This window comes from Ceratotherium simum, chromosome X, assembly GCF_057802395.1.
Source record: "Ceratotherium simum simum isolate JZ-2026a chromosome X, ASM5780239v1, whole genome shotgun sequence".
Taxonomy (NCBI): Eukaryota; Metazoa; Chordata; class Mammalia; order Perissodactyla; family Rhinocerotidae; genus Ceratotherium; species Ceratotherium simum.
Window position 1 is genome coordinate 16,536,144 of NC_141940.1, and position 72,089 is coordinate 16,608,232.

A 72,089-nucleotide genomic window follows, 5' to 3' on the forward strand; every position below is an offset into this window, starting at 1 on the left:
CCCGCTAAGCCAGTTCTCAGAGTTTAGTCTTCACCATGGCAACCACTTGGGACACCTCCAACTTGCTGAACTGGAGATTCTGCAGGAAAGCAGCCCAGAGTAGAAGCATGATCTGCAAAGAGTGTTCCATATTTTATTTACATAGCACCTCATCAGCAAAACCTTATGGAATATTCAACTTCAGTTTCAGGAGCCTTCTGAATCCTGGTCAAAATGTTTCAGTGTACATCACTTCATCTGATTCCCCCGAACAGGCCTGGCAGCTTACTTGGGGCTGGAATCATAATCCAGTACCTACCACAGTGCTGGCACATAACAGTAGCTCAATAAATGTTTACTGAGTCAGTGAACTGTCATCATTTTACAAAGGAAGAAACAGGCTCAGAGAGGTTTCAGTGGCTTTTTAAGTGGCAGGCAGGGCTAGGACTCTGGCTTTTCCCTTCTCCTCTTCCACCACACTGGCCTTCCAAATCCAACTCAACAAAGGTCAGGAAGACTTTTCGCTCCTTTTCAACAAACATTCATTGAGTATCTACCCTAAACCACATCTTTCCACCACTCTTCCCCTGTTCTCTGCCTGGCTGGCTCCTTCAAGCCTTGGTTTTAATGTTACCCGCTGAGCAAGGCCTCCCGACTAGTCCTCCCACATTCCTCCCACCGCCTCCTCACGTCCATTACTCTCTACCACATTCCCGACTTGTCACTTATCCCAATCTCCAATTATTTAATTTCTGTATTTGCTTGTTTATGGTTGGCCTTCCCCGACTGGAATGTAAGCTCTGCCAGCGCAAGGGGCTGGCCCAGACTTTCTGGTGACAGTCAGCCCACTGTAAGATGACTGGGATGCGGCCACTGAAACAAAAAGCCAATGTGGTCTCAGGCACATTCATAAAAATGTCTAGAACAATAGACTTCTGGTGCATGTCTGGAAGACAGGAAGGGAATGGGGTTGTTTAGCTTGGGAGTGGAAAGACAGGGAAGACACACCAGCTCCTCTTTTCAAACGTCTGGAGGCTGTGACCCAGAAGAGGAGCGTGGACTTGCCCTAGAGGTGCAGTGGGAGAGGGCTGAAGGGGAGGAAGTTGCAGGGGCAGGTGTGGGTTCAAGGTGCTCCTTGTTATGATTGTTGGGTACTTACTGTCTTCCCCACTGATATGTAAGTGCTCAGAGAGGAGCCCGCATCTATTTCATTCCGCACTATATGTATACAGCACAGTACATGGTATGTTTGTTACTCAATAACTATTTGATTGAACGAATGTTATGTGAAAGATCAGTTATAAGTGGAGAGCTGTCACCACTCACTCTGCCCGGAATGCTCCTCATCCTCACCCCCCTTCATCTGGTTGACCCTCTACTTTCTCTTGAGGTCTAAGCTTAGATATCACTTCATCAGGAAAACTTTCCCTATTCCCTCCCACCAGATTACAGTCCCCTCCATAGCCTCCCGTACTTTTCCCGTACTTAGCCTTAGGATTATTGTATTTCATGTTATTTGCTCATTACTTAAGATAGATATTCCCCTACCAGAAGGCAGGCTTTCTTGCATGAATGATTCCTAACAACCCTATGAGATAGCTGTCAGCAGCTCCTGTAGAATATGCTCTGTCAGAACAGGGACTGTTGTTGTCTGCGGCTATATCCACTAGGTGTGCCGCAAAGTAAGCACTCAAATATTTCTTGAATGAATTAACTTTATAGCTAAGAAAGTGGAAAGGCTCAGCAAAGTCAAGTAACTGGCCGACATTACACAATAAGAAAGTGGCAGAGCCTGGATTTGAACCCAGGTCTGTGTAACTTCAAAGCCTGGGTTGTTTCTACCACACCAAACTATGTGGGCACAGAGCCATTGCTTGGGACAAGCTCTGCCACAAAGATGGGCCCCTTACTGAAAATATTGAAGGATGGAGTGTGAAGGCATGGTGCTATCCAGGTTGCCTTGCCCATGGGCTCAAAGAGACACAAGGGGGCACTTCACTAAGAATTTGAGAAACTTCCCCACCAGGGGAACCCATGTCTGCCAGGCAACAGTGCAACAAATGGAGGGACAGAGCTGAGACTTCAGCCTAGTCTGATGACTGCAGGTTGTGGGCAGCAGGCTAGAAGTCTGCAACTCCCTCCATCATCCTTCTAGTCATACTCAAGATGGATTAGCCTGCCATTGGAGCCAGCAGAGTAGTGGTTAACAATCTAGACTTTGGAGTCAAGACTGGATTTGAGTCCTGGCTCTGTCACTTAGTAGCAGTTTCCTCATCTGTGAAATGAGAATAATAGAATGTACCCTCACAGCATGATTAAGATTAAATTAAAATGCAGATTAAAAATTACCTCATATACACACTGCCTGTATCCAAGAGGGGCTCAAAAAAATGGAAACTACTATTGTTATCATTTCCAGTTTATTTCAAGCCTCATACCTCATACTGCATCATCTGTGTGGGGTACTTCGTATACACGACCTTATTATTAAGTCAAAACATCTATACTTTCATCTCCTTAACACTCCTGCATTGAGTCAGGTTAACAAATGTACTTGCTCAACTCTAATGTAGGGCTTTATTTGTGAATTAGAAAACATGAGTTTTTTCAAGAAAAGAGCTTCTGTTGTGTGGGCCCACCACCTGTGTCTCTTACGGGACCATGAACCAGGAAGCTGGAGTGCACAGCAACACAACACAATAATAGTGTGGTTGGTGCCACTACTCGACTAGACAAAGTTGCTGTCAGCAAACTCTAACCTACGAAACTTCTCATGTACAAAAAGAAAGACCTATCTTTAACTTGGAAGAAGGACTGTTTGTGGGATCATGCTTTCAACCAAACTTGGAACTGCCTTTCTCCCTAACTAGATACAGAATTTACTCTCCCCGAATAATGGAATGAACATTTTCATGACATTATCCATTATTAAGCTAACAGGCTACAAATCAATGTAACAGAATTCAACTGCTTTGAGGTGTGTTTCATAAACGGTCCAATCGTGACCATAAGCAAATACATCCAGCCTTACACATAAGCACCAAAAATTTGCCACCCCATAAGTTATGTTCTCTTAGGTTTCTCTTTGTTTCTTTTTTAAACATCAGTCTTCCTCCTTTCCCAGTAGGTATATAGGTAGAAAAATGAATGAAGTCAGCACTCTTTCCTTTTCACTAGAATAAACTGTGACTCAAATACGGTGAGTGGTTATTTGCAAGGCTATAATTTTTTTAATGACAGATTTTCCTAAAAGAAACCACTATAACATCTGTCCAAGTACTCCAAGGGAAAACAAAAAATACATAAAGATTAAAAGTCTATCACTTTAACAGCACATTGCCAAACACAGACAACTAGGGTCAAATGCCAAGGAACCTTAAAAAATAACTTTAAAAGATGCAACGTTCAAGTTATTCAAACGTGTAGGGTCCACAAAGAACAGAAAAGCAAGTTCGAGAGCGGTTCTACTTGTGCATGATGGTAACTCAGACTGTACTTCATCCGAGTTCATTCAGGTGGCTAAAACCAACAGATGGATGAGCAGTTTCTTTTTTCTTCTTTGCTTGGAGATGTGCACACAGATTAGAGGAGAGGAGAATCTTCCAGATGCTGATGTAAGCACAGCAGGCTTGGTTCCCCTTTGATAAAGTACGAAGGCAGATTGAGTTGACTCAAGCTTTACCAGTTTCCCTAAGAAAAAGTCTTATGCATGCTGAAACAGACGAGTTACTGAATTGGGCATGCTAAGTATTTACAGCCATTTTCACAAAGTGAGCTCAGTAACCTGACAGAATAAAAAAAGTAGTTGTTAATTTCTCGTATAACCTTTTACAACTTGAATAACTTCGTGGGTAAATGACGCTGAAGTTCCAAGCCCCTCAAACATACATTAACAAGAAATTACTGACTGCATGAAGAGGCACACATCATATAAAATGCACACTTCACGGGGTTCCTGCATAGCAGGAAAATCACTACCACTACAGAACAAATGGCTACGCCAACAGTTAGAGCTGCCACTCACGGGTACGACAGAATTCCCTTAAAAATCTCAAGGAGTGTTTACAACAGCAGACACCTTTGGGGGAATAAGAACATATTTCGTTTGAAAAGACATTTTTCATTGGAAACTTTGAACATCATGTAAACAAATCAATTTTTGAATTGGGTAAGATTTAAGGCAATGCTACTCAGACCTGAGGGGGGGAAAACCACAAAAGTTTCTATTTTTCTTCGGAAACATTAACAGGTCAGAATCAACATCAGAAAGTATCCCCCTTCTGAGCGTTCAATGCACCTTTAGGTATTGCCAGCATTACAAAATAGCATCCACTTTCGTACTCTGAGTATGAAATGGGAAATTGTTATCTACTCTTCCTTGAAAACTGTAAAAAAAAGAACACATGGCAGCTTAGATAGTTCATATTAAAAAGTAACATGACAATGAAGACGACTACACCCGGTGCACACAAAGGAGTCCCTGCCTTTACAAGAAGCTCTCCAGAGCACTGTATTTCTCTTCCGGCTGACTCTGGTGTAGTGTGGAACACACATGGATTCATAAATTAACTTTTAACATCAACTACAGACTAACGAATGACAATTAGACACAGTAAGTTCAAAAATTTTACATTTTGCTCCTGTTTGGCTGCTAAAGAGCAGCAATTTAAATCGATATAAAAACTTCTGACCACAAAGCTTGCTATACAGATAAAGTACATAATCAAAAAGTAAGCAGCAATTGAGTTTCTTATTTAAACTTATCTAGTATAGAATATTTACATATTTGGGAAGAGAGATCTCCGAAACCACCATTCTCTTCACTCCCCTCCTGCCCTCGGCCCGTCTCCACCCGCCCTAGTCCCTCCAAATGGAAATCAAGTGTCCTGAACTATATACACCTGTACTTTGGCTAAGCTGGCTGGATGTGACTCCTTCTGCGGTCCTGGTCTGGAAGAAAGGAAACAAAGTCTTGGAAGTCATTTGCAGCCTTCCTTTCTGAACAGCAGTGGACTGTACTCAACGAATCTGTTCTTTTGCAGCAAGGGGGCAAAGGGCCCCCACACTTCACTCATCAACCTGAATGGGGCAAGATCTGAATGCCATCAGCCTCTTGCGCCACAACAGGCCACCAGAGAAAAAGGAAAGAAAAAGGTCCCAACAAACACAGCAACGAGCAACACAAGTTTCCCAACAAAGGAACCTCTCCTCCCTGGGCTCCCCCAGAAATCACACTCCCTCTTTCCTCTCCCTCCCCTCCCACAAAACAAAATGAATTCACATCACAAGAACTTGGTACTCTGGTTAAGTGTCAGGTAAATATAAGAAAGAGTAAAACTGTCACTTTTTATACTTTAACTGAGACATAAAGCTAACGGAACACACAACATCACTGTGAAAATAACTTTCTAAAACAGATCCAGTCTACATAGTGCAGCCAATAAAACATAAAAGAATAGTTTGTTCACAATCTGCCTTGTACAGGATATTTATCTTCTTTCGATGCCATATAAATAGCATTTATATAGCTTAAACATTCAGAGACATGCACTGGGACTTTTTAGGTAGTACGAATTTCTTCACAATCACATGTGCAAATTTTACAAATCACTAAGTGAGTATTAGTAAGCTTAGGCTGGACTGTGTCTCGTATTATCTAACAAATTTAATGGGGGTTCAGAATCATCCATAGGAAGGACCAGGCGTGTTCCCCGAATGACCAGTTCGTGGTCCCCAAACGCAAGCTCCCGATCCAAGGCATCTTCAGAACTGTTTCCCATAAATCTCCTAGGGGCACCGGATGTCGCTGACTCAGTGTTCACAGTAGAATCCCCATACGTCAGACTAATATCGCCGTCATTGAGAATAAGATCAGAGTCGTCATCTTTCAATTGTTCCTGGTTCTAAACGCAAATAAAATAAGTTTTAAGAATTGTTATGAAATTCAGGAAACATTTCCCATAGGAAAAGTTTGAAGGATTCCCTGTTTCAAACCCTTCAGGGGTAGCCCTCTGCCCTCAGGATAAAGTCTAAAGTCCTTCCCTTGGCTTAAAAGACACTGTGTGACTTGGGGCTTCAGCTTCACCTAACACCACAATGTGCTGCTCCCTCCCAACAGCCCCACTGTGTGCCCGCCAGACTGAATTGCTGATGGTTGCCCAAATCTCTCCTGCTTTCTCTGACTTCCTGCCCCCTCCACCCACCTTCACGGGCAGCCTACTTATCACTGAGGTCTCGGCTTAAAAGTCATTTTCTCCCAGAAGTCTTCCTTGATCTTCCAAGGCTAGCTTAGGTGTCCCTCCTGTGTTCTCTCTCAGCATCCTGTACTCAGCCATCTCCTAGAGTGGCACTTCCCCTTGTATCATACCTGCATGTGTACTGGTCTGTTCCATACCACCCCCTCCAGTAGACTCAAGTCCCTTCTTTGCTGTAGCCCAACTACCTAGCAGTTTGGGACACACAGAGAGTATTCACTCAAGTTCAATTGATTATTGAGTGGATTTATATAAATGAAACTTTTATTTTTGTATTAACAGTGCCTAGAAATACAGTATCACCCAAATATATTGAATCCTCATTGTATACTTGTCTCCCAGCTCGCTAGGCTTTGGTTCTAATGAAAACTTTGTAGCCAAGAGTATAATTAAATATAGTTCTACAAAAAAAGAAAAAGTCAAGCATATATAGTGCCATTTTGGTAAATAAAAAATGTATGTGTGCACAGAAAAGTGTGGAAGGGTATTCAACAAAATGATGATAGTTAGCTCTGCATGATAGGATTGCTAGTGATTTTTATTTTTTTCTTTATGTTTCTGTACTATCTGAAATTTTATGGTAATGAATACATACTACTTTTAAAAATCAGGAAGTCGTTTTTCTAATGTAAAGAGTAAAAATCATTCTAAACACTCATTGATCCAGAAAAAAAAGTCTGTGACTAATACTCCTTGAGGGAAGTAGAGCTGATAGAAACATCTTACATCCAGCTCTCCTATCCTGTATGTTTGAAATTTTTAAATTTGTCTAAGATAGTTAAATAGATTGAAGAGACTATTAGACAAAAATAAACAAAAATTAATTTGCTGTTGCTAGAAATTTGCCTAAATATTCAAAGACAAAGACATGTGAATTAAAAACCAAACAAACCCATTCCACCAACCAGCCGTAATCCCTTCCTACCCAATCTAGTTATAACACTAAGTCTGACTGGTGTCTATCACTTAATTCAGCAACACTCACCACAAAGCCCCAGGGCACCTTCACACATCAGCAGCAGCTCCTCAGCACCTTCTAATGTTTTTATTAAGTTTGAGGTTTGGGGCAATATCTATCAAATTTTAAAATGCATATGCCTTTTGCCCCAGCAATTTAATCTTTAAAATCTATTCTATATACCTTTATATACTTGGGTAAATTTATATGCACAAGGATATTCGCTGTAAACATTGTAGTAACAAAAAAGCAAAGGAAACAACTTAAAGGTCTATCCACAGGAGACTGATTAAATCACTCTTAGTATAGCCACACTATGCAGCCACCAATAAAGAGAAGGTAACAGATCTCTTGTACTCATAGAAAGGGATCCATGATGTATTATTGAGTGAAAAAAGCAAGTGGCAGGACCATACACTTATTATGATCCCACTGGTGTAAAACAATACCAAACAAAGCTTTATATACACATATGAGTTTGTGTAGATAAAAATATCTGGGAGTATCTGCGATAAACCCTTAACAAAGACTGCCTCTGAGGGATGCAGGTGGGAGGAGGGCGGCTTTTATTTTTCACTTTGTACATTCCACAGGTTTGAATATCTGGCCATAAGCATGTTACTTTTATGACTAAAAAAGTAGTTAATGATGACAAAAAATAACATTAAAAATTAAGTTTTATGGTTGTTACAGGTTATATTGTGTCCCCCCAAAAGAGGTTGAAATCCTAACTCCCAGCACCTGTGAATGTGACCTTATTTGGAAATAGGATCTCTGCAGATAACCAAGTTAACATGAAGTCATTAGTGTGGGCCCTGATCCAATATGACTGGTGGCTGTCCTTATAAAAACAGGAAATCTGGAGACACAGACAGACAGACATACACAGGGAGAACACTATGTGAAGATGAAGAAAGAGATGTGTGTGATGCTTCTACAAGCCAAGGAATACCCAAGATTGCCAGCAAACCACCATAAGCTGGGGAGAGGCCTGGAACAGATTCTCTCTCACAGTCCTCAGAAGGAACCAACCCAGCCAACACCTTGACCTCAGAATTCTAGCCTCCAGAACTAAGAGACACACATTCTGTTGTTATGCTGCCATTCAGTTAGTGGTATTTTGTTATGGCAGCCCAAGGAAACTAATACAACAAAGTTGTATTTTGCTATATTCCACAGGACACACAGTCGTGGAACTGTTGGCTTTTGGTGATGGTGAGTGGGTCTCCGGAATCCAAGAGCCAAGGCTCTTGGACTTAACCAGCAAAGCTGGCTGAGCCCTCTGCACAGAGCCACGCGGGCACACAGGGCCCAGAAGGAATGGAGACTGTGCTTGAGGGGAGCCTGGACAATGTAGGAGGCAGAGACAAGACAACATGGGGTGTTCCTCCCACCACCAGCACGATCTGTCACAAACTGCACTGACGCAACGTAATACAAAGCTGTAGGGTATTCCTCCCTGATCCAGGCGCCACTCCCACTAAGTCTACTCTTCTCCATCTGCTCTCTGTGGGATCTGCTCTGACACACTACAGAGGAGGTCACAGGAACTGGGAGGTGCATGCCTACAATGCTTCACCACAGCCTCGTTGCTCTTCTCAAGGTGTTGCATCAGAGTAGTCAGGATTGGTGGGTTTTGTTGACATGAGCACTATATTTGATGCCACAGATTAGTTTTGAAGGGTTGGGTTAGAAGCAAAGGTTTTAAAAAAAATAACTTGAAAAATGAAATGGTCATATTTTAAAATAAAGGCAGGTTAGCTTTTGTCATTTCTTTCTTTGTTGCAGTACTTGCTGAATCACCAATCATATGTTGATAGCTAAGGAAAAAATATGGAATCTAGATTACATCTCGGTACACTCATGCCTCCCAGCTATGTGGAACCCAGGTAGACAAACTTTCCCTAATATCCAAAAGTTGGTAGGCGTGAAATAAAAGATCATCTGTTGCACCTTAGGGGCATCAAAAGTTGTCTTATTAATCTTCTTAACATGACTGTGACAACGCTAATTTATAGATTAAAACATACACATTTGTACTGAGCTCAGGCTGCATACTGCAAATAAATGAAAACTGGCATGGGAATAGAATTATCTACTAAAATCACTGACAGTAAGATGAGGTACTATTCTATATCTGTTTTCAAATGATGTTTCAAAGGCTGTGAATTATATTTATACATTTCAGTATATTTTCTGGGTGAGCAAAATATGCTTATATTCCCTCTCATGGATTTTATACCATAAAGGCAAGCAAAACCAAACCAAATAAAACAAAACCAGTAACCTATCCATAGAGCAGATAAGTTTAACTTAATGAAGAACTTAGGTTCTGGATAAAACTAACTTACTTCGTAAGCCTGGGGGCTGGTTAGGCATCTCGCAATGGGTCCGCAGCAGGCAGGGAGTGTTGTCGTAAGAGGAGGCCCGCTGTGCGTCAGCAGAGGCTTCAGGTAGCTGTGCTGGTTAAGGAAGAGCTGCGTTCCTTTCTTCACAATTTAAAAGAACAATTCACTTGATACGACCACCGTCACAGTGTACCTACCGCTTCAGAGGACAGCAAAGGGCTTTCACACACGTTGCCTCATTTCATCACCACGTTATGTCAGTGAGACAGCAAAGGGGGATTTTATTATTATCTCTATTTCACAGATACGGAAACTGAGGCTCAGAGAAGTCAATGATCCACCTAAAGTCACACAATTAAGTAAACGGAGGACCAATACTTGAACCCAGATTGGTTTGATTCCAAATCCTAGGCCCTTTCCACTACATCATATTGCCTTTCTGATTTTACTAAAACCAAAAGGAAGACAAAATCACTCTCAATTTAGCATTGAAGGAGATATGGAAGAAAGTAAAGCATGGTAACAGTCAGAAAAGAGATTAAATATTCCAGTAGTAGAATATAGTAATAAAGATGGTTTCAATCATTTATTGTGGGATTCAGCTGGCCTCGAATGAATTGAAACTTTAGTATCAAAGGAAATTCAAGCCTAAAAACATTTTTAATAATTATGCATCATCAGTTCCTCTATCATAGACCCTCATTTCAGTATTCATTTATTCTTCAAAAAACAAAAACAGATGTGCTAATATATATGGTACTCAGAAGGAAAAAAGACGGAATCACAAGAAAAGGTAAAGAAAGGAAGAAAGACACATATACATATTCCCCACTTTCTAAAATTACAACCAAAGGTTGTTTTCAATTAAAAATGAGGGGCCGGCCTGGTGGCATAGTGGTTAAGTTCGCGTGCTCCACTTCTGTGGCCTGGGCTTCACAGGTTCGGCGGATCCTGGGTGCAGATCTACACACTGCTTATCGAGCCTTGCTGTAGCACACGTGCCACACATAAAAGCAGAGGAAGATGGGCACGGATGTTAGCCCAGGGTCAATCTTCCTCAGCAAAAAGAGGAGGATTGGCAACAGATGTTAGCTCAGGGCCAATCTTCCTCACCAAAAAAAACTGAGGAAGTCAGAGAGAACTTCATGAATTCCCATATCTATAAATTATAAGTAAAGATTAAAGTACTCTATATAAATTCACTTATGCACTTTATAAAACATCTGGCCACACAAAACTACTGAAAACCTGGAATGATGAATTCTAATAATGCATTGAGTATAGAAACTACCAGGTCTTAGTCTAGTGGTACTTAATAGGGAAGTATTGAGGCTAACAAGTCTTGGTGTTTAACTCTATAAGAACAAATTCCTTAAAAACCAAAACTTACCAAACTTTGACAAAAGGAAAAAGAAAAGAAAATCTGAACAGTCTTATATCTATTGAAGAAATTAAAAACCTCCTTCCTTATACAAAACACTCTAGGCCCAGGTAGCTTCACTGGTAAAATCTTCCCAGTACTTAAGGAAGAAATAACACCAATCCTCCAGAAAATAGAAAAAGAAAAATTTTTCCCCATGAATTTTATAAAGCCAGCATAATCTTGTTATAGAAACTTGACAAGGACATTGCAAGAAAAAAAAAATCACAAACCCATATCTCTCATGAAAACAGACTCAAAAATCAGACACAAAATTTTAACGAATTAAATCCAATGACATACACAAAGGATAACACATCATGACCAAGTGGGATTTGTTCCAGCAATGCAAGATTGGTTTAACATTCAATGAAAATCAGCACAATAACAGATTAAAGGAGAAAAAAAATAAACACATGATCATCTCAATTGACGCAAAGCGTCTGATAATATTCAACACCTGTTCATGATAAAAACTCCCAGTAGACTAGAAATAGAAGGGAATATTCTTAACTAGATAAAAGATATCTCAAAAACCTACAGCTAACATCATACTGAATGGTGAAATATTGAAAAATTTCCCCCTAAGGTCAGGAATAAGACAAGAATGTTCACTATCATCACTTAGATTCAACATTGTACTGGAGAGGTCCAGCCAGTGTAATGAGACATAAAAAAATAAATATAAGGTATTGGAAAAGAATAAATAAAATGTTACTATTCACTTGATTGTATGTACAGAAAATAAAAAAAAAATCTACAAACTATTAGAACTAGTTAAAGTGAACTTAACCAGATTACTGGATACGTGGTCAATATTTAAATATCCAATTGTATATCTATATATTAAGAGTAAACAAGTAGAAAATAAACTAAATACTATTTGCAATAGCATCAAAAATATCAAATACTTAGGGATAAATATAACGAAAGATGTGCGAGACTTGTCACTGAAAACTATAAAACATTAATGAAGAAATTAAAGAAGATCTAAATAAATGGAGGGATATACTATGTTCATGGATCAGAAGACTCAATATAATTAAGATGTCAGTTCTCTTCAAATTCATCTGTAGATTTAATACAAACCCAATAAAATTGCCAGTGGGTTGTGTGTGTGTGTGTGTGTGTGTGTGCAAAATGACAAGCTGTTTCTAAAATTTAGATGAAAGCGCAATGGACCTAAAATAGCCAAGGCAATACTAAAGAATAACAAACCTGTAGGATTTCCCCTATTGAACAGTGAAACTTATTACAAAGAACAATCATTAGGAGTGTGGTATTGATGTAAAAATAGACAATCAGAAAAGAGAGTCCAGAAACAGTCCCCCACTTATATGGCCAAGTGATTTACAACAAAGGCTCCATTGTAATTCAGTGGGCTAAGGATGGTATTTTCAACAAATGGTGCTGTCAATTGAATACTCATATGGAAAAAAGTAAGTCTTGACCCATATCTCACACCATACACAAAAATTAATTTGTGATGGAGTGAAGACTTAAATGTGATAGCTAAAACACTCACACTTTTAGAAGAAAACCTCGTAAAATATCTTCATGACCTTGGGATATAAAAGATTTCTTAAGACACAAAAAGTACTAACCATAAAAGAAAAGATTAAAAAAACAAACCTCAATAAAATGAAGAATTTCTGTTCCTCAAAAGACAAGATTAATAAAACTAAATGGTGAGCCAGCCCTGATGGCCTAATGGTTAAAGTTCGGCGCTCTCACCACTTTGGTGGCCCAGGTTTGCTTCCCAGTCATGGAACCACACCACCTGTCTGTCAGTTGCCATGCTGTGGCGGTGGCTCACATAGAAGAATCAGAATGACTTACAACTAGCATATACAACTATTTACTGGGGCGTTAGGGAGGAAAAAAAAAGAAAACTAAATGGTGAGCTACAGATTGGGAGAAGATATTCACAATACATAACACCAACAAAGAACCCAATTCAGGACTATAGAAAGAACTACAAGTCAATATGAAAAAGACAAAAGACAACTCAATTAAATAATGGGCAAAAGAACTGAACAGACACACTTCATCAAAGAGGATATCCAAATGGCCAATAAACATATGAAAGGATGCTTGACCTCACCAGGCATCAGAGAAATGCAAATTAAACCACATGAGATATCACTACACACTCATTGAAATGGCTAAAATTTAAAAGGCAGACAAAGACCAAGTTTTGATGGAGATGTGGAACAACTGGAAGTCCCTTAACTTGCCAGTGGGGGTGTAAATCAGTTACAACCACTCTGGAAAACTGGCAACAGACACTTGCTCTCAATTCCACTCCTAGGTATGTACCCAAGAGAAATGAGTGCCTATGTTCACCAAAAGATGTATACACAAATATTTAGGTTTATTTGTAATAGCCAAGAGCTGGAAACAACCCAAATGTTTATCAAAAGTAGAATGGTTGAGGAAAAAAAAAAAAAAACCCTGTACTATGTATTCATACTATGGAACACTGCACAGCAATGAAAAAGGATGAATTACTGGTACAGGCAACAATATGGACAAATTACACAATGTTGAGCGAAAGAAGCAAGACATAAAATAATATGTAATATATGATTCCATTTATATGAAGATCAAAAACTGGTAAAACTAATCCATGTTGCTAGAAATCAGAATAGTGGTTGCTCTTTTGGGAGGAGGACGGGGAAGGTATTACTGACTGCAAGAGAACACAGTGTGCCTTCTAGGGTGCTGGAAATGTTCCATGTGTCTTTATATGGGTGGCAGGCACACAGGTGTATACATAGGTCAAAACTCATCAAGCTGTACACTTAAGATTTGTGCACATTACTGTATTTAAGTTATATCTCAATTATAACGAACAATCTGGCTACACAAAGGAACTGAAATCTAGAATGATGAATGATTCATCTACTAGAGTACTAACTATTAAAATGACCAAGTCTTAGTCTAGTAGTACTTAATAGGGTAGGACTGAGTCAACAAGTCTTGGTGCTTGCTTCTATAAGAATACACAGAAAAATAAGCTATCATTCTACTCTTTCTCTACATCAGGATCATTTAATTGTTTTGTATATTATGGAGAAAATGTGTAAAACATTTTATGCAAGAAACACTAAACAATTTTTGTTAAATCAGAGGGATGAAAAAGCCCCAAGAGATATGGGAGTGGCTTTTACCCAAAATGCTGATAATGGAGCCAAAAGTAATGGCATAATCATTAAACAACTTTAAAGAGCTAGGATCTGTCTCACTAATGGGAGTCTTAATACCACAGATATGCTTGCATGCTTGTTTCCATACAGTAATTTAATTTTGAGTACTTGCAAAAAGTGAATGTAAAACTCTAGCAAACAGAATGTAATAAACAGCAGCTTCTAATGATAAGTGTCAAGTGTATTTTTCTTAAATATACAAGGCTTTGATCAGAAAGTTGAAAGTAAGGAAAAATTTTTACATGGTTGTCCCAAATGTGCTTCAGTGCAATATAAACCAGGTTTTGATTCTTTTACTGGTAAGTCTCAGCCCGAAAGAACTCCATGGTCCCTTCTTCTAGTTCTATTTTCAAATAATAAATTCATTTTAATAAATAGTGAGTGATAAAATGTTTTTTAAAAGGCATGATTTAAACAGGTTATAGAATATAACATGACCCAAAGTATAGCCATGAAGAAGACTGTTACAATATGACAAGAAAGAAACAAGGAAAATTGGCATCTGAACAGAGAGGAGAATCTCCCAGTCTTTGGAAAGGTCAGAGAAAAGAGGCCTATCCCTGACTACTGCAGTATCTAACAGGACTGTTCTCTTATCTCCTTCTCATGCTTTTTCCTAAGGCAGCCTTTCCTCTTTTACCCTAGCAAGTACACTGACAAGAACCAACAAATACCTTCTGTAGGATTCACTAAATTAGCTAAAGGACAATAAATATTAAAGTTTGCTATAAATAAACCTACATATCAAAGACAGTCTATCGTAAAGGCTTCTGAGGCCCTTCATACAGCCAGCTTCTGCAATCACTAGTCCCTACCAGTTTCATGGGTTTTCAGAGGAATTCGTTTGCCTGGGTTTCCTTTAATAACTTTCTCCACTACACTGAAGGGAAAGGGAAGACCAAAGGTAGGTTTTATAATCCACTTCAGGAAGGGAGTGGTCAAAACTGCTGTTTCATTTAACTGTAATTGTCGATGTCCATACTGCCATTTTTTTCTCAATTAAGGATACTTATGATCAAAGTTGTACCACATCCGGAAGAGCCAGGCACTCTCTGCTTTGGTAGTTCTTCTCTCATTTTCAGGAATACTCTGCAAACATATAATAAAGTCAATACATACACAAAGATCAAAACACATTTACTTAGAGTCATTTCTTTGTAGAACTGGAAATACAGCCTACTACGTATGAGATACTCTCCAATATGGGTAACGTTAGAAATTTAATAGCTTGTATATTGTAGCTTTGGAATAAGAAATTGGAATGTTTTTCTGAAAACCTCTATTACTCAGGCTGCTTGCTGATTTATGAATCTACTGTTATTTAAAAAATCAATGTGGAATAATTCACCCCCTAAATCTGAAAGACTTACACCCACAATGTGAATGGCACCTTAATCAGAAAACATCACATTGACATCCCTATCTGTGGGAGTTGTCATGGGTCCCAAAAGTAACTGGCATTTTCAAAGTTGCTACTATGTTCTTAGAACACTAGCAAAATGAAAGCAAGTAGGGAAATTCCACAGTAAGCCTGACTGGCTAGGAGGGAAAACTCACATAGCAAGCGGGCCTCTTTGAAAATAGCTTCCAAAAACAGAAACAGGGTCCTTATTTGTGATATGGTGCGGTCAGCAGTGGGGCAGTTAGGCGATCTGGTTCATCTCAGCTCAAACATGAACTAGTTGGGCAAGTCCCTTTTCCTCTATGGGCCTGAATTTCTTCATGTATACCACGTGAGGGTTAGAGATTCTCGAAGGCCCTTTCTAGCAAGAATGTTCTATGCTTCCATGATTTTCGAGGAGCATAGAGTTTAGATTCTGGGTTTTGGTTCCTTCCTGTCTTTCCTGATCCTCGTAATAAATGAATGTTCCTCTCAACATGTATCAAAACATATACAATATAAAAATGTTTGAGAATACTGTATGGGCTTACAAGAGCCAAAAAATGCCTGTATGGCCTTTCACATCAGTATGCACAGGTTTGTGTGTCTCCATTTTTTGAAGAGCAATTAATCTATAAATCTCCTGATCCCCTCACCACATAAACACCTGTACGCCCAACTTCCACACACTCTACACTTATTATAACGGTCCTCTGTGCTCCCCAGCGAACACTCAAAATACTGAGTAAACAATATAACAAACCAAGACATCCATAGGGTTTCGAGGGCAAGGGAAAAACGGTATTTTTTCCTGTATATCACAGCTGGCAGTCATCTACCTGGCTCTGTCCCTGTCACTCCACTTCCATTTCTCCTCTGTGGTGACAGAGGTAATGTGGCAGGTGGAGACTTATGCAGATGGTGATCAAGCATTTGTCTGCTGAGCTGGATGAGAACTTTATTCTTGTTTGGACATGGGGGTGGAGGCATTGGGGAACTATGACCCCTTGGAAACTACCCCAGCAGCTCGGAATCATGAGAATTTATCCAGCTTGATTTGTACAAGTATTTATAATGGAATTATACTTTAAGGTTCTGACCGCAAAAGAGGCAAGTACTTACTATATCACATATACACTCATCACTCAACAGCTAACGAAATTAACATCTCGGAAATGAATCTGATAAATGTTTTTTTTTGAACCACACCCTGAAGACAAACAGACCAGGGTTTGTTTCAGACAAGAAAAAGAATTGTGTTTTGAAAGAGATATTTTCATCTTCAAAAACCTAAATTCTGTGATTTCCCATCTAATGTCCAGGACAGAGTCACATATTCAGTGGTGCTCAGAAACCATTAAAAAGCGGATGGAAAATACCAGAGAAGGGTGCTCAGTCTAGAAAAGGCACTGAGTTACACTGCACTTAGTCTACCAGGCTCAGGTTCAGAGGAACAACCGAGAATGTGACACATGGAAATAGCAAGGAAATGGCGCAAGGTTGAGGCACGGGGTAAGAAAGGGTACTCTCCTGAGCAGGCACAGAGGACTGGCTGAAGATTCTAAAGCTTCTAGGCAGTTCTCAAGGGCAGCTGCTGGCCATCCAATTTGAAAGTTACACAGGAAGAGCAGCTGGAGTGGGACTTACATCAGAGACAAGGCTTCATGCACAAACCCAAGTGGAAAAAGGCTCCGTGTGCCAGAGCAGTCACTTGAAAACCCAGGAGCGCTTAAGGGACTGCTCTCCTCTGTGGAGAGCCCAGGTTGGCCCACAGATATGAGAGCTGTCACCCTTGATAACCACACGCTGTCTAAAATTTGGTTTTGTCTCTATCGACCAGTGAGAAAAGCCAGGAATGACGTCAGTTAAAAGCTGATGCAAATAGGACAGGATCTAAATAATAGTGGCATGAAGTCTACAGAAGATTGTTTTCTTTCCAAACAACTGCACACTCGACAGAAATGCCAGAGACGACACAAATGCATATTTACCAAATGTTCTTGGTCTGAATCAACACCAACCCTAAAGGAGAAACACAAAAGGCAAATGAGATCTTGAAGCCAAAAAAAAGGTCTATTCACATACATACACATTGTCAGGCAACTACTTTTCTCAACACAGAAGCTACAGAATGGTTAATGTTTTGTCGCTTCTCTACGGTTGTTGATGTAGATTTTTGGTTCCTGCCACATTCCTTAGCAACAGCTTGGCTCCTAAGGCAAGCAGAGTCTACGGATTCTCTTCCTGCAATCCCATTGACCAGTTTCAGAAAAAAAAATCATTTCTTCTCTGACTATAAGTCCACTGTAAGCAGAGTCGGGGAAAGGAGCATCGCCCCCGTTGCTGAATGAGAATTACTGGGTAGTTCCAAAAACAAGGCTGGCACAATGCAGTTCCAGGAGGGAGGTGCATGTTTTCAGCTCTCATGGCAACATTCTGTTATGACGACTGAAGAGAGGGTCCAATTACAGTCTTTTTCATAGGCTAATGGATAGACATTAGCCTTGGTTCTTCAGAATTCTTTTTCATCTGCTTAAAATTCCTGCTTCCCGTACCACAGGGAATGGCTTCATTATGAAGAAGTTCTCTTGGACTCCTCTCCATCTCCTCAACACGAGCACTCACCAACTCTGCTAATTCTTTTTCTAAACTGTCTCTCAGACCTTCTCTCCTTTCCATTCCAACTGCTCAAGCTCAGGCCTTACTCTGACTCATGGGGTCTGTAGCAACTGGCTGTAAGGTTTTCCGGCTGCCAGGATCTCCCCTAGATTTAACTGTCAAAAGCATAGAACTCACTAGGTTATTCCCTTGACAAAAGACTCAGAGGGCGGCTTACAACCCAGGGGGTCATGTCTAAAGTCCTTTGTGTGGCATTCAAGACTCTTTACAAACTAGCAACCCCCACACTCCAACCTACCTTTCCCCTCATTCTCTCCTACCTTCTCTACATTAGCCATACTCCACTACTCCTCTCCCCAAATCCCTGTCCTCTCCCGAGCCTCCAAGCCTTTGCTCATGTTGTTCCCTCTATCTGAAATGCACTGTCCCTCATTTTTTTCCTACTCCTTCTTTGGGTTCCATATGAACCATTCTATGACCCCTTTAGGCAGAATCATTTTTTCCTCTGTGCTTTTACAGCATTTTCTAGAGTCCTCTATTATAATACTTAGCACAGTCCAGTTATTTACCTGTCAGTCTCCCCAAATAGACTGTGAGCTCCTTGAGGGTAAAGGCCATCTCAAGTCATCTCTGTATCCCCAGAGTCTAGCACAGTACCTGATACACAATAGGTGCTCAAATGTTTATCGATTAAGGTCCCTACTACAGACAGCACAGGAAACATAGCAGTGTGAGAAGCTGTAGCAGTAGCATCCCTGAATACGAATAACACCGAAGGGAGGAAAAATGATGCAAGACCTCATCTAGAAGGCAAGTGAATCATGGTCAAGTACTTGAAAACACATGGCCACGACCAGATTCATAATTCAAAGAAAGGCTCATTTCTTCTTCATTAAAATGGCCAGAAGCTGTTTGCTATCTTAGCCATATTAAACTCTAACCACATTTGTGCATCTAAAGTGACATCTAGTGGTCTTGGAGATAGCACATTTGTAATACGCAGATGGAACATTATGGGAAGCCAATTCCATGTAATAAACATTTATAGAGCACTTATTATCCATCAGGCACTGCACTAGGCAGAGGATATAGACATGAATCAGACACGGTCCTGCCCTCAAGGGGCTCACAGACCAGTGAGGGAGACAGACATAACTAGAACGTAATCCCCAAGGGCTTTGCAATCAGGGAGAGTTGGGTTCCAATCTGGCCTCAGCTCCATTCTAGCTATGTGAACTCAGTCAAGTTATGCAGCCCTATGAACTGTAATTGTATCACCAGGAAAATATCCACCACACAGAGTTGCTAGCAAGAATTAAATGAGAAAACGTATCTAAAGATTTTAAAAGAGTGTCTGATACATCATTAACATTCGCTAAATGGTAGCTCTTATAACAATATTATTATTACAAGGCTGATTGAAATAAGTATTGTAGTAGAGATACTCAAGGTTAAGCAAACAGAAGAGTGGTTCCAATAAAAAAGAAGAGGGCAAAAAGGAGGCAGCATTTGAGCTGTGTCATTTCCTGGGACTGAAAGAGAATTTTAGGCAGAAGAAATGGTATGAGCAAAGGCTCGGAGATGGAGAAATGCAAAGTATGTGTGGTAAATGACAGGGAGCCAAATGTGACTGTCACAAACTATGTGAAAGGACGTAGGAATAGCTGGCTGGCTCTAACTCACTGAGGATCCATTGTCCACACCACAGCTGGAATGATCCTTTTACAGTGTAAAATAGACCACGTCACTCCCTTGCTTTAAAATCCTACAAGATTTCCAACTGGATTTTAAAATCCAAACTCCTTACCATGTCCTACAAGATCTGATAGCAGGGGTCCACCAACTACAGCCCACAGGTCACACCCAGGGCATCTCCTGTTTTTGTGAATAAAGTCTTGCTGGAACACATGCACACCACCTGATTTACATATTGTCTCTGGGAGCTTTCACACTAGAGTTGAATAGTTGAGACAGAGACCATACGGCCTTCAAAGCATAAAATATTTACTATCTGGCCCTTTAGAGGACACGTTTGCCAACCACTGCCCCATAGGATCTTGCACACCACCTCATTTCCTACCTATCCTTCCATCACTAATTTCCAGCTACAGAGGCTTTTTTCTGTTCATTAAACAGGCTAAGTTTGTTCCTGCCTCAGGGCCTTTGCACATGCTTTCCCCTCTGCCTGGACTGCTTTTCTTCCTGCTCACTGTTTAACTGGCAATATCTTGTCATTCAGGTAGACTGAGCTCAAATGTAACCTTAGAGAGACCTTTCCTGACCTCTGCCTATAAAATACACTCTATCCCCAGTCACCACCACAGTACCTTGTTTGTCATCAGAGCATTTACTATCATCTAAAATTGTCATCTTCATTTGTTTACTAGTTTATTGTCTGTCTTCTCCCATTAAAGTACAGATTTTATGAGACGAGGGATCTTTTCTATCTTATTACTACCACCGCATCTCTCTAGAGTAGGGTCTCTTAACCTTCACATTACTGACATATGGACCCAGATCATTCTTTGTCATTGGGGGGAGGGGGGGCGCTGCTCTGTGCACTGTAGGATGTTTAGCAGCATCCTTGGCCTCTGCCAACTAGACGCCAGTAGCAGCCTCCTCTCTTTGATTGTGACAATCAAAAATGTCTCCAGACACTGCCAAATGTCCCTTGGCAGGGGCAAAATCACCCCCTGTTGAGAACCACTAAGTTAGAGCTTAAAACAGTTCCTGTCACGTAGTGGGTGCTCAATCAGTATTTATCAAAGGAAAGAATAAAAGGCATATTTGAAACGCTGTGCTAAGAGCTTTACAGACATTAGCTCACTGAATCCTTACAACAACACTAGGAGGTAGGTACGATCAAACACACGTCACAAATGAGGAAACCGAGGCTTAAAAAAGTTAAAGAACTTGCTCAAGATCACAGAATCAGTAAATGAAGGAGCAAGAATGCAAAGTCAAGTCTAAGTCTGCATGAATCTTAAACTTTAAGGACTCATCAGCATCCTCAAGATTGTACTAGACAAATTTGGGGGGAGGGAAGAGAAATTAAATCCCAGCCTCTGGGGCCGGCCCGGTGGCTTAGCGGTTAAGTGCGCACGCTCCGCTGCTGGCAGCCTGGGTTCGGATCCCAGGTGCGCACCGACGCACCGCTTCTCTGGCCATGCTGAGGCCGCGTCCCACATACAGCAACTAGAAGGATGTGCAACTATGACATACAACTATCTACTGGGGCTTTGGAGAAAAAAAAAATCCCAGCCTCTGTTTGCAAAGAGGCCCCAAACCCCCAAATAACAACAAAAACAACAAAAATTATCCTAAGACTGTAAGGTAACATATATATATAATTAAATGCCAAACCATGCTACAGGGCAGGCAAGACGGGGCCAAAGAACTTGCAAGCTGGTGAGGCGGATTCAACTTTATGTAAATAGGTTTGTTTTTTTTTTGGGGGGGGGTGCTGATAAGCTTGTGTATTTTATTTTGTTTGGTTTGTGTGGAGGGCAGTTAGGGAAGAGAACTGATCCTTCTTAAAAATTGAGATTCCATTTAAGAGGATTATTTTTCCAAAATTATCTTACATTTAATTTTGTTCTTAGTAGAATAAGGAAGAGTCTTCATTTACAAGCTCTTAAGAAGAGGAAGAAGTTCAATCTTTCCAAAATTCCCACCCTCATTTCTTGATGCAGCACAGTCCAGGAGAAATTGAGACTCGAGGCTTCTCTGTCCACCACTGAACTGTTTGTATGACCTTGAACAACTGAGAAACTTTCTAAGGCTCTATCTCCTCACTTGTAAAATGGAACTACTGTGATTAGATAAATATGTAAAACGCACTTAGCACAATGCCCAGCACATAGTAGGTACTCAACAAATGCCAGGTCCTCCCTGAATTCATAACCAAGGTTATAAGAACATTACTTTTGTGTATTTTCAATTATATACAATAACAGCACAGAAACTGTAAGAAAGGGAATTGAGTAGTAAAGAGAGATAAAGAAATAATAACAACATTCAAAGAGTGTTTAGGGCTGGCTGGTCTTTTAGAATATTAAAAGAAAGGCATAATAGAATGAGAAAAATGGAGAACAGATTCTATAAAATGGGAAATACTGTTTTCTCTAATGAACCCTACACATTCTGGAAGCTCAGTTTCAGAAGTAAAATCTACAAATGCTTTAGCAACAGAGGCTGCTGTATCCATGGAAACAAATGCAGAACTCGAGATACAAAGAAGCTTTCCAATTGAATACATTAACTAGTGTGCATTGAAGACCAAGACCTCACAATCTTGACTTCAGATTGTCAGGTCAGAAACGGTGCTGATCATAAAGATGAGATAGAATGATAAGATCTAGTATCGCAATAAACTGGGCTGTCTCATATGCTGCAGATAGAAGAAAAAATTTTGATTGGATCTGGTGATATGGATCAAAAGCCTTAAATATGTGCATATCCTTTGACCAAGCAATTCCACTTCTAGGAATGCATCCTAAGGAAATAATCAAACAAGTGCACAGTGGTGCCTGCATTTACAAATGTTCACATTGCTAATGGTAATAATAATAGCAAAATCCTCAACTGTTAATGGTAATAACAAAATCCTAGAAACAACACAAAAGTCCAACAGTAGGGATTTGGTTAAACAAATTACGATATATGCAGCCATTAAAATAATGATATTTACTACATAAATGTCCATACTATATTACATTTAAAAGTAAATTTACAAGAGTACCTGTAGTGTTGTCCCTTTTTGTTAAAAATATATATAATGTATAACAAGAGGTCTGGAAAGACATCCCTCAAAATGTTAACAATGGTTTTTACTTTTCTTTTGCATATTTTCCATTTTTTTCCTGTACATTACATATTTTTTAAAGGGAAAAAATGAAACATTATAGATTTATCAAAGCTAAAAATTTTCTCCTGATTAAAAGAAAAGTAACTTGAATTATAATATTAAAATGAGGTCCCCAGTGACTACTTACCTTATATGCAGGCATGACAGCATGGCAGTGGTGCCACCACCAAATACCCACACAGTAAAAAACACAATCAGAAGTGTGGTGCTGAACATCATTTGCCGTGCATAAGTGGCAGTATCTCGAATGGCCAAGGCAAATGCCATTGCACCACGAAGGCCTACAAGGGAATGAAAGAGGTATTTCTTTAATAACTCATTACCAATGTGAGCTTCATAAATTCAAAGAAATAAGGCACATCCTGAGAACTTAGAATCACGTGAAGAAATACATAATACATATTAACATACATAAGTATACACAAATAAATAGAATTAGTAGGTGATACTGACATGCACACATCTTTTAACAATTTTTTGAAATTTATTTTTAAATTTACATACAGTAAAATTTACTCTTTTTGGTGTACAGTTCCATGCTTTGTGACAAATGCATAGAGGTGTGTGACTACTACCACAACCAAGACACAGACCTGTTTTATCATCTCTTCCAAATTCCTTTGTGGGACCTCTTTTTAACCCAACCTCTCCATCACCCTGCCAAACCCTTGGCAACCACTGATCTGTTCTTCACCACTATGCTTTTGACTTTTTGAGAATGTCATATAAATGGAATCACATAGTATGTAAGCTTTTGAGACTGGCTTCTTGTACTCAGCACAATGTGTCTGAGGTTCATCCATGTTGCTGTATCAATAGTTTGTTCTTGTTAGTGCTAAGTAGTATTCCATGGCACGGATGTACCACAGTTCGCTATTCATTCACCCATTGGAAGAAAGACAATTGGGCTGTTTCCAGGTTTTGGCAATTATGAATAGAATTGCCATAAACATTCACATACAGATTTTTTGTGAAAATGCATTAATCTTTATTTTCTCCACCATGTGTGACTATTTCTGAACCAGGAATTTGGAACCAGAACATGAAAAATTTCCCATAGCAGGGAATGGGACACTATAAAAAGAATTTTCTATTGGAGTTTGCAACTTCAATGTTTAAGGGAGTCTTATATTACCAGCATATCATTTCCATTTAAAATCCAGCTGGCATATGGGTTGCAAGTGGTTTCTTGGAGTGGGCAAGAGAGAAAGCTATAACTTACCAGCAAACATCATCATGTGTTGAAAATTTGATCCAATCTTACTTCTTCTACCCAAATTAAGTAAGAGGGACAAGGGGTAAATATTGGCAGCTCTTCCCAAGAAAATAGCAATCTAAAATTATTAATAGGTTAAGGATAATTCTTTTTATTATTAACAATTATTTAGACTATACAGTCAAGATGGTGAAAGGCTATCTTAGAGAGCTCCGTTTCTAACACACAGTCTTTTGATTCCAATGTCCAATGGAACCTTCTGCAACGACAGAAATGTTTTATATCTGCACTGTCCAACACGGTGAGTGCCTGAAATGTGGCTAGTGACTGAGAAACTGAAATTTTCATTTTATTTGATTTTAATTAATTTAAATTTAAATAATCATATGGGGTTAGTTGCTACCAAATTGGACAGTGTAGGTCTGACATATAGGAAATTCATTAGATGAACAGAAACACGTTTAAGAGCAGAGCTTCTTTGGTATAATCTTGAGATTATTAATATAATAGGTTAATTCATTTTAATTGTCAATGTTGGTAGGAGGAAGAGTAACACTGCTTCCTCAGAGCAAAGAAAAGGGCAGCTCAAACACCTCCTACCACTGAAATTCCTGCTAGCCCCGATGTGTTCCTCCGAGCCAATACTTCCACCCTGCTTCAAAGGGCAGGCTTCATGGGAATTCAGAATGGTTTTAACTAGAAACCAATTTTAGCGTCTTTTTCTCCAGATTGCTATCTATAGAGATTCCTGCTTTACAAACACAATTTTTATTTCAGGGGTTACAATATAGTCCCCGCCCCATTTTCTGAAAGGAATATAAAGGAAAATATAAGATTAAAAACAAAACAAGGCGGAGGAAACAGTGCTGACTGGTGGAGTCTGTGAGACTAAAGGCAAAAGGAACTGCACATAAGCACCACATGCTCATTGATCAAGTGGTTTCCCATGGGACTACTGGTTAACAAGTCTGATACTGCTGTGTATGCTGGGACTGAACAATTAAGTAAATGGATGGTGGATGGTGGGAACCAGGTTTCTCACTGTTGGAATGGGAGTTCACAGATCAGCAAGGGGAGGAGGCTAGAATGATCCATATGGTAATGGATTAGAGTTGGAGACATCCATATGAACTCATGTTTAGCTTAACAGAGATACAGACGGTTACATACATGAATATTTACTTTGTACATATGTACACACACACACATACAGGAACTAGTATATACATATATATATATGTCCTTGCTCTGTCAGCTGAGAGGGCCTGGAAGCAAGGACACCCTAGCAGTACTGAGTACACCTAGAGCCCAGATGTTGGTTGCTAATACCATTCCCCAATAAAAGGAACCAGGGCTCCTTGGAGAAATGGCTGATTCTAGGGCTGGGGAAGAAAATATACAGGATGAGCCTGAAGTATCTTGCAGTTCCAGAAAGTAAGGAAGTGCTCAAAAAAATTCAAGAAACACAATGACAGGGGTACATCAAAGGGACACAGGAGCCCACTGAAAGAGCTTCCAATGGCCAAAGCTGGAACAGTTTGAGCAACAAAATTTAAAAAGTAGTACTGTATTATAACCCAAAGTATAAAATAAATATCAGTGAGTCCATACTGATATAAATAAGTGACAGGTTAAAATAATAAATGGGGCAAAATAGAGAACTCTCCTGTGCAATGAATTCCAAATAATTCTGTAGAAACTCTGTCCTCGAGGAGATGGAACCTAACTCCCCACTCCCTAAGTGTGGGCTCCCTGCAGTGACTCCCTTCCAAGCAGCACAATATAGAAAAAAGGAAAAACGAGTAACTTTACAATGGAGCAACCTGACAAATTACTATTTTGGCCAAGTGATTAAGACTAACACCAACATTATTAACATGCTAATAAGTATGTACCCTTGATATGATGTGATGAGACTGGCAATTTACTTCTGTGGTCTTCCTCCCAGTGCATACACAATCCCAGTCTAATCATGGGGAAAACATCAGACAAATTCCAATTGTGGGACATTCTGCAAAACATCTGACCAGTACCCCCTCAAAACTGTCAAGGGTCATCAAAAACAAAGAACATCTGAGAAATTGTCACAGTCAACCGGAACCTAAGGAGGCGTGACAACAAAATGAAATGTGGTATCTTGGATAGGATCTTAGACAAGAAAAAGGACATTAGGGGAAAACTCTGGGGATCTGAATAAAGTATGAACTTCAGTTAATAATAATGTATCATGGGGCTGGCCCAGTGGCATAGCGGTTAAGTGCGTGCACTCCACTGCGGCGGCCCAGGGTTCAGATCCCGGGTGCGCACCGACGCACTGCTTGTCAGGCCATGCTGTGGCGGAGTCCCATACAAAGTGGAGGAAGATGTGCACAGATGTTAGCCCAGGGCCAGTCTTCCTCAGCAAAAAAAAGAGGAGGATCGGCAGATGTTAGCTCAGGGCTGATCTTCCTCACAAAAACAAACAAACAAAAACAAACAAACAAAAAATAATGTATCAATATTGGTTCATTAATTGTGACAAGCATATCATGCTAATGTAAGATGTTAATAACGGGAAACTGGGTGTGGGGTATATGAGAACTTTCTGTATTATCTTCTCAATTTTTCTGCAAATCTAAAACTACTTTAGAATACAAAGGTTATTAAAAATAGTGATTCCCTGAAAGAAAAACAAAAGAAAACAAAATAATAAAAACAAAACATGTGGGCCGATGTGGCAGCGACTGCTAGTTATATCCCCAACATCTATTCTTCCCTTACTCTATGGTAGTGGACACTCCTCCCTCTCATCTCCAGTTTTCATTTGAGTACATAGCCACCTAGATAAAGAATAGAATTCCCAGCCTCCCTGGCAGGTAGGTGTAACCAACGCATGTTAAGTAGAAGTGATGTGTGCATATTCTGGATCGTGTATTTAAAGGGAATTGGCAGACATGCCGGTGAGCCATCTTGGACCCTAAGAACAAGGGAAACTCTCCAGGGATGGTTGTAACAAGGTTGCTTGGGTCCCTGATGACTGTGGAGCAGAGTTGCCACACCAGTTCAGACTTCTGCATGAGAAAGAAACTTCTATCTTGTTTAAAATTTGGTTAATTTGGGTCATTGTCACATGAAACCAAACCTACATCCTACCTAATATAGCCAGCAAGAGAACAACTCTCGCCTGGTAAGAGTCAATTTTCATGGTAGGATTTTGTATTGAGGAACTTCAATTCCTACCAGACTCAGAAACCTATAGAGAATATTTTGCCTTGTTTCTGGATAAGAATAGTGGATCAAGCCACCTGACTGCTCAAAAACTTCTCAAAGACTAGCAGGATATGAAGTTACTGATCTCATGGGAGATTTCCAGCTAAGGTTTTTCTCTTATTAATAGGGCTTTATCTTTTTTGCCTGAAGCTCATTCCCAGAAGACTAAGACTCTGCAGAATGGCATTTCAGTAATACCTCACTTTCTCACAGAGATCCTACTTAGAGTTTTAATTAAAAAAATATTTCTGCTAATCTCTTTGGCAGAATCTTCATTTTAAGGTGGTTTTCTAAATATTTCTTTTGAAAATCACTAATTCAAGCATCTCGCTGTCTGATCACCATCTCTCCTTCCACGTTTCGCGTTCATCTAGCCCACTCAGACCGTTCTTCTCCCTCATGGGGCCTCCAATCCAAAGACCCCTCTACTTTTCCCTCAAAGAGTCCTTCCCCTTCTTCACTTCCCTTCTTAGCCACACCTTAGTAATACTCTTCCCAATACCCTCCATTCACTTGCCCCTCTCTGTGTTTTTACTGCATCCACTTGACATAACCCCAAATCCAGAGAGACCCAACTCGCTTTTTCTCCACACTTACAGCTAAGTACTCCTGAACAATGTCATACAATGGGGCAGACTGATTCTACTGTTAATACCTATTCCTCAAACTCAAATGGCTCTCTAATACTGCTCAGCAATCCTACTGTGTATTTTTGGTCAACTCACTCTTCCACTCTCTACAATAACTGTTTCCAAACCTTCTCCTCAAAACTCCTATCACCTGTAGAAGCCAGCCTCCAAGATGGTTCTCAATGATCCCTGACCCCTAGTATTCACATCTTGGTGTAGTCCCTGCTCACACTGTACCAGGGTCCATCTGTGTGACCAATAGAATATGGCAGAAGGGGGCCGGCCGGTGGTGCAAGCGGTTAGGTGTGCATGCTCCGCTGCGGCGGCCCGGGGTTCGCCGGTTTGGATCCCAGGCATGCACTGACGCACCGCTTGTCAAGCCATGCTGTGGCGGCATCCCATATAAAGAGGAGGAAGATGGGTGCGGATGTTAGCCCAGGGCCAGTCTTCCTCAGCAAAAAAAGAGGAGGATTGGTATCAGATGTTAGCTCAGGGCTGATCGCCTCACAAAAAAAAAAAAAAAAAAACGAATATGGCGAAGGAATAATGGTATGTCACTTCCAAGATTAGGTTATAAAAGGCACGTCGGCTTCCATCTTGGTGCTCTCTCAGCTCACTCCCTCTGGGGAAAGCTATGTTGTGAGCTGCCCCATGCAGAGGTCCACATGGAGAAAAACTAAAGCCTCCAGCTAACAGCCATGTGAGTAGTGTAGGGTGGATCCTCCAGACCCAGTCAAGTCTTGAGAGAGTATAGTCCCAGCCCAGAGCATGACTGCAACCTCAGGAGAGATTCTTGAGCATCCAGCTAAGTTGTTCCTGGATTCCTGACCCTCAGAAACTGTGTGAGATAATACATGCTTGTTGTTTTAAGCTGTTAAATAGGGTAATTTGTTACACAATAGATAACTGATAGGCCACCTGTTTGTATCTCAGTCTCAGCAGACGTCTCATCTCCTACTTGACAGATAAAAATAGAAGTTATCAGACAGGAACACCATCTTGCAAATGTCCCTTCATCTCTACACACCCTGTCCTCTCTTGGAACAATGGTGGAGCTGTGCCTCCTCCCACTGAAGGCCAATCCCTCCCCACATGCTTTGGATTCCATCTCCTCCTGCCTTCTCATGAGGCTGGCACTATTGATGGCCGCTCTTTCATGTAATCAACTTCTCCCTTTTAACTGGATTTTCAACTCAACAAGACACTGAGACAGAGAGAGAGAGAAAAGCAGCCTCCTTCAGCCTTTCATCATCTTTCAACTACTGGCCTGTGGCACAGACTGCAAACTCTTCTCCAGTATCTACTCTCTCTTTCTTCCCTTTAGTAATAGAGGACAAACAATTTTATCTTTTGGGTTGGCAGAGTGGTAGAAGACTTTTTTCTGTCATTTCACTCTATCAGGATTATTTGTGCAATAAACAAAAAAGGAAAATAGAATAGAATAGAAAAAAGAGTTGAAATTCTTATTTGTTTTACTCAGAGGAAATCTTTATATACTTAAATGTATTCTTATCAACCACACCTCCAAAAAACATGAAAATCTCAATAATAACTTTTCAAAATAAAACACATAATAAAGGATACAAATGCTCCTACTACAAATGTTGGATTAAAGACATGGTTCTGGAAGGTGAACAGCGTCAGCCCCATGTAGGAGAAGATGAAATTCTCTGCCAAGAAATTGAGAAGCTCAAACAACTGAAACGAAATTTTAAAAGGTTAGTCCAGTAAATAAAGTCACACAATTTGAAAACATGACTATTACTAAGATAATGAAACACTTTAAACATGTAAAGTTCATGTAAATCCCCAAAAATATGTGATTCAGAGGGGAGTAAATGTAGAGATGACATTTCTAGTCCCACAGAAAAAGCCAGGAATGTTGCTTCACCTCTTCCCGCAATCAGCTTCCCTTCTCCAATCCCTATATTCAGTCATTCTCCTCTTCCTCCACCAAATCCTCTCCATTTTTCTTTTGGAATGTTCCTTGTTGTCCCTGCCACTGTCTTAGTCTAGCTTTCATCACTTCCCACCCATAATGCTGCAAAAGGACCCTAACTGTATCCCTGCCACCCCCATCTTCCACACCACCACCCAATGCATCTCTCTAAATACGGCAGTTTCAAGACATTTCCCTCTTTGCAGGCTGTAAGATCCAGTTCAAATACTTTTGTCCTGGCACAGAATGCTTCACGAGAACTCTCATATCACTGCCTTGCCATGCGATTTCACTGTTTACGTGGGTCTCAGCTCTCGTTTAGGGAGTAAGGCCTTATGCATTATAGTCGCGTGCTCTGTACCCTCCCCTGCTGCCTGCCCACCCCCCACCTGTTCATGTCACGGCATCACTGCCTCCTCAAGTGTTACTAACAGAGCAGGGATCCAAGACTTGCTGAATGAATGAATTCAAGGCCTTCCATAGTTTGGCATCCCTCTGTCCATCACAGTTATCTACCACTGCTCTTTAACACGAGTCCTCTGCCCCACAAAACAGGGTAGCGGTGAAGTCACAACATGAGCTCAGGAGTCAGAATGGCTCGGCTTTGAATCCTGCCTTCTCCACCTGCTAGCTGTGTGGCTTTGGGCAAGTTAGTTAATCTTTCTAACCTGGGGTTGCCTTATTACTGAGAAATGTGAATAAAAATTTAAATAAATAAGTATATATTTAATTAACATTAAATGATTTAATATACTATTATGATGACTTTTTGTTTAATGATAATAGCTAAACTTTATCCAGTTTTTACTACGTGCCCAAAACTATGCTAAAGACTTTACACGCATTATCTCGTTTTAATCTCACAACAACTGTGTGAGGTATGTACTATTATTATCCTCATTTTAAAGATGACAAAACTGAAGCAAAGAGAAGTTATGTAACTTGCCCCCAGTCACACAGCCAGCAAGTAGTGGAACCAGGATTTGGAACGACACTGACTCCAGAGTCCCTGCTTTAATCCACAACCCCGGGGGTCAGCAAACTTTTACTGTGAAGGGCCAGAGAGCAAATATTTGAGGCTTTGTGGTCCATGTGGTCCCTGTCATAACCACTCAACTCGGTGGATGTAGCACAAAAGCAGCCACAGGTTATACATTAAAAAATGGGTGTGGCTGTGTGTCAATAAAACTTTATTGATGGACACTGAAATCCAAATTTCTTTCTTTTTTTTTTTGTGAGGAAGATCAGCCCTGAGCTAACATCCATGCTAATCCTCCTCTTCTTTTTGCTGAGGAAGACCGGCTCTGAGCTAACATCTATTGCTAATCCTCCTCCTTTTTTTTCCCCAAAGCCCCAGTAGATAGTTGTATGTTATAGTTGCACATCCTTCTAGTTGCTGTATGTGGGACGCGGCCTCAGCATGGCCGGAGAAGTGGTGCGTCGGTGCACGCCCGGGATCCGAACCCGGGCCGCCAGTAGCAGAGTGTGTGCACTTAACCGCTAAGCCACGGGGTTGGCCCTGAAATCTGAATTTCATGTAACTTTCATGTGTCACAAAATATTCTTCTTTTGATTTGTTTCCAATCATTTAGCCATGTAAAAACCATCCTTAGCGGACATACCTTACAGGAAGCCCTGGCCTTTGTTTGCCAACCCTTGCTCTACGCGTCCCTGCCATCTATTACCAGATGTTTGCTACCTTCTCTTCTCGATTTTACTGGTATTGGTTCCCCTAGGCTTTTCTGAATCCTCCCCATCTCTCTAGGCTCACCACTTCCTCTAGATTGCTTTCCAGCTCCTCAAGCCTCAACTGCTTCCCCGCTTCTCTGACCTCTTATATGACATATAATCTGAAACACACAATCTAGAAGTTCTATTAGTCTGTTTTTTTCATGTATACAAGCTTCATATCACCAACAAGACTGGAAACTCCTACCTTGTTTATTTTATTCCCCACACTACTGTCTAGAAAAATGCCAAATCCTTTAGCTGATTTTCTTCTCTACACTTATTGCACTGAATTAATCTGTAAAAGTGATTTGTAACTCCAACGTATATGCTTGGGGGAAAAAATGCCTAATCTCTTTTGAGAGGTAGGGAAAAAGCATAGGCCATACACTAAATTTGTGGCACCGGAAGAAAGAGGAAAAGAAAAAGTACCTTTGCTCCTGCTTTATCATGAGTCCTTTCCAGGCTAATCTCACTATGTTCTAATCATTTGGCAAAACTGAAAGCTTCTATTTCTCAACACAATCATAATGAAGTATGCATTTGTTTATATTCCAGACATTACACATTGTTCATGTATTTGTTCTATATACCTCCTAAGACTAGAAAACGCTATGCCTATTTGCTTTATAATTCCCTTCAGGTACCCTGCAGAACTGATCATTCAGCACCATAAGAAGCCCAACAACTGATGTGGTTGACATTCCTGGAAACACAGCAGCCTGGAAGAGCCTCAAGGAAGATGGAAGGAAGTTAATCTTCTCTGTACGACCCAGCAGCAGACCTAGTCAGATCAGCAGTTAATCTTATGTATATCACACAGAAGTAGCTCTAGTCAGATCTGAGTGAGCTTCTAAAACATTCCCCTTAAAAGTCACTAGATTAGAAAAAGAAGGTGACTGATCACTGGAGCCACAATAATAATAGCCCCTGGCTATTCTGCTGACCTATCGCTACCCTAAAAGCTGTCACCCTTCAATCTGCCAATCCCATCTATTTCTGGAGTCAAAGGAAGAGGAGCTGAAATGAGTAGACACTGTTTTGAACAGATCAAACATTATTTTCCAGTAAAAAAAAAAAGACTTCTGTTTCACTGTAAGAAGGAAAAGTTTATTTACAAACTATAGTTTCTCTTACCTGTTTAGTTCTATGCTGAGACTCCGTGGACAAATTATTGTATGTATAATGGGCCTGTGTGATGCCACAAAACAACACTGCAACCACACCTATAAAGACAACGAGTTCCAAGTTCACACACAAGGGGAGTTCCCAACTTTTATACTGAGGCTCTTATTTTACAGAAGTAGATTATATGCCCAGGGTTGAAATTTTCAGTTGTGACTTTGTTGAGAGCAACCAATTCCACCGAAAATCTTTTTTACATTCTAAAGTGACAGCATAAATCCCAACCCTAACAAGCGTGTTCAAATACTAGAGGAGTTGGTCCACTTGCGGAAAAATTGACTGGCAAAGTCCCTCCCTGTAAGGGTTTACAATCAAAAGGAGAAAGTAACCTACCTGTGAAACCCCATGCTTCAGCCAAGAGGAAGGTACTCCAGGACATCAAGAAGAACAAACCTGTCTCCAACAACTGGAACTCCCGTAATTTGGTGAACTTTGTCACGTAAGACTGTCAAGGCTGGTAACTAGATCTTGTAATACAGAAGTGTGACTGGAAAAAATAATAGTCGAAACAAGGCAGCCATGAAAGCAAAAGAAGGGTTCTTCAGTCTCTCTAACAAAAAAGTCACAAAATAAGGAGGCACCAAAGTGAAGAAACTGTTAAAATGAGCATCATACTGAGGAGTCAGCAGCCTTCCTTTCCCTGAGGAAGTCTTACAGCTTAGTCAACCCAACTGTTTTATGGGTATCACATGCTCTGCCAGAAATCACACAGGAAAGGACAGGTAGAAACAAGAGCAAAAGATCAGCTACACAACACAGCAACTCTGACCATTAATTTGCAACCCAAAGCAAGACAGCTTCCATAATTATAGCAATTTACATTTATTAAAAATACGTCATTTCCATGAGATTTCACGTTTATTTGATCCTCTAACACCGCTGTGATGTACAGCATTCCATGATGAAGAAACTGAGGCATGTCACTTATACTAGTCTAAAAAATATTTGTTATTTGACAGTGGAAGGGCCCGTGTCAAGCTGTGACAGATCTTAGGCTGGAATCAACAAACGTGTACTACAACAACAAGATGAACAAGATACACTTCCGACCCTCAAGGAAGTACTGGGGAAGAGATACTATCTGTTCTGGCTCCTTCTTCAGAACTCTTTTTACTGCCCCTTTATGCCACACAGTTCACCTGTAAAAAGCCATAAGACAAGTCTCTTCCAGCACAAAGCTGAAGTATAGCAAACTTAGGGATTCTTGAAAAAAGTATTTGTTTTACATGAAAGTATCTTAGAAGTTTTAGAGCTGGAAGCTCTTTAGAGATCATCTAGCCCCACTCATCTTCCCTGCTGTCCCTGCCCTCCACCTTCCTACACTGAGGTCCCACGAGGTGACGTGTCAACGCTTCTATACCAGAAGCTCCAGGAAGGCAGAGGCCATGCCTGTCTTGTTTATTTTTGATACCCAGAGCACAGCATTTGGCATGCAGCAGGCAATCAAAAAATGTTTTTTGAATGAATACAAGAATGACTTGCCCAATATTTCTAATAGAAAACTAGCTGGCAGTGCCTAGGGCTCTAAAGCAGAAGGCTAAAATTGGTGAGAGCTGAGATGATGTTCAATTAGCATCATGGTTGTACACTTCCTATTCGTCCTATTTAACAAAGAGCAAATGACTGCCGGGCTGAGCAGCAGTGCAGACCACCCAGAGGATCTTTGGACTACAGCTACCTTTATATCAATTTAGTCTACAACCTTAAAATTCACCCCCAAAGGGCCATTGTGTCTAATTAGACTTGGAGAGAAAGTTTGAGGGCACGAAGCCCTACACAAAACAATGAAATTCTTTTATTTTTTCATAAAGATGATTGCCTAATGTTTGCAAACCAAGTACTTGGTTATAAGGTTAATGATTATAACACAATGCCAATTATGGAACTAGGAGAGACCACAGAACACAGCATTCAACTACTTTGTCAGGTTAACAAGAAAAGATAAATACAATAAAAGGATATTAAAGCTGTCACCACTCCAGTAGCAGCACCCATTGCGAAAGATCCACTGAAGATCCCAAGGAAAATCCCAATAGACTTGAACATGGCTGTGACATCAAAGGTGTGGCTGTTGTCTCCAGCTGGCTGGTATGCTACTATTGAGCTACAAAAGAGAGATCGTTCTTACTTCTAGAAGCAACTTTTACTTTAAAAACATTATCTAAAAAAATAAAATATATAAATAAATAAAAACATTATCTAGTGTGTGTAGAGCTTGAAAGGTGAAATCAGAGGAGGGGAAAAATCCAAAAACTTTTGATTCAAATTGCCAAACTAAGGACAAAAGGTTACCAAAACACCCTGCAGTGGATCCAGCTAGCAAGAAAACTCAGCTTTTACTTAAATGACAATTTCAGGAGGTAGAACATTTTCAGGTCCTCTATATGAAAGTTGTACTGAGCCTTTTCCTCCAGCCTCAAGATATTGGGCAGTACTATTCTTCTGCGACTCTGCTTAAGACTTACTAGTACTGAGTGCCTGAAAGCCCTAACATACTAATGTGAACAAACTAATGAAAAATTCCACTTATTCCCAGCAGAGGCATAAGAATACAAAGAATATTGTTCAATAATCAACCCAGTCACATTTTGTTTTTCCTATGGGAAAAAAGACGACTGAAGTACCTTTTCAACTTTTAGAAAACCAGAATGGGCCCAATGCCTGATATCTATTCACTCACTGAAATGGACTTTTATAGGAAAAAGGGCTTGAAAGGCTTTACAAGGAATTAGAATCCACTCAACAGTACTTTTAGCATACCCAGTTGGATCCTCCACCTCAAACTTCTGAAAGAAAGTCACCCTATGAGAGGCCAAGACAGACAATTACAGGAGACACTCTCCATCTTGAACTCACAGTCCAAACCTGGTCTAAAAATGTTTCTTTTAAAACAGTCACCCCAGAAAATAGAAATGGCTGAGAAAATCACTGTTGCCAGCAGGTCTCTGGCAAGAATGCCTACCATTACTAAGACAGTTCTCATCTCAGTTAATTGAGGTACCAGCGTTTTCATGAAAAGTCCAGACTCAAAGACATCATACAAGTCATGTCAAAGAAAAGAAGGAGAAAAAACACATTCCTAAGAATATAATGAATTCTCCCTGTGGTTACTGCAATGTTTTTTCTGGTTCAAGGCTAAAAGATGGGCTTGCTATATCATGTACACCAAATTCTTTTCATAACTCCTTGGTTAAGTTAAAAAAAAAAAAAAAAAAAAAGCAAAAACAAAATCTAAGACCAAACTAAAACTTCCTAATTTTATCTATTTTATTTAAGTATAGCACTAACATTAATTTCTGATAATGGCATCTAGGAATTTCTGAGATTCAATCTGAATTGAAAATTTTAAACATCTGTATTTAAATGTTCAAAGTGACCAGATCATTTGGGGACCAGTAGATTTGACATTGTTTTAATAAATATGAAATGGCCTTTAATGTCATGCTATCTTACCTACACATAAAGGGCCCTACCACCATAAATGAGGTCTGACCACATTACAACACTAAAATATAGCAGCTGGCTGGAGAAAGAAAGGATATTGCCATGACAAACTTTTTTCTCCCTGGTGATAGTTTTCAAAATGCTGGGTAGAACAAAATATCTACGCCATGCCTCCTGAGGGTGCTTTCTCTGGATTAGTTCACGTAAATTCAAGATTCATATTAATCATTATTTTATTCTTTAATCCCCAAAATGCATAAGAACACATGAAAATCATTGTGGGCTGAGAACAGATGAGAGGTTTGTTTTCTTCTGTTTTAGTAAAACGCTGGCCTCTGAATTGGAATCTTAACTCATCTTTTCCACATCAATCAACATTTTATCTTGCGGCAGCAACATTTTTATGAATTTTTTTTTAATCCAGAGAATAATACAGTGTATAATTTGGGTGAAAAATCACCCCATCATTCCACTACCCTGGCAGCTTCATCTTATTTTCCTTCTGTATTTCTTTCCCCACTTCTTGTTACATGCATGCTATTTCATGTTTAGTTGTAATCATAATGAATATATGGTTTTAAATTCTGCTTCTTCAACTAACAGTGACATAAGTATTATCATAGTCTCTCTAACCATGGCTTTTAAAGACGTCAAAAATGGTCCAAATGGATATAACATAATTTAACATTTTCCCACTGTTAGACATTTACAAGTTGCTTCTAATATTTTTGCTACTATAAATAACAGTGTGAAAGAATATATTTGTGCTTTTTACAAATTTTGGACTATTTCCTTATGATACATTCCTAGAAATAGGGTATTACTATACCTATGGTTTTTTTTTACATGTTGTGCAACTGCTTTCAAATACATCTGTATTACCTTTTTGGAGGGAAATATGACTCTCTCTCTCATGTTTTTAGTGATCATATCCATTGGTCGAGAAAGTCTACTTCTAAATAACATTCTACAGAAATACTCTCAAGGATTCACAGAGATTTACACATAAATATGTTCACTGTAGTGCTAGTCACAATAATACAATATTAGAAAACGGCAAATATTAATCAACAGGAGGTTGGAGAGGTAAATTTGCAGTGCATCCATACAATGGTATAATAGAAGTATTAATATAGTACATTGTCCAAGTGAGAAAGCAAGTTACAGAAAAGTATGTATAGTACTAGGCATTTCTTTTGTTTAAAAATTATTAATATATTTATATATATGTTAATATCCTAATGGAAAAAGTCTGGATGAAAACCTTAATAGTGGTTATTTCTGAGAGCTGAAATTTCAGGAATTTTCTACTTTGTAAGTCAAATACTTTGAATTTTTGTTACAAACATGTATTAATTTTGTTATCATAAATGATGACAAAAGATAAAATACAAAAGAACAGGTGATATCAATTTCAATGTTAACAATATACGCATGATCTAGTTTTACCGCACCAGGGATTGAGAAACTCTGATTTTGCATACCCAGCATCATTGCTATTTAGGGCCAGATAATTATTTGTTGGGTGGTGAGTGCTGTCCCGTGTATTGAAGGATATTTAGCAGCACCCCTGGCCTCTACCCATTAGATGCCAGTAGCAACCTCCTCCCATTCATGACAACCAAAATGTCCCTAGACATTGCCAAATATCCCTGGGGAGGGGGGGCAAAACTGCCCCTGGTTAAGAATCACTGCATGAACCATTACCAGCAGTAACTATTTTCATTAACAATATTTTCTTGTTAACTGAATAGGTAAAAATGGCCGCTTATTTTAACATGTATATCTCTGGTAACTAGTAAAGTTAAACAGTTTGTCACATTTGTTTACTCACTGTACTTCCTCTTTTATAAAATGTAAATCATCCTAAGAAACATATTTTAAACTAGTATGAATTTAGGTCTCCAGGCTAATTATGGTATATCCATTCAGCAGAATACTAAGAAACTTAGAATTTATCTCCAACTAGATAAATAGACTACACTACATCAGTACATATAGATCTACCTCATACAGCGATGTATGAGGGAACCAGCTTCACTCTACTCTCACCAGATTAAAAGTATTAATATTAACAAAAACAAGTACTGTTAATCTAACAGGTCAAAATACAAAGAAAAACATAAATTTCAAGAAGGGTTGCCTTAACCTGTTAATTGCCAAACAGAACTCCTTCAGAAAGGGGACCCCCACTTTATGCAAGACTGCTTTTATAGAATACACATATTAGAAAATCGTCAAACTAACACAACTCAACACAAAGTAGACCATTTCTATCTAAAGTACTTTAAAAGGCAAATGAAAGATGATGACAAACACACCGACAAACACTCCAGCTAGTAACCTCCCATAGCCAGTAACACAACTAGTTTTCCTCCAGCTTTTCGGCAGGAACCTATTTGTTCAACTCCATTAAGACAGCTACACAGCTAACAAGCTCCTTGATATGATCCTCTCAGATACAGTCCCTCTCCACCAGAGTTCCACCAGACTATGTCAGGAGTTAACTTTTCTCCTCTGAATCTAGGATGGTACTAGCTCTGCACCATCCTTATAAGAATTGAGGAAAGAATCACTCAAATCATTCTCTATAAGGCTTAATTCTCTCACAGAGCCCTGTTTGAGAAGGGCCGCAATAGCAGGACAAGCATGGCTCTTTGTGACAAGTCTTATGGAAAGGGAATTCTCTTTATGACACACTTATTCTTCATCAACACTGATATGTACACCCCCACACTCAAAACTTTTCAATGAGTTTTCTTTTCCTTTAACACTATTCAGCTGTTCTTAAAGTTGCAGGAAATAAGTCACATTATTAACAGAAAAACTAAGGCACAAGGCACAGCAGTTTAAGACAGGACCAGAACAGAGATTTTTCTGACTCTTGATCCATTAGGGCAATGAGGAAGGAACACTTCTTAGTAAGATGATCAAGCAGCAGGATAATGATCTAGGATGGGAAATTGATGCTAAAAGTAAATGCCTGTACCTTATTCTCTTCATCTGGTAGCACCAGTGATCTATGTTCCTACATACCGAAAGCTTCCACAGTCTTTGTAGTGTCATTTTTTTATAACACATAAGTTACAACCACACTATCCATTTCTACCTTCTTTCAAATAATATAAAACTTTTATTTTGCACACCTATTGTCATTGAAGGTGTACCAATTCAGTATCAATATCATAGACTTTAGGTTTTATTTCTTAAATTTATATTAGTTGTGGACAGCTGCAAAAATTCTGGCAATAAATATAGGAGAGGAGTGGAATTTAAATACATTCCATTCACAAAAAAGGATCTGACCTTTTGCATATCTTCATACACAACATTTAAGGGATTAGTGTTACATCTCAGAAAGGATAATTTTCCACTTTGCAGTAATGCCATGGGGGCAATCAAACTATGCAAACCAGAGTCAGTGATGGATTACTCTTTTATAGTTAATAAAGTGGAAATTTAGGAGAGAAATAAAAATAAAGAGAAAATGTAAAAGGCTTTTACTTCTCTCTCACAGAAAGTTCTGGTATGGAGTAAAGGAAACTGTCTATAGGGTTAGATGTTTACTTAGTAGGCATGGGTTGGCAGGATTGAGTTCCTCAGAGGTTCAGACTCATTCTCACTCAGAACCTGTGAGCACCTTCTAATAACATGCATAGCAATTTCTATAATTAGATTAAAATACGGCTCATTTGATGATCGTCTTAAAAAAGTGTATTTAACACTTCTAAAAATTAAAAAATGTTTCTGAAATGATTACGTTAAATAAGAGAAATACAAATTAAGCTACAACGAGATACTTCTCCATCATCAAATTGGCAAAAATACAAAAGTACGACAAATATTCTGTTGGTGAAGCTATGAGGAAATAAGCACTCCCAAAATTTAGTGGTTACAGTGCAAAATGGCATAACCCCTTTGTCAGGCAATTTAGCAATGTCTAACGAAATTACAAATGTATTTGCCCTTTAACCCACTAATCTCACTTCTGGAAATTTATCCTACCAATATACCTATGCATGTACAAAACAGGTAAGTTCAAGGTTAATCACTGCAGCATTATTTGACATAGCAAAGGACTGAAAACTCTTTATGCTTCCAGCAATAGGAGACTGATTAAATACGCTATAGTACAGTTCATAGTAAAGTACATAGAATACTATGCAGCTACAAACAAAGAATGAGAAAACTCTGTTTTGATATAGAAAGATCTCCAGAATACAGTTATGTGAGAGAAAGCTAGGTATAGAACATATATAGCATGCTACTTTTAAAATGAGAAATGAGAGGCAAATAAGAATATTTATTCATATGTGTGCTTGCATTTGAATAAAGAAATACGAGGATTTCATTATTTTCATTATCACAAGAAACTAATAAAAATGGTTACCTACAAGGGGCTGAGGGGACAGGTGGATGAAGATAGGTGTAAGAACATGAATTTTCAACGTATACCCTTCTATATAGTTTGATTTTGAACCATGTGAATATATTATCTACCCAAAAATTTTAATTTAAAAAATAAAATGTTCATATTATAATGTTAAAACAGAATACAAAATTATATATACACTATAATCACAACTATGTAAAAATACCATGCATAGAAATAAAGAGTAAAAGGAAATGTTTTAGAATGTTTACAGCAATTGTTTTTAGGTGTTGGGAGTACATATTCTTTTTTTTCTTCCGTTTTCTTCCTTGCATTTTCCATGTTATCTATAAGTATGTATTTCTTCAACGGGAAAAAAATGTCTCATTCTTTCAAATGTTTCCATTCATGATGCACTTCATTCAATAAGTGACTTTTGGCTCCTAATACCCTAACATTCAATACACAGAATATAATAAGAAAACAAACACTTACGAAGACAGCACTATGGCAACAGCATCGTTGAGGACACTTTCACCAAAAAGAAGTGCATAGAGTTCAACATCAACTTGAAGCTCGTGGAATATGGCAAGAACAGTCACTAGCAAGCAGAAAGAGTCAGAGGAATATTTAGATATTACGAATATAACATATTCCCCTTCAGAGATGATTATCATAGTTATTTAAAAATTCATTTCTTCCTCTTAGAATTCAATCCCAATAAACGGTCTCTTATCATATTAAAGATTCAGTAATTTTATGTCAATATTTTTCTTTTCCCTAATTGTGTACCTGCAATATCTCCTTTCTCTCTCTTACAAACTGCTGAAAATAACCTTGGAGGACTGAGTTGGCCTACATTCTTCATGAAAATGCTAATAATCTTGTCTTGTACATTCATTTTCCATAAAGAAGATATTCAGAATTTCTTACAGACCAGGTGATCATTAATCTTTGATGAAGAACAACATTACAAAAAGCATTTCCTGCGGCAAACTTCATTTTTCCCTTGGAGCTTTACAAGGAAGAAGGAGCCTTCACTTTTATTTGACTAGCAAATTTCAAGCACTCCAGTTTAGCAAAGACAGTAGGAAATGAAAACACAAGTTTGGTTTTTGGTTGGGATAAAATTTATGACCAGAATTACAGCTGCTATATTTAACCTAATAAGAAGCCAACTATCAGGCTATTACAGCTTGAGAAGAAGAAAAAAAAACTCCTTTTTTAGGAAACAGTTATATGAGAATTCTTAGAAAATCAGATGAGATTGAAGTTGCATTATAACTTTAATTGCTGAGTCACATACAGCTCACTTGCTAAATAAACCCAAGCAGACATGAAAGATTATTACAACCAGAGATGGGAGAGCCTCTTCAACCACCAATCAAAAAAACAGGAAACGTGTATTTTATAAGATATAGTTTCTACTGCAAAGCATTTCCTCTGAAATATACTGATAGCAAAGCTTACCGAGAGAAAGAGAAAAGGAGAGCAGGAGCAACCCTGCAGAATTTTGAAAAGAGAACCTATGGCTCACCCTTCTATCAAGTGAACAATTGCAAAATAAGAGAATGATTATCGGAGCAAATGCCTATACTATTCAGAAGAAATGTAACTACCCAACTTTATATAAGCAAAACAGTTTTGCTTGAGCCATTCAGGCAACACGCCTACCAAAACAAAACAAGAAGGTTGAAGTAAGGTAGCCAGTCAGATTTACTTAGATTTTTCACAGGCTTTGAAAAGTCAGGGAGCTTGCTTCTAGTGAGAGACATGGAAAACAGACCACAGGCTCCTTGCAAAAACCATCCTATCTTCATATTGATAATGGGAGCAGCTACAAACAATAGGGGGCAGCCTTGATGGTCGTTAAGGAAGCAATTTGATTTTCAGTTTGAAAAATGCTAAACCACACAAACACCTCTCTAAAATGCCCTCTGAGCTTTTAAAATCATCTTTTATAGAGTACAGAACAGATTTTCCTACTTCCTATAATGTCCTGTGTTACCAGAGTTTACACAGGAATTCAGAGATAACCTTAAGATCCTATCTTTAATTGTACTGGATGACAATTATAGAAGAAGATTAACTTACAAGGTCAAAGGTAAAACAGAACAAACTTCTACCAAGGTCTTGAAGTCTAGTAAAAGAAAACTTGCATCCTTAGTTCAAAAACTGCAGTCTTTGTTCCTATCCCTATGTCTTTGGCCTACATAGTCTCTAAATTCCTTGCCTGAGTGTAGCTGTGAGGCTCACAAACACTGTATCAGGAAAACTACAACCTAACTCACACAATTAAATTCATTCTCCAGCTGTGCTAATATCAAAACTATTTTATAACCATAAAGCCAATTTTATAAAAACTATTCTTTAATGTATATTAAAGCCCCCCCAATGACCACAAATCACACTTGTAGTAGCACAACTGCCTTCTAACAATCATTTAAAAACTTTTTTTCTTACTCTTAAATGCAGACAGCTGAATGTAAACAGAAGCTTTTTAGGCAACTGGTTTTCTAGAAGCTCGAAAGGAAGTATATAATTATTACCCAATTTAACTAATCTAGTTCATCTTCTCCTATACCCAATTACTAGGGATAGACATCAACCTGAATTTCTGAAGAAAATACCTTATAGCCCTTGTCTAAACAGTATCAAATTGTGGACCAGTAATAGGCAAATGTAATAACACAAAAGAAAAAAAATAAATTTGTGCTTAAACCAAAAGGAACCATGAATTTTGTTTTTTCCCCCACAATTGGAAAGTATACTACTATGGGAAGTACCTAATCATGAATTCTACATCTCAAAGGAAGAATTACCCACATGTGCTTTGACAGCAAAACACTTCCTTAAGTACTTAAGCTCCTCACCCATGTAAAACATACCTGGATCAGTTGCCGATACAATGGCACCAAAGAGCAGGCAATCTGTAAAGTAAAAATCTCCCGCAAGTTGTCCAGTTACTTTCATCAGTGTTACACAGCCGTACATTATTGACCTGTTCAATAAACACATTTCTACTTTAGAAAAAATGTCAACTGTTAAAGAAGTTAGAATAAAGTAATAAGAAGAAGATGGGTCTACTTAGTACTTCATGACTAATCCCGAATTTAATTCATGTCATTTAAATATGGTAATATCTTGGCCTTAATGAAAATTCAAGCAACTTATTATCTATGGGAATACATTTTACTGCAAAAGTCCTTAGACACATTCAGGAATACAATACTGCATAAATCAAATATGCATTATTTTAAAATTATAATTTGAAGGTTAAAAAGTGTTTTAAGCTTCAAGTACTTACCCAATTACGAAACAAGAAATCGCTGTTCCAAGAAAAGCATATGCTAGGATAGACCCAAGGTTTCGAAAGAAATGTCTCTGACAAAAAAAAAAAAAAGTTACACTGTGTTAGAATACTTACCAATTATTTGAAAAAGAAAAGGTTTTCTATTCTAGTGTGCTATGCTAATATTAAATGCATTATTCATTAAAGGAAATAAGAGAAAGAATTTTTGTACAGGCATAAATTTCTGCATCTAAAAAGGATAAGGAGAGGAAAAGGGAAAGAAACCTGGAAAGAACTGCTCATGGAGTTGAAGGTTGTTCAAAGCATATGAAATACAAAAGCACTTACTCTTTTCAGACTATATCCTGCATAAAATATGATAGGGGGAAGTAATATGTTGAAAAATACTTCTGGATCAAAAGTAACCTGTTAAAATAAAGAGTTCTTTTAGATGAATTCCCTTAAGAAACCTCATATTACATTATCAATTATCAAAATGAAAAAAAATATTAAATGTTAAACTGGTAAAAGGCAAGAATATTACTGTGGTAATTGAAAAATATTTCATATAGGGTAGCTGTTGTTCCACCTCTCAACCAACAACAAGGAGATAGTGTTGGAGCAATCAATTAAGTCATACCTGTGCAAAGTGTGTTCAAATACTATCATATTAAAAATCTTAAAAATAGGAGAGAGCATGAACATATCTTTGCTTTAAATAAAGGAGACCCAAAACTGGTAACTTAAAATTTGGGGGTGCATCATTATTGTTGGCAAAAGGAAACAGATTTCTTGCATAGGTAACATCTCTAAAGGTATATAACATAATACCATGGTAAAAAGTTACTGTACAAGTCATATTTCTAGTCCTGACAGCCCATTTCTCTTAATATCTATTCCTATAATACAGATGCGCCCTTCTGTTCAGAAGGCTGTACTAGGATTTGACATGAACACAAAGCAGCTACACACATACCCATGCTAAAATTTCGTTTACTAGAACTTTTAAGGAACTGGAATTTTCCAAGGGTGGAAAGAACTTCTGCTGCAAAGTAAACTTTAAGTTCATATGAAAATTTATTTTTATTTTTTTTTAATTCTTTTTTTTTTTTTGTGAGGAAGATCAGCCCTGAGCTAACATCCATGCTAATCCTCCTCTTTTTGCTGAGGAAGACCAGCTCTGAGCTAACATCTATTGCCAATCCTCCTCCTTTTTTTTTTTTCCCCCTAAAGCCCAAGTAGATAGTTGTATGTCATAGTTGCACATCCTTCTAGTTGCTGTATGTGGGACACGGCCTCAGCATGGCCGGAGAAGCGGTGCATTGGTGCGCGCCTGGGATCCGAACCCCGGCCCGCCAGTAGCGGAGCACGTGCACTTAACCGCTAAGCCACGGGGCCAGCCCCGTATGAAAATTTAAAAAGCATTAAAGATGGTCAGGAACACAACCAAGTAGCTATAAAAGCCAAGTCCTGCCATTGTAGAAGACAGAAGTGGAGGCAAACAGCCAAGGGTGGGCAAAAACAGAGACATGAGCAAAGAGGCTCTGGAAGCTTCCTAATAGAAACTGTGCGGGGGACAGGAGAAAGCAGCTCCGGGAATGTCTGGGAGCCAGAAAGACTGCAAAGCTCCTACATACAGCTTGATGCACAGCATGGTACAACCACTGATACTCAGACTGAGGCCCCTGAAATTATGCTAGATTATGAGTCAAAGAAAGATTAAATTGTGCTCAGTATAGAATACCATCAGGCAAGAAAGAATTCAAAGAAATATTAATGGAATAGTTTAGGTATTATCAAATAAACTCAATATGCTGAAGTATATAAAACTCTAACGACCATCTGCAAATTGAAAGAAACGCTTATAAATTCTGCTTAACCCAATACTGGCCACCATTTATTACAACTGTCAACACCACAGAGTGAAACAAAAAGGGTTATAGTACTTAGTCTCAATCAGAAAAGGAAATGTACAGACAGGTCCATTTCCTTAGCATTCATTAGTTGAGGATTTACTTCATTTTAAAAGACTGATTAGGGGCTGGCCCAGTGGCGCAAGTGGTTAAAGTGCGTGCGCTCCACCGTGGCGGCCTGAGGTTTGCCGGTTCGGATCCCGGGCGTGCATCGATGCACCGCGTGGCAAGCCATGCTGTGGCAGCGTCCCGTATGAAGTGGAGGAAGATGGGCACGGATGTTAGCCCAGGGCTAATCTTCCTCAGCAAAAAGAGGAGGATTGGCAGATGCTCAGGGCCGATCTTCCTCACAAAAAAAAAAAGACTGATTATTTTAAATATCATTGAAAATGCATTATTTATTTTTCTCCTGAGTCACTTTGTTGCTAGTTATACACTTTTTAAAAAATCCAAAGATTCCCTTTAACTAAGAACTTACCTTTCTAAGCATTTCATTATCTTGAACGTTATTGAGTTCATGTGAACTAATCTCTCCTTTCAGCGTATACTCATAAAATTTTCCACTAACGTTTACCAATAAGGTAGTTGGGCTTGACTGCACTTCACAGCTCAGGGTCACATTGTTTACATCGCTTGGAACATGAATGCCATATCGAAGCACAAGGCCCACCAAGAGACCTGGAAATAATAAAAGAACAATATAAGCTCTTCTTTCGAACAGAGACTACTTCTGTTGTACCCTGCACACATCTTTGGATTGATAGGAGAAAATCTCTTATGATAGCCCCTGTGGTTCAGAACCTATTTTTAGACTGAATGCAGTTACATTTTAAAGTATTACTGGGGCCCGCCCGGTGGCGCAAGCAGTTAAGTGCGCACGCTCTGCTGCAGCAGCCCGGGGTTCGCTGGTTCAGATCCTGGGTGCGCACCGATGCACCGCTTGTCAAGCCATGCTGTGGCGGTGTCCCATATAAAGTAGAGGAAGACGGGCATGGATGTTAGCCCAGGGCCAGTCTTCCTCAGCAAAAAGAGGAGGATTGGCAGATGTTAGCTCAGGGCCGATCTTCCTCACACACACAAAAAATAAAATATTACTAAATTCACAATCTAAGAGTCCAATATTCACAAAATCCAGTGGGACAGGAGGGAAAAACATTCCCTAGGGTAACAGCACATATCACTGCATTTCTAGATCAAGATATAAATACGTGATTAGAAAGGGAACAAAATGAGGAAATACCTCCAAATCATCTGTACACAGAATATGCTCCGACGTGTCCCCACCGAACAGTGTAATCATGTTAGAAATGTATTTATTACCTCCATCCATTGATTCACAAAACTGTTCAACACATACATTTCTCAAGTTATTCCTAAAGCACATGACGGGCCAAATAATACCCATTTAACAAACTGGCAAGTCAATAATACTTGTAGATTTATTGAGTTCTTCTACTACTAAAAGATCAGACTTTAATTTTAAAATATAGTCATGCATCACTTAACAATGGGGATACATTCTGAGAAATGCGTCATTAGGCGATTTCATTGTTGTGTGATCATAGTGTGTACTTACACAAACCCAGATAGTATAGCCTACTACACACCTAGGTTATACGGTACTAATCTTAGGGGACCATCAACGCATATGCAGTCTGTCACTGACTGAAACGTTGTTATGTGGCACATGACTATATACGCTTCCAAATCAAAACATGGAATAGAAATCTTGAATCTGGCACTATGATATCAACATATTGCTAGAATTTTACCCAAATCATCATACTGATATTCAAATATACACAGTGTTCTAGGTACTATAAACTTATACTGACCAAACTGTTTAATAACAGATTTATTGAGATATAATTCACATATCATAAAGTTTACCCTTTTAAATTGTACAATTCAGTGGCTTTTAGTATATTCACAAGGTTGTATATTGATCACTACTACCTAATTCCAAAACATTTTCATTGCTCCAAAAAGAAACCCCATATCTATTAGCAGTCACTCTCCATTTCTCTCAGCCCCTGGCAACCACTAATCTACTTTCTCTATATATAGATTTGCCTATTCTGGACATTTTATATAAATAGAATCCTTCAATATGTGACCTTTTATGCCTGGCTTCCTTCACTTAGCATAATGTTTTCAAGGTTTATCCATGTTGCAATATGTATGAGACTGCCATTCCTTTTTATGGTTAAATATTATCTCATTGTATAGATATACCTCAACTGCAAACTGAACTAAAACTTCTGGAACTTTCCTTAACTCTAAGATGCACACTATACCCCTATTAGTTACATTTTACCTGCCTGTCTCTCATCACTCTAACCAGCCAGCCATTCTTTTAATATATGTGAATGGAGTATTATGCTAAGTAGGCTCCCAGGGTTCAGAGATGAAAACAAGGGCCCACCTTCAAGTAGCTCTCAGTCCAGTTAGTGAAAACAGACTGAATAAACAATTCTAATATGATACATATGTGTGCAAGGTGTTATAAAAAGAGAAAAGAGGTACCTAACCAAGCCTGAGGGAGTGGGACATTAGGGAAGTCTTTCCAGAGGTGTCACCTAAGCAGGTAACAAAGTAAAAGAAAAGGTTTTCCAGGTGGGAGGAATAGTAGTACATATCCAGTCAAGGAAGAGAGAGAGAACACGGCCCACTCAGGGAATCCCAAGTAGTTCATTATGGCTGAGTTACAAAGCCACCAGAGTTGGAGTGTGAAAGGCCAGCAGGAGCTGAATCATAAAAGACCTTGCGTGTTGGGGAAGGGAGTTAGACTTCATTCTGAAAGCAAAAGGAAGTCACAGAAGGGTTATAAGCAGGGGCTTGACATAAGATTTCTATTTTAGAAAGACTGGTCTAGACTACAGAGGTTCGAAAAGGCAGGATAGAAGGCCAGTGCAGTCATCCAGGCATTAAGAGCTTAGGGCCTAATCTAAGAGAGTAGAGACAGGGAAAGAGAGGATTTTTAGAAGGTATTGTGTTTTAGAAGGATAAGGTGACTGAGTAGACTGGGAAGAAGGGAGACGAAAGACTAAGAGGAGCCTAAACCGACTTGGCAACTAGGTGGGTAAACTGGCCTGAAGAACCAGGTGTATAGCAAGGCCATTCAGTGAGACAGGGAACAGATTTACTGGGTAAAATGTGCAGTTCAGTTTTGGACATGTTGAGTTTGATGTACTTGTGACACATGCACAGCTGAGTATGTGGGATCTGGAACTCAAGGAAGGGGGGTGGGGGATCTCAACTGGAGATATACACTTGGAAGGCATAAGATGGCTGAAGTCAGATGCAGATGAGATTATCTGGGGAGCAAATAAAATAGGAAGAGGGCTATGGATATATGCCTGGCATTTTATCCCAATATTTAGAGCCAACATTAAGGGGCTAGTAGAGGAGGAGGAGCTGATGAAGGAGTCTAAGAAGGAAAAGCAATAGCAGTAGGAAGAAAAGAGGAGGAAGTGATGAAAACTAGCACATCCTGCAGCAAAGTCAAGCAAGACAGGCATTAAGAAGTGTCCACTGGGTTTGGCAACAAGAAGGTCATAAGTGACCTTGGTAAGGGCAGTTCCAGTAGAGCAGTGGGGGCGGAAGCCAGACCAGAGTGGGAAGCGATGAGGCAGAAATAGGAGGCCTAAGAGTAGCAGTTGGTTGGGAAGGGGGGAGGGAGTGGAGATGAGGAATCCTTCTAGATAACTTATAGTCACATATATTTTTTCAAGTGAGCAGCAGTGAGTAACTGGTAAACAGTAGAATGGCATCAACTTTTAAAAAAGTTTTAACAAAGGTTCAGATTTAAAATAAGTGAAAGAGAAAATATTTGCAAATCATATATCTGATAAGTGGCTAATATTCAAAATATATAAAGAACTCATACAACTCAACAGCAACAAAACAATCAAATTAAAAAATGGGCAGAAGATCTGAATAGACATTTTTCCAAAGACATACAGATGGCCAACAGGCACATGAGAAGGTGATTAACATCACTAATCAGCAGGGAAATGCAAATCAAAACCACAAAGAGATATCTCCTCACATCTGTTAGAAAGGCTATTATCAAAAAGACAGGAGATGACAAGTGCTGGTGAGGATGTGGAGAAAAGGGAACTGTTGGTGAGAATGTAAACTGGTGCAGCCACTATCGAAAACAGTATGGAGGTTCCTCAAAAAACTAAAAATAGAATTACCATATGATCCAGCAATTCTACTTCTGGGTATTTACTGGGAGGAAATGAAAACTAACTCGAAAACATATATGCACCTCCATGTTCACTGCAGCATTATTTACAATAGTGAAGATACAGAAACAACCTAAGTGTCCATTGATAGCTGAATGGATAAAGAAATTGTGGTATTATACATACAATGAAATATTATTCAGCCATAAAAAAAGAATGAACTCTTGCCATTTGCAACAATACGGATGGACCTCGAGGGCAGTATGCTAAGTGAAATAAGTCAGACAGAGAAAGACAAATACCATATGATCTCTCTTACACGTGGAATCTAAAAAAACAAAAAACATCCACAAGCTCATAGATACAGAGAACAGACTGGTGATTGCTAGAGGCGGGGGGTGGGAGGTAGGAGAAATGGGTGAAGGGGGTACAAATTTTAAAAATGTAAAGAAAAATAAAATAAATGAAAGATACACTTTGAAAATATCTCACCTCCAAAAAACACAATAAAAAAGTGACAGCTGGGTATCAATTGTGTTTGATAAACATAAGTTGGGAGAGAAAAGGCTATAGATCCACAGTCATCCTGCCTATATGATATAGAAACAGCTCTTTTCTCTCCTACTCCATAAGATCTCCTAATTAAGAGGCTCGGTAAAAGTTGACCCCTTATATTTATGTGCAAAAATCACAGTTAAGCTGCTACAAATAGTAATAATAGCAGCATAAATTCGTTCCATGTCAAGCCCGACTGTGTAAGGAACAGTACACACTGGTTCTACTGCATCTGACCTGATGCTGAAATGTCTCTGGGTGCCCTAAGGAGGGCTCAGCACTTGGACAAATTTGAAACACACACCTTGGCAGTTAAAACAGCACCAAAGAGAATAACTACTTAGGTTGGAAAAAATCAAGATCCTTTTATTACAGCATCAGACATCTGAAAAATTGGAAATTCTTTGAATAAAGTTGACAGATCAAGTTAATTTGGGTTCTGTGAAAGGTCAAATCCTAATCATGAAGTTAAAGCAATTCTCAGTAAAGAGAAAGTACACAAAAAGAGTGCTTTGTTAAGGGATAAGGCAGAAAATTCTAGCCTCCTACATAGACAGAGGCACAAAAAACATTGGTATCATAAAATTTAAAATTACCACCAATAGGTAACAAAGAATACAACCACAAAGAGATATCTTCCAAAAACAGAGAGGTTTCACACCTCCTACACATTCTTGACCCCCTTGTGCTAGAAACCCTCCCAGGGGTAAAGAACTCAGTGTCACCCAAGGCCCCACCACTGTATGAGGCTCACAGTTAGTGGAAACTGACTGGTTTTCTCATGGATTTCAGCCCATTCTTCCAGCTTATCATATTAGAAGCCTCTGATAGTCAAAAATATGGAAGGAACACCACTGAGGTATTAAGTGTGTCCAAAATTGATAAAATTTCTACAGATTAAAAAGTGTGTGTATATGTATATATATATATATATATATGTATATATGTGTATTTGTGTGTGTATGTACGTATGAAACATGTATCTACTTCTTGAAGAATGCCTTTAGATTCTGTCTTCAAAGCTAATTCAACTTCAAGATAGCCAAAAAAGTCAAGGCTTTTGCTGACCTCTGCTTAGTTTTACATGTGTTTATTCATCTTTTGGTCTCCTAGCCCATTCTCTACAGCAGCTCTTCCAACCTTTATCCTCCTTCTCAAGTCCTCAATCTCACTGCCTACTTTTCTGAGAAGCTGGAGGCCATTTGATGTAAGCTGCCTCAATTCCAAGGCTCTCCATCTCAATGTAAACTCATTTCTCTTTAGCTCCCCTCTCAGGAAAGCAAAACTTCTCTTCCAAGGGAATTCTTTCACCTAGGACCTTGAACCAATCTCCATCCTAATTGTTTCTGCATATAATACATTATTTGATCCTCATAGCCTTATGAAACAGATACTATTATAAATATCTCAGTCATTATTTCCTCATCTATAAAATGGGGATAAATGATTTGCCCAACATTATTTGGCATTAAGTGACGAAACCAGAATTGGAATCTGGGTTTTCTATTTCCAAAGCCTCCATAATTTTCTAGTCATCTCTTCGCTCTCATGTCACCACTAACTGCTTCTCCAGTGGTTCAGGTCTCCATTCTCGCATAGCCTTCCCTCGCAATCCCTCTCCAAAGCCCTGCAACTTTAAGTATTATCTCCCTACAGATCTGATCTTATGAAATTTAGTACAGTACAGTACAGTGTAGGAGAAAAAGCACAAGTTGGGAAGTCAGATAGGTGTATGAATTCTGGTTTCATCAAGGTCTAGTCTGTGACTTTAGGACAGATAACCTCTCACTGAATCTCAGTTTCATCATAATGTAGTGATGATAATACTAACTTGTTTTATCTTTATAGTTTAAGTTTTATCTCTTCAACATGAGGCAATATGGTTAGGGGCTAAGAGAATGGGGCTTCTGAGCCAGACTGACTGGGTTTGAATCCTGGCTCAATACTTACAAGTTATGTGACTTCAGGCAGGTCATTTAACCTTTCTGTGCCCCAATTTCCTCATCCGTAAAATGAGGAAGATAATAGTACCCTTCTCACAGGGTTATTATGAGGTTTAAACAAAATGATACTTGTAGAGCACGTAGCAGTGTCTAACACATTATAATGCTCAATAAACATTACCTATTAAGTCCCTGGACTGCAAATGCTTTGTGGGCAGGGATGATGACTCACATCTGTGTTTCCCATCATATCTCATACATCAAAGACACTTAATAAATATTTATTGATGAATCACATTAGTTAAGCCTCGGACTCTGGATGCTGTAAATTTAAGGCAAAATAAATATTTCTTTCCTTTTTTTTTTATATCATCTGTAAGTACACTGCAGTGAATGATCACTTTTCAGCCTTAATTAACTACCCTGACAATTTTTACTAATGGTGACTCATTTTTAAGCTTCTTACGCAAGCTAGCCCAATGAAAAGAACACTTGGGGGCCTTACACTGTGTTTGTAACTGGAGCAATCAGGCTATATTACAATCTAGAAACTGACCACATTGGCAATTTAATCTCTTTTTTTTTCTTTTTTACCCTTGCTTCTCAATACGATAAAGGAGAGACTTATTTTAAACAGCATATTTCCAGGATTTAGGTAGCTAACAGACATCATAGAAATAAAATCATCAGTGGGCTGAATCTTGGAGGTCTGGACATTCCCAGAGTAAGAAGCCTTTTCATCTAGAAGTCAAGCTGAAAAATAAAGGTCTTAAAATAATATATTAACATAATAGCTATGATGGTACAAGAGTTGTAAGAAAAGGTAAATGACAGACAGTGATTAAGATTAGAAAACATCAATTTCCACGGCACTGAAAATACTTTTACCCAGTCCCATCTATTCGCAAACTGGACTTGAGAGTTAGTCAGGAGGCTGTTTGTCCACAGCCCCCATCGCCCATACTGAGAAAATGGAACAGGCTACATAATGCCAAGTTGTGGCAAATTAACCCCAGATGTGACTCCCAGATAACACTCTTCCATTTTATATTCCACAAGAGATGCCCTTGTTTTCCCTTCACAAAATACTAACACTAAGGTACTCCATCGCCTTTTATTAACTTAGAAACATCAGGAAACGCAATGAGTAATCCCACCTTTCTACTTCAGCCCAAGAGTTAGATGAGGTTCATGATATCAGCTACCAAAGAGCAAATATTTTCAGGGCATAAGTCTCTATTTGATTTTTCAGAAAATACTATGTTTGCCTCTCTAGTTACAAGACTGAGCAACTGTTCCAAGCCTAACCTGAGGAAACGCAGTTATAACAGCAATAATAATTGTATCACACTTATCATTTATTAAGCCTTTACTTTAGAGGTCAGGTACCAAGCTAAAAATATTTCTTCCTCACAATAATCCTACTATCATTGTTCCCAATTTCTAGGTGACAGTGTAGGAGGGTAAAGGACTTGCCTAAGATCACACAGAGCTATCGGCACAGCGGGACTGGAACCCAGGTCTGACTCTAAGGCAGGGGTTGGCAAACTACGGTGGCAGTCTGTTTTTGTATGGCCCAAAAGCTAAAAACCATTTTTACGTTTGTAAAGGGTTTGTCAAAAGAAAAAACAAAACAAAGAAGAAAATGCAACAGAGACACAGAGATTTATATGACCCACAAAGTCGACAATATTTACTGTCTGGCCCTTTACAGAAAAAAATTTGCAGACCTCTGGTCTAAAGCCTTGCACCTTTAACCACTACATCATACTCTCTCTATATACACAGGAAAGAGGTTTCTGTGATTGGTTCCTTATTTTAACACCATAATACTCATAATACTCACCTGGCATTTAACTGAATTTAAGATGCCATTCTTTTCTGTATATGACCTGTCTCTCCAAGAAGGATAAGTTCCTTGAAGGGGGGGATCTAATATTTCTTTGTATTTTCTGTGCATAATGCATAGTAGGCTGATTAGCAAATGTTTGTTGAGGATAGTAAATAAATCACACACTGTTATACAGAGAAATTAAATAGAGATGTATAGCTTATCTGGTCAATTTAGCTTAACAGGTGCTACAAATAAAATGCAAAAAATATGAAATATGAAAACCACCTAAGATGTCTAAAAACTAAGAATCCTAGGGCGTAGAGAGATTTTGCACAGAGGCTTAGAATTTCAACACTTTAAAAATGAAAAAATAAGCCTGAGTTCATGCATCTTCCTGATGCACACAACTACCTTTCCTTGCTACCCTTGAGATGCTTATTCCAGAAGTCTGTATTTACTGGAAAGGGCGGGGTGGGGGGAGTGCGTGGAGAAATATCTTTTTGTGTCAAGGCTTCTTCTACCTTGCAAGTCTGAGAAAACAAAGCTCAACAGCACATCAGTTTAAGCCTGTTACAAATGAACATAATCTTCACTCATGTACTGCACAGAAGGGACTGTTTGTCCGCCCTCATCTCTTCAGCCATCTATACCCTCACAGTCATCTTAGATTAAGACAGTCAGCATTATGCATCCTTTCCTCTCATGAGGTCCCAGCGCAGGCCAAAATGCCTCTCGGCCCATGGTTTAATTTGTCCTTCTCTCCTCAGGACCAAGAAATAAAAATAAATAAATAAGAAACCTCAAAAAGAGAGCATACGTAAGACACAAGAACTGAAGCCATTGACTCAACGATCCGTCAATAACCTGCCACCAGCAAGTCACCCATACTGCATATGCGTGGTGGTGTTCGTAATTACTGTTTGGCTGAACTGATTAGCGTATAGTACAACACACTGCTGGAAGATCCTTAACTCTTCCTTGTCCTCACCTCGGTACGCCTGAATTAGAAGGGTCAACCATATGTATCCTTACTAGATATTACAAGCGTAGTACAATAAACCGGGACATCATTTAAAATGCCCGAAGCCTTCTTTAGCTTCTTTCGCGTTCAGGTTTTTACTTGGGCTAAGCGGGAGTAAGGTTTTCATTCTCAACCTCGACGGACAGGGCGTAGCAAGAACTGGGTGATGGGTCAATGTGGACTCTGGCTCCAAAAGAACGCCAGATTCGGAGCAGTAGAGATACTACTGCAGATTCAATGGACCTTAAACAAACTGACACCCCAGAGAAATGGATCGCTATGCTGTCTTCCCCTCCCCCAGCCTCCAGCCCAATCTGAGACACCGCACCCACTCCCTTCCCATCCTCAGTCCCGGAGCCGAGCTTGGGAGGCAGAGGCGGGGGGAGTGCAGAAGAAAAAGGGGGTGGGGTCGGAGAAAAAAAAGGTGTGAACAGGCAGTGGAAAGGGGGTGCGAGGCAGAGAAAATCGGGGGCGAGGCTGGGGAGGAAATGGGGCGAGGCAGAGACACGGGGGGCGTAGCAGAAAAAAGGGGGGTGAAGCAGAGAAATGGGAGTAGAGGGAGAGGCGAGGCAGAAGATGGAAGGAATCAGAGGGAAGTCAAGCGTAGGCCCAGCAGGGCCGGGAGAGGAGGCCAATCAGTCGGCGGGCAGAGAAAAGGGGAGCGCCAGGGGCGGACATGGGGTTGAGGCACTTGCCATAAATCATAGCCAGGCCAGTTTCGTGCAGGAAGCGGGCCCGGCGGTGCTTGAAGAGCCAGATTGTGAGAATGGTGAGGGTGAGCAGCAGGATGAAGATGAGCAGGTTGGCGCTGTCCTGCCGGTGGCTCTCCTCCGCTTGCTTCTCGGACACGATCTCCTCGTCCATGGCTCTCGCCGCTCCGCCAGCGCCGTCCGAAGCCCCGGCCCAGCCAAAGACGCCCACTGCGAGGAGCAACCAGAGCGGCCGCATGAGCCGGCCAGCCCGGGGGCCGCCGCCGCCGACACCGCGGCGGAGGGGCGCCAGCAGCCAGCCGCGCCGAGCCATGACTCCCCCCGACCCCCGCCCCGCTCCTCACCCGCAGCCGCCCGCGGTCGGACCACTCCCCAAGGGCTCACGGGAAAGAGGCGGGGCCCCGGGGAAGCCGTCGGAGTGCGCGCCGCCGCTGCCGCCGCTCTTAAAGGGGACGCGACGCTCCTAGCTTGCTCTGCCCCATCCCTGTGCCCTTCTCTCCCTCGCCACTCCTGCTCCCCCCAGCCCCGGACGCGCACACTCAGGCGCTACAAGGAGATGAAAGGCCGTCGAATCTAGTCTACCACCTTTTACAAAAGAAGCCTCGATTCGGCGTAATCAAGCAGAGGCAGATTGCGCTATGTCTACTTTGATCCTATTCTTAGAGCTCCCAGGGGACTCAATCTTTCATAACTCATCCCAATATTGTCCCCCAGTGTCTCTTAACAGGATAAGAAGTTGTCTCCTTGGGAAGGGCCTAAATCTCTATCTCTGTAATTTGAATTGGATTCTCCTTGTTCTGTCCTCATTGGGAAAAAAACAACACTGTAGTAGTTCATAAAAGAATTGACTCAAAGCAAGGATTATGCGTGTGTCTGTATGTTCGGTTTTCTTTGCGTGTAAACACCTGCTATAAGTCATCTCTCACGCCAGGAACCTGTACAGAGAAACTCATCAGTCTTGCAAAGAAGATTCTGTCGGTTTGCGCTCAAATTTACCCGTGCTTCAAACACTCCTCTGCCTAAAGCAGAAATCTTTGTGGTGTGGTGGGTCTCTCCCGCTTCTCTCGCTCCTTTTCCTGCTGTCTTAAAGCAAATTTCCCCAGCTCGGAAGTCACCTTTAACACCCTCTCTCGTCTCTCTTCCTCAAAGAGTTTTTCTCTGTTTTCAGCCTCTGAATCTTGCACACCAGAATTTTCACAGTTCTCACCTCTTTGAACACAGAGGATTCCTATTTTCTCATCCTTATCAGATCACTCCTTAGGCTGTGTGGGCTTTTTGTTTTCTCTAGACTTGCATTTCCACCTCCACATGGATGATCTACAAGTCCCAGGCCCTAAACTGCCACCCTCCCTTCAGGCCTCTACCTGATGGATACTGAACATACTCTGTTGGGGCACCTATCAATCTCAAAACCGAAAATGTTTTAAAATGAGCTCATTTCCCCCCCCACAAACATGTATTCTTTCTCAAATTTTTCATACCACCAATGGTACTACTATCAATCCAATTCCTATCACCCTGCCTAGAATTCATGATTCTCAAATGTTTTCATCTCATGGCCATATAACCTCCTTGCTAAAACATCCAGGCAACTCCAGGCTGCCCCAGTGTGAATTCACTCCCACTAACCAGCTCTTTAAGCTCTGTGAGGATGGTGAGCTAAAAAAATGTACTAGAACGGGGTTCAACTCCAAGTTCTGTCCTTGCTGGGTCAGGAACTGTCCCAGCGACTGTGAGCTCATTCTCTCCTCTTAGTACCTGAGTCTGTCTGTGCCTTCCGAAGAAACCCCATGGTCGCCTGTCCCCTGTCCCCTGACTCCAGCCTAACCACACTTCCCTGCTCACACAGGGCTGGGCTTTGTAGAGGCAAGAAACCCAGGTTAGGATCCTTCCCAGTGTCCCCACTGCCCCCTCCCCAGACCTATCTTGGTCACCACAGAAGACTTAGCAAATGAGTTTACCTGCTTCTTTAGGCCTAACTACCTAATCCAAGGCTGTTTTGCCTCATCACAAAACCATTTTTCTTTCTCCTAGTGTCTGGAACTTGAAAAAAACAAAGTCACAGATTGCATGCCTGTCTTCAAGCCTCAGAATTTACCTCTGTTTATAAGGCCCCAGCAACTTAGTATGCCTCCCCCCGCCAGCAATCTCTTTATATTCGAGTTGCAGGAGGAATCTTGAGATGGCAATAACTTTACCAAGTGAGCCAATCCCTATGATCCTTTGGCTCCCCTCAGAATGTACTTCTCTCCCAACCCAACACTGCTCTATGCTTCTGACTCTCCCCCCCCAGTTTCTCCTCCCACTACTGCCCTCCCTGCCAATCCTTGTCATGTGCTTTCTAGAATGCCCTCCATTATGAACAAACTACCCAACCCTCTCAGTTGCTACATTGATGCCCCCTTTGTCTCCTTTTACCAGTACCTGAATCTCGCCCAGGACATCACGTGCTCTGAAACTGTTTCAAGTGGAGGTTATTTCCTTATCGCCCCACTGTCCCCCACACACATGCCCACATACACACAACTCGCCCTCTGTCATGTGGCCTGAAGGAGGAGTTGGCACTCAGCTCACTCCCCTTTGTTGTTCCAAGTTCATTACTCCTCCACCCTTCATTGAAGCTCTAACACCCTCTCTTTTTCTTGGCATCTAATGACTTCCTGGTCACTCCCACACATTCACGGAGGACTTGGGAGTTTGGTTCACAGCTTCCTCTCCCCCCTGCTCCAGCTCTGCCATTGTCCTGGGTGACCTCCATGCTCACACAGACAAGTCACCTGGAATTTGAGCCTTGCCTCCTTTTTCACTGGGAAAATCAAGATCCTCAAGAAAACAGTCCTCACCTTCCTTACCCTGCAACCTACTTAAATATCCCATCAGTGCCCATCCTTTCTTCTTCCCCTCTAGCATCAGTGGAAGAGGTGTTTCCTCCTCTCTTATGAAACTTATGCCTCAGTCTGTACTCTGCCTTCCATCACCTCCTCCCTGCCTCTTCCAAGGAGGGAACAGCCATCTCCCTCCACCATCATCAATGGCTCCTTCTCCACTATCTCTTTCTGTTCTCTAAAACCACTTTCAGGTCTCTTCTGAGAAACAGCCCTTCTTCTACACCCCTCTCTACTACAGCACTGTTTCTCCCCTCCCCTTCAGAGAGGAGCTTCTCAAAAGAGTTGTATACGTTGTCCACACTCCCATCCGCTAGTCCAGGGATTAGCAGAGTACAGCTGACCAAATCCAGCTTCCTATTTTTGTATAGCCTGAAACTAAGAATGCTTTTTACATTTTTTAATGGTTGAAAAAAAATCAAAAGAGGAATAATATTTTGTGATGCGTGAAAATTATGTGAAATTCACACTTCAGTGTCCATCAATAAAGGTTAATTAGCCACGGCCATGCCCATTTGTTTACTCATAGTCTGTGGCGGCTATTGCACTACAAGGCAGAGTTGAGTCTAGTTGTAAAGGAGACTAGAGCCTGCAAAGCCTGAACGATATACTGTCTGCTCCTTGACAGGAAAGGTCCGCAGACTTCTGCCTTGGTCTCCACCAGTCATTCCTCCACACTTCTACCAGAGGGGTCTTTCTGAAGCACAGATCTGATTATGTATATCACAGCCCTGCTCCAAACCCTCCAATGGCCTCATTGCCTTCAGTTCTGGCTCCTTAACCTGGCACACTATGCTCTACACGTCCTGACTCCGAACTGCTTCTCTACCCTATATCCTGTCCTTCTCCCCAGAATATATTTTGCTTCAGCCATTCTGAACTCCTTGTAGTTTCCCGAATACTTCATATGGTTTCATACATCTGTGTGCCTTTCCCTGTGTTCCCTCTGCTTGGGTAGTCCTTCAACCCCTTCCTCACCTAACTAAATTCCACTCATCTGACAAAACTCAGTTTAAAGGTCATCAAGCCTTCCAGGATGCCCTCAGGTTGAGTTAGGAGCTCCTTGTATGGGTTCCTGCAGCCCCCTGGGCAAATCTCTCTCTTAGCCCTCCTGAAGTATTATCATGTTCGATTTACATGTTTACCTTGAGGGCAGGAACCAGGTGTTACTTATTTCTTTACTGACAGCATCTAGCACAAAGCCTAACCAAATAGGTACTCAATAAAACATATCTGATGGGGCCGCTTCTGGTGCGCTTCACTGCAGCGACCTGGGTTCGCAGGTTCAGATCCTGGGCACGGACCTACACCACTCATCAAAGCCATGCTGTGGCGGTGACCCACATACAAAATAGAAGAAGAATGGCACAGATGTTAGCTCAGGGCTAATCTTCCTCAAGCAAAAAAAGAGAAAGATTGGCAACAAATTTTAGCTCAGAGCGAATCTTCCTCACCAAAAAATCCAAGAAAACAAATAAAACATATCTGAGCCTCCCTAAATGTCTCTCTTTTCCCCCCCCCCAAAGCCCCAGTAGATAGCTGTATGTCATAGTTGCACATCCTTCTAGTTGCTGTATGTGGGATGCGGCCTCAGCATGGCCGGAGAAGCAGTACGTCGGTGCGCTCCCGGGATCCGAACCCGGGCCGCCAGCAGCGGAGCGCGTGCACTTAACCACTAAGCCAAGGGGGCCGGCCCCTAAATGTCTCTTAAATTTAAGTGAGTACCAAGGAAATCTCCATGTTTGCAGACGACATTAAATTCTCCTAGGGACAGAGATTCAGTTCAAAGATAAACTGAAAGAGGACATTACAGTACTGGGTACATAGTAAGTGCTCAGTAAATACTTGATAATCGAAAAGTGTAGATAAGTTTTGTCCAGTGCTTAGCACAGACCTTGGTTCATTGGAGGTGCTTGACAAACACTGAATTAATTAATTCATGTATTGGGGGAAACGCTGAAAAGCTAAGGTGAGGCCATCTTGTGGAAGGTCTTCATGCTGCAGACAATTTTAACTCATTCATTTCCCTGATCAAAACCTCCCCAATATTAATTTGGCAGCAGAAAGTCGGGGGGGGAGGAGGCGAATGAAATGCAGAGAGATGGGCAGTAGGGGAGGCCAGTTAAGAGGTTAGAAAAGTAGTCTTGCTGATAAGCAGTGAGGCCTTAACTTATCGGATACAGTAGGAACGGAAATGGGAGGCTGGATGCAAGAGCCACGGAAGAGGTGGGATTAACCTGTCTTGGCAATTGATTTGGTGGGTGGACGGGGAACACTTGAGGAAGAGGGATTTAAAGATTACTGCAAGGTTTTGAACCTGGATACCTGCAAAATATAGGATTGCTAATGGCATTAAAATGGGAGCCAGAAGGTAATGCTTGGCTCTGGACAGGTTGGATTTAAGGGACAGGTGGGATATCCAAGTGGAGGTATCAAAATAGGCAGTTAGAAGCTTGGGTCTGGAGTTCAGGAGTGAAGTCAAGACCAGCGATATACTTGGGAGCTATATAGTCATCCCTCAGTCTCCACGGGGGATTGGTCCCAGGAGCCCCTCGGATGCCAAAATCTGTAGATGCTCAAGTCCCTTATATAAAATGTCATAGTTTTTGCGTATAACCTATGTGCATCCTCCTGTATACTTTAAATCATCTGTAGATTACTTATAATACCTAATAAAATGTAAATGCTATGTAAATAGTTGTTATACTGTATTGTTAAGGGAATAATGACAAAGAAAAAAGGTCTATACACCTTCAGTACAGATGCAACCATTGTAGGCCTTTCCATCTGTGGTTGGTTGAATCTGCGGATGTGAAACCTGCGGATACAGAGGGCCACCGTATGCACAATGCTGAAGCTGTGGGAGTTCATGTGTTCTCCAAAGAAGAAAGGGTAGAAAGAGACCTAGTCTTAGGGCAGTAGTATAGGGAATGCCTATCTTCAAAGAGTAGAAGAAAGAATAGGTCACAACTATCAGTTAGAACCAAGTATAATTATGCTGGAGTTTTCAGTTTGTTTCCTGAACATACCAGCCCAATGTGCTAAAAGAGCAAATAAGATTTTTGGTGTCATTGCCAGTATCAAGGCTATTTGAAATGAATAATCATATTAACCTCAGACGAGTAACCTAGGATACTATGTGCAGATGTGGTAACGAAACCCCAAGAGAGATATTAGTAGATCTGGAAATGGTCCAGGGAAGAGCAATTAAAATAATCACATGGGAGAAGCAACTGATGTTTTAGGAAAGAGTAAGTGGATAAAGAACCTCTTCGGTCTGAAAAAAAATAGTTAGAAGAGTCAACAGCAGCAGCAACGACAATAATAATAACGGCTAACATTTATTGAGTGCTCACTACGTGTGAGATTATTCTAAACAATTTATTGCATTGTCTCACTCAATCCCGACAACAATCTTATCAGGTAAGTACTATTATTATCCCCACTTTACAGATGAGGAAACTGAAGCACAGTTAAGTAACTTGTCCCATCTCCCAGAGGTGGTGAAGAAGAAGCCAGGATTCAACCCAATTTGATTCTACAGCATATGCTTTTAACCACGGTAGTATCAACCACCCAGCAAACAAATCTTAAAGATAGGAATCAAGTAACCACAGTCTTGTTTACTAAGATTCAAAACTTAAAATACCAAGGCACCACTTAATGCTTTAAGAGGAATACATCGTTTTGTTTGAATTTTGTACACTGAGCACACGTCACTTTTGCAAAGAAAAAAAATAAAGAGGGTGCAATTTCAATATAAATATTGAAAATGCTACTTTACCCAGCAAGTAGTAAACTTCTCGAATTTGTTACCCAGGGAGGTTGTAATAAATATAAATAGCTTGAAGAAAGTTTTAGTACCTATAATAGATATATACCTCTTATAGATACCTACGATAATCGGGAACGTATTCCTAGGGAAAGTGGATTTTCGAACTAGGTAGAAAAGAAAAGAGTGTGCTAGCTAGAGGGAGAATCTGCATGGGAAATGGAGACATGGATTAGTTACTCATGTATGAAGTTACTCATCCAGTTGAGTGGCATATAACAAACTTAATTAACTTGAAAACAACTTGGGGATTGCCATGCTTTCTCTATTCAATGGACTATGCTGAGGAAACGTGATGAGTCTTCATAAATAACATCTCAGTAGGAAATGCTTTAGAGATCATTATCTCCACCTTTAATAATATCCACATCATTTATCCACCGTGCATATGGAAAATGGCTGTTTCTTTGGGAAAACTGAAGGAAGGCCCTTCTGGGGTCACCTAGGAATTTAAATGCTCTTTCTCATGAGGTTTGACTTTTGTTCTAAGAGCTCATGAAAACAGTGCTGCCACTAGCCGTACCTTGCACCTTTGGGATTAACTCCAACCTAGAGAACAATGTTATGAGTGGACCCAAGGTACTTACTTGAATGATACAGTCCTTGGTAACTGTGACTATGAATACCTTGGCTTCCCTTCAAGTTGGAATCTACAGATAAGACAATTAAAATCCCACTCCATGAACATGAGTTAACCATTTATTTCTAGAAAATGTGAAACTAGCCTAATTCCTTTTGCATTCAGTACATGGGTAAGAGATTCAAACGAAGAGAGTTGGGAATGCATTTTAAGAGGGTAATGGAGAAAACTAAATTCAATGCCTGAAGACTAGGATAATGTATTGGTGGCTTATACAAATACCAGATTCCTTACTAGCTCTCTATTTTTCAATAACCTCATCTTTTTAAAAGAAAGGAACCAAATCTCAGCTCCTTTAAGAAACTTCCTAATCATTTTCTGCTTCAGATAAATTAATATTAGAAGAGATAACCTAATAGGGTACCTGAAAAGGCTAATTTTAATTTGACCACTATCAAAGCTAAAACAAAGTTTTAAGATTTTGGGGGGTCAACTAACTTTTCTATCTTGTCACCTTCCAGGGGTGGAGAAGGATGTACTTTCCTGTCAAGTACACAGAGATTATTTCCTGGTTCTTCTTGATTGTGAAGTTTATACATAGGACTACCTTTGTAAGGAATATATTATACTGTACTTGACAGTGATCAAGTACTGTGTCAAATCTTGGCTTAGAGGTGAAGAAATTGGAAAGAGCCTAGAGAAAAATAATGACCATAATTAAAGGTCTGGAAAATGGGATCCAGGACAAAAACTATATAGGTAAAGTTGAGGAAATCCGATGACTCTTGGATGCCTTCTTTATTTTCTAGTTTTTTTCAGCTTTGAGGAAGCTCAAGCATATCAGAAAATGTTTATCATGAATCAAAGGATTATCAAAATTTAAGACTGCATACAAGTCCACAGGAATTTTTGATCCCAATTCAAAATAATGAAAGGACTCTATAGAGATCCTTTCAAACAAGGATACATCCCTCCCCCCTCCTTTCCCACCATTCATTCATTCCTTCAACAAACATTTATTGAATGCCTAATGGGGCGGCCTGTGGCTTAGGAGTTAAGTGCTCGACCTCCGCTACTGGCGGCCCGGGTTTGGATCCCTGCGCGCAACAACGCACCGCTTCTCCGGCCATGCTGAGGCCGTGTCCCACATACAGCAACTAGAAGGATGTTCAACTATGACATATAACTATCTACTGGGGCTTTGGGGAAAAAAGGAGGAGGACTGGCAATAGATGTTAGCTTAGAGCAGGTCTTCCTCAGCAAAAAAAAAAAAAAAACAAGAGGATTAGCATGGATGTTAGCTCAGGGCTGATCTTCCTCAAGAAAAAAAAATGCCTACCATGTGACAGGCACTGTCCTAGGCATAGACAGAAATCTCTGTCCTGTTGGAACTTACATTCCAGTGGGGGGAAGGGACAGTAAACAATAACAACACGACAAATACAATACATAGGTAAATTATAGAGTATGTTAGAAGGTTATATAAAAATAGAGCAGACTGAGGGGATCAGGAATGGGAAGACTGCAAATTTAAAAGGGGTGGTCAGGATAGGCATCTTTGAGCAAGTGAGAGTGAGCAAACTGCTGCAGCTAAAACGTAGAATTCTGATAAGGTTGAGTGGAAAGAATGACGATCATACTTTGCATTTACCTTGTGATAGGCAGTTTACAAAACTGTGTCAATCAGTCGGGGGCGGGGGGAGGAGTTAGGGCAGAGTCTGGAAAAAAGGGTGAATTCCGTTTTGGCCATATTAAGTTTAAAGTGCCGCAGGATAGAAATAAATGACCAGCAGGTAGTCAGAAATGCAGGTCTGGAGCTAAGGAGAAACATTTGAGATAGAGACGTCTATTTGGAATACTGACGACGGCTGAAGCGGTGGGAATGAATAGGTGAGCTCGCCAAAGGACAGCAGAATGAAGAGGTCAAGGGGATAACCTCACTATTGAATGTCTACATTTTAGGGGATGAAGACAAACAAAAATCGAGAAAAGAGGGTACATTTTATTCTGATCAGAGAAAGAGGCAAAGATGGGCCTGCGTTGTTAGCATCCTTACCTTCCTTCCCTTTCACTTCTCCCTAATGTAAACTGGTTTTCTTCATGACAAAACACTCCCGCCGCCCTACACCCCTTTGGACACGAAATCTTTCTTAAAGACCTTTTGAAGGTAAGGAGAAGAGAACAAACTTGTACTGAGGATCCCCCGCGTGCCACGTGTTTGGGGCTCCAAATCCCGGGTTGTTTCCCTCTACACTCCACCCGCCTCCTCGCTTTCACACCCTTGCCTCCTTCCGCAGTGCCGGTTTCTAGGGGGCTGAAGCAAGGCAAGGCCGACAGGAATCAAAGCACACAGCTTGAGGGAAAAGCAAAACAAACAAAACCAACAATCCCCCGCCAGGGGTAGAGACCCAGCACCGACAGCCTCTAACCACCGCACCCAGTCCCCGGTCCCGCTGCCCCACCCGGGCCTCTCGCAGGCCCCGCCCTTTGCCCCGCGGCCCTCGCTCATTTGCTGGCGCCCTTCCTCCCCGCTTCCCAATTGAGCCTGTTTTCGCCTCTTCTTTGACGTCCTAGGCTCAGCTCCGCCTCTCGCAGGGAGGCAGCGCAGCGCAGGTTAGGTTCGTAGGCACTAGCGGACCTTTTTCCGTATCTCTGTCCCCTTCTTCCCGGCATTCCTGTTTCCGCTTTCTCACGGCTCTTCGGTTTTTCCCCTTCTGAGGCGCTTCGCGCCTAGGGGTTCAGTGACGTCATCTTTCTGCGCTGCGCGGACGCCCGCCGGTGGAAGAAGGAACAGCTCCGCCGCCCTTCGCTGCTTTTGTTGGGCTGCTGCTCCTCCGGAATCATGGCGCCGTCACTGTGGAAGGGGCTGGTGGGCGTCGGCCTCTTTGCTCTAGCCCACGCGGCCTTTTCCGCCGCACAGCGTAAGTGCCTGGGGGACGGGGACCGCTCCCGTGAGGGACTCCGGGGGCGGTGTGTGGGTGCACCTCCGGGGGAGTGTCGGACCGAGTGTCCCAGGAACCGTCATTTGAGACCTTAGAGTTTGCGGTGACTACGAGAAGCGGCACGGAGCTCCCCGGTGGAAGGCTTGGATTCTGAGTGTGAGGAGAGTGGGACACCTGAGATTGCAGCAGGGTTGGAAGGGGGTGTCTGGGAGAGGGCTCCGAGCGGGAAGTGCGGGCTGCAGGGTGGGCAGGGAGGGAGTCTGTCTGGGAATGCAGGACAAGAGATGTCAGATCCAGCGTGGGGCTGGTCAGGCAAAGTGTCAGATTGAGAACCTCGGATGCTCATGGTCTCATGACAACTAGGTGGACAACATCTTGGGCACTCCTGGGCTGTCCAGGCAGAGACTGAGAAGTTAAGTGACCGTTTGCATCAGGGAGGCACTGTGGTACAGGGGAAAGAGCATTGGACTGGAAGTCTAGAGGGCTGTTCTTAAAAACTTGCTTTACCGCAAAATCTTTGTGACCTTGGGCAAGTCATGTCCCTTCTCTGAGGCGTCGTTGAGGTGGATTTTAATTCCTGCCCTTTCTGTGTCAGAGTGGGAAGTCTAAATTTAAAAAAAAAGTAAAAGTACTTTATCTTACAAATACAGTCGTGTGTATCGTCAAGAAGAAACTTGGAGTCTAGCAGAGTATGCAGTGCAGTCTTGAGAAAGCTGGTCTATTTTAAGCTCTTCCTTCTCTCCTAGACCAGGGGTCAGCAAACTCTGGCATGTGGGCAAAATGCAGCCTCCCTCTTGTTTTTGTAGTGAGCTAAGAATGTTTTGACATTTTTAATTTGTTGGGGGAAAAAGCAAAAGAATATCATTTTATGATCCATGACAAATACATAAAATCCAAGTTTCAGTGTCCATCAATGAACTTTTATTGGCACACAGCCACGCCCATTCATTTAGGTATTGTCTGGCTGCTTTCTAAGGGCAGAATTGAATAGTTGCAATAGAGACAGTACGGCCTGCAAAGTCTAAAATATTTATCTGGCCCTTTACAGGAAAAGTTTGCTGGCCCTTTCCTAGCCTATAGAGCCCATGAGAACAGGGACAATGTATATTTTGTTCATTGCTGTAATCTCAGTGCCTAGCACAATGTTCCCCACAGTAGGTACTCAGTAAATTTGTTGAATGAAGAAAATGAATTCAAAGTTGAACTTGATTCATTTGCTAGATTACTAAAACTAATAAGTAGAAATAATGTAGAAAATGAAATGTGAATTCCTTCAAAGCTCTAATTTTTTTAAGATAAAAGCTTTTGTTCCATTTATTATATGTAATTAAGATAATCCAGTTATTTTAACTACTTTTTACATATATGTATTGTGACATTTACCTGACAAATTCACCTTTTTTAAATAATTTCTTTTTGAAATTTCAGGTTTACGGAAAAGTTGCAAAGATAGTACAGAGTGTTACTGTATACCCCTCACCCAGTTTCCCCCATTGGTAACATCTTACATTACCGCGGTATATTGTCACAACTAAGAAACTGACATTGGTATATTACTATTAACTAAAGTCTAGCTTTTATTTGGATTTCACCAGTTTTTCCATGAATGTCTTCTTTCTATTCAAGGAATCAATCCAGAGTATCACATTACATTTAGTTGTCATGTTTCCCCTGTATCCTCTGTTCTGTGACAGTTTCTCCAAAGCTCTAATCTTTAATGATAACAGTAATAATAGCTAACATTCTTAAGTGCTTATCATGTGCCAGGCACTGAACTAAGCACTTTACATGATCATATAATTCAGTCCTACCAAAAGCCCTGTGAGAGGTAGCTATTATTGTTATCGTTGCCTTTGAAAGATGAAGAAATTGAGACACACAGAGCTAGGAAACTTGCACAGAATTACAGAGATGATAAATGATGGGGCCAGGATTCAAAGAGAGGCCGTTTGGCTCTAGAACCTATGTGCTACACTGCTTATAAAATTCAGTCTCGGGTAATTGGTTGAAATTGCTCTGTGCTTGGGTGCCAGAGGGACAGTGATGCCCTGAGGGAGTTCAAAGTCAAGTGGAGAAACAAGTGGATCCAGAAATAAGCACTTAAAGTGATACAGATGCTATGCTAAAATATGTAAAGATAGATGGAGACAAGGGCAGTCATTTTTCTGGTGCAAGGGGTTAAGGAAAGTATCCTAGAGCCTTGCGGCTCAAGGGACCAGCATCGTGGGAATTACCTGGGAGCTTGTTAGAAATGCAGAAACTCAGGCCCCACCCCAGGTCTGTTGAATCCGAATCTGCATTTTAACAAGATCCCCAGGTGATTTGTATGCACATTCCTTTGAGAAACGCTGCCCTAGGAGAGAGTAGGATTCTGTGGAGTCCTTCATCATTTTCTACAATAGGCTTCAGCTGTAAAATTTTACAGTACTAGAGCAAGAAGATGGCTGAAGTCCAACCCCTTCGTTTTACCGAGGAGGAAATGCCTGGTTAAGAGTAGTGTTAGAGTCAGATTAGGCTTCATGCAAAGAAGAAAGCTAGCTGGGAATTGAACAGACAGTAGGAAGTTAGCCAAAACCTATTTTTGGTATTGGTTTGATTTTTCTTTTACACCTGTCCTTATGATAAACCGTGTAAGATAAAACTTCAAAAAAGTTTCCAAACACATTCTTTTTTAAGAGTCAATATGCGTTCACTCACAACAATTTGGGTTCTTTAGTCCACAGTACATTATTAAATACAGATTGTGCAAGGTTCCTCTAGAATTAGGATTTTGTGTTGTTATGTTTCCCATGAGATGAATTGTGGCGTTTGTCACTGCATTGAACCCCTTTATAATGCTGAAGTTGGAAAGAGACCAATATTTACCTTTGAGGCTGTGTCATGTCAGATTGTGGCAGCAGACACTATGGTGCTGTGGCATGCTCATTTTTGCCGTGATGAACTTTATGGCAGAGTGCCTATCATGTATCTCTTTAGTCCTCACATTCTTCCCATTTTACTGTTGCAGAAACTTAGGCAGTGAAAAGATAGTGTATTTCTTTGATTCTAAGACACACTCACCCTCCCCCTCCTACATTTTAACACTCTGAAATTGAGATACATGTTACAATCCATGAGAGTGTGTTACATTGAATGAGATATAGTCAATTACAGTAAGTTGAAGAGCTGGTGTTATGATCCAGGCTTTTCAGCTTCCAAATCCTGATCGTTTTCTTCGTACCTTGCTGCCTCCTGAGGCTAAGGCAGCAGCAGAATTATAATTAAATCATAGAAGCAGAAATTGATGCCCTGGAATTTCTCCTATTCCACCACTGCCCCAGCATATTCTCTCAGGAAAAACATTTCCATACCAATATTGCTTTGTCTACACTATGTGATGGTGGTGCTATTTCAGGGTTGAGATTTTCTGTAGACTTATTAATTTTTAAATAATTGTGATTTCTTTGACTGGTGAGTGAAAGAATTTCAGAGGATTCTAGTTTTCCTGTGGTAATGAAAGAAAAATTATGTTTAAGCATTTCTTCCTTATACTCGCTCACCTTTTGCTCTTGTCCTCTTTTATAAAGTGACAAAGCAGGTCATGATGAGAATAAAATAGTTCAAGATCAGGTCGACTGCCTTAGAAGATAGAGGTTTTTGAGGAATCCAGGATTAGCATTACTTTATGTAGCATATAAGTCAGCTGCTTCTTTGGTAAATTGATTTGCTTGCATTTTAAGAAAGAAAAATGGGCTACAATTTCCTTAATGGTATGCTTCTGGTTTATAGATCGTTCTTATATGCGATTAACAGAAAAGGAAGATGAATCACTGCCAATAGATGTAAGTTGGTCATTTATATTCCATTAAAATGTATTTTAAAAATTAGCCACATAGCTTATAATAATTTTTTACAGGTTTTTATTCTCTTAAAATCTTCCAGATATGAAATTACACCTGTTCTCTACTTTTTGTCACTCATTGTAAAACCGAAAGATGTGGAAACCAAAGATTTATGTGTTTGGCTTCTAGAACTGTAGTTTAAATAGTCTTTCTAGAAGTTGCTCTGTCCGTAGTCTAAGATGGACATAAAAAGTTGACTATTTGACTTTATTTTTTAGACAAGTTCCTTTTATATATAAAGTTTAAAAACAAGCAAAACTAACAAAACTTTGTTTAGGGACATATACGTAGATAGTTTAAAAAAACACTTCTTTGTTTTTCTTTAGTTTTACTAAAATGATAGGTGAGCTTCATTCACAATTTTTATCTTTATTGGATTTTAAATTACAAAAGTAGTAAGTTCTTTATAAAAGAATCAAACAGTAAGTGTAAAAAGTAGAATACAGTTAAAAAAAAAAAAGTGACTCCACTACTCAGCAATTCTACTTCTATTCCTGACAGTTTGGAGTATATCAGTAGTTCAGTTTTCTTCCTGTGCATAAACAACATTGTCTTTCTTTATGTATGTATGGTTTTACCTAATCAAAACACAGAGTTTTTCTTTAAAAAGTTATTATGCATGTGTATATAGTTTTATACTTAGCTTTTTTATTACTTAGCAATTTATCTTGACATATTTTCATGACACATACATTTACCATATTCTTGTTGCCTGTGCCTGTGCTTGCATTGTATGAAATAGCTCTTGGTGCACTGGTGGTGGGAATGTAAACTGGTGTAACATATGACGTTAGTTTTTAATTTAAAAAGAGTAATAGCTTGTGGCTAATTTTGACTTTAGTTGTCTATACTTAAAGATATGGTAGATGTGGCTATTAACTTATTCTCCCATCACCTTTGCTTTGTGCTAGATACGTACACACACACACATTCATTTATATCTATTTAAAAATAACTTTCTTCTGTTTACAAATTGGAAAATTTGAAAAATACAGAAGATCACCATCAAGAAAATAAAATATGCCTGTAATCCCATGTTGATTAATATCAAACATTGCAAGTTTTTGATTGCACAACGTCTTTGGAAAGCAGTTTGGTGTTATCTAATAAAGTTGAATGTGTGTATGCTCTCCACCAGTGATTCTACTCCCATGCACCAGGACACATACACAAGGATATCCATATTGACATCATAAGAGTAACATGCAGGAAACAGCCCACATAGCCGTCAACAGTGGGATGGATAAATTGTGGTATTTTCATATAATGAAATACAAAACACAATGAAAATGAATGGACTACAACTATATACCACAACAGGGATGAATCTCACAAAAAAAGTTCAAAATGGGAAAAAATAAACAATATATGTTTTAGAGGTACATACATAGCTGGTAAAATTATAAAGAAAAGCAAGGAACTGATTAATACACAATTCGGGACAAGAGTTAACTTTGAGAGGGAGGGTGAAGAATATAATTGGAGTGGGACACATGGAACTTGAAAGGTATTGGTAATGTTCTAAAGCTGAATGCTGGGTAAGGGATGTGCTTTTCTGTATTCTATGATGTTTAACAATAATACATTGAACAATTCTTAGTTGCTCTTGGAAGCAGGTAATAGTTGATAACTGAGTTCTGAATGGCTCAATACCTGTTTTTGCTATTTGAGCAAAACCCAAAAGTGTTTTTGCAGCCCATCCACAGAATTT

General features: G+C 40.1%; 2 protein-coding genes across 3 annotated transcripts in view; one reads left to right on the plus strand and one right to left on the minus strand.

Moving 5' to 3' along the window:
• Positions 1–3,186: 3,186 nt before the first annotated feature.
• SLC9A6 (solute carrier family 9 member A6) lies at positions 3,187–56,571 on the minus strand. The gene is given in 18 exon segments (XM_087426946.1): positions 3,187–5,882; positions 9,543–9,648; positions 15,178–15,257; positions 17,541–17,571; positions 18,738–18,785; positions 18,787–18,825; positions 23,163–23,316; positions 24,258–24,369; positions 29,714–29,827; positions 32,934–33,022; positions 33,315–33,420; positions 34,944–35,085; positions 41,293–41,398; positions 43,686–43,798; positions 44,105–44,181; positions 44,438–44,515; positions 46,481–46,680; positions 56,244–56,571. Coding segments are annotated over 18 exon segments (2,196 nt in total). The 3' UTR covers positions 3,187–5,609.
• A 9,582-nt stretch (positions 56,572–66,153) lies between these two features.
• MMGT1 (membrane magnesium transporter 1) overlaps positions 66,154–72,089 on the plus strand; it is a 10,891-nt gene continuing 4,955 nt past the window's right edge. Inside the window, exons 1-2 of one of the 2 annotated variants that reach the window (XM_087427251.1) lie at positions 66,154–66,476; positions 70,266–70,318. In XM_087427251.1, the coding sequence (XP_087283377.1) occupies positions 66,398–66,476; positions 70,266–70,318 (132 nt within the window). In that variant the 5' untranslated portion in view covers positions 66,154–66,397. The remainder of the gene's footprint in view (positions 66,477–70,265; positions 70,319–72,089) is intronic. The other variant, XM_004441619.3, reaches the window with a different exon arrangement.